This window comes from Lithobates pipiens, unplaced genomic scaffold, assembly GCF_037356315.1.
Source record: "Lithobates pipiens isolate NorthernLeopardFrog02 unplaced genomic scaffold, aLitPip1_a1.2 Scaffold_8, whole genome shotgun sequence".
Lineage (NCBI taxonomy): Eukaryota > Metazoa > Chordata > Amphibia > Anura > Ranidae > Lithobates > Lithobates pipiens.
This window is the reverse complement of record NW_027507903.1, coordinates 70,322,528-70,394,616: the sequence shown is the minus strand read 5'-3', so window position 1 is coordinate 70,394,616 and position 72,089 is coordinate 70,322,528.

Sequence of the window (72,089 nt, the reverse complement as noted above, 5' to 3'; positions counted from 1 at the left end):
CCTCTCTATCCTTCTAAGAATCGAGTTCCCTACAATGATAATCTGTCTTTCCTTTCCCTTCACTTCCCCCCACTTTCACTGGAGGAGTTCTTCCCCCGACAGCTAGGAGAGTCCCTCAGCTTCAGCAGCCATTTCTTTGTAGCTCTGGCTGTATGTTATGGGTCGTTGTCCTGCTGGAAGGTGAACCTCCACCCCAGTCTTTTGCAGACTCTAACAGGTTTTCTTCTAATATTACCCTGTATTTGGCTCCACATATTTTCCAGTCAACTCTGACCAACTTCCCTGTCCCTGCTGAAGAAATGGGGTGTTCAGGGCGATGTGCAGTGTTTGTTTTCCGCAACATATAGCGTTTTGCGTTTAGGCCAAAAAGTTAAATTTTGGTCTTATCTGACATGAGCACCTTCTTCCACATGTTTGCTGTGTCCCCCACATGACTTTTCACAAACTGCAAAATGGAACTTCTTTTGGCTTTCTTTCAACAATGGCTTTCTTTTTGCCACTCTTCTATAAAGGCCAGATTTGTGGCGTGCACAACTAATAGTTGTCCTGTGGACAGATTCTCCCACCTGAGCTGTGGATCTCTGCAGCTCCTCTAGAGTTACCATGGGCCTCTTGGCTGCTTCTCTGATTAATGCTCTCCTTGCCCGACCTGTCAGTTTAGGTGGATGGCCATGTCTTGGTAGGTTTGCAGTTGTGCCATACTCTTTCCATTTTCCGGTGGATTGAGAATTGCATATTTTTTTTATAACCTAACCATGCTTTAAACTTCTCCACAGCTTTATCCCTGACCTATCTGGTGTGTTTCTTGGCCTTAGTGATGCTCTTTGTTCACTAAGGCTCTCTAACAAACCTCTGAGGTCTGTTAGAGAACTCCGAGGGCTTCACAGAACAGTTTTATTTATACTGAGTTTAAATTACACACAGGTGGACTCTATTTACTAATAAGGAACTTCTGAATGTGATTGACTCCACTAGATTTTAGTTAGGGGTAACAGAGTACCAACACAGCACACTTTTCAGTTATTTATTTGTAAAAAAAAAATTAAGACCATTTATCATTTTCCTTCCACTTCACAATTATGTGCCTTTTTGTTTTGGTCTACCACATAAAATCCCAATAAAATATATTTGCGTTTTTGGTTGTAACATAACAAAATGTGAAAAAATGTCAAGACACTGTACTTCTTGCAAGACAGCACAACTGACTGACTCCTTTGACTGCTTCTCCCTCTCCCAGTATGATCTCTGCTGTATATGGACTGATTGCTGATACCAAGTCAAATGTATTAATAAGACTGATTGGGTTTAAAAATATACATTCTACTATGCATTATTAAATACAGAGCTTCCATCATTTGTGTCTTCTATTTCTGCCTGTAGTTCCATTGCTCCATCAGTTTATTTCCTTTTCATATTGCTGTAGTTTTCTGGACCCTTACACTTCATTGTTCATCAGACATCAAGTATCATAAACATATGAACTCCTCTGTGTACAGTAATAGCTTCAATGAACCCTGTTAGCTTGATTGTAACCGCTAGCCATTTGCAAGTACAGCTCACAGGAGAGGAAACAATACATGCAGAGAACACTAAAGACAGTGCCTCTTTATGTGAAGACCCGCACACAATTCCAAAATCAATAACATTTGTAGAAATGGAAGCCTCTAAGGAGGAATGTTAAAAGCCTTGGGTTATTTTTTAAATAGGTTATATAACAAAATAAAAACTACAAGCACAAGAAAATCATCAGTTTTTTTTTATATTCTGGTATGAAAACAAGCTATTTTACCTTGAAGAATGTCTGCATTGAGTGAACCTGTTCTTTGTTCTATCATATGTGTCAGAATGGCACATTTTTGTAATTTTGCATCGGAAGAAGTCCCTTTGTGATGAAACAGGTCGGGTTAGGAGTTGTTTGTTTGAACAGTGCCTGGATATCTTAAGGTGGCCACGTATATTGTACACAACACTGGTTTTACCTGTACTAATGTAAATGCAATTCTTTATAATAAACAGACCTTTTAGGATTTTACACTATCTTGCGTCTCCTTCATTTTATGATCAATCTGATCAATCTGATCAATCTGGATCATGGGTGGATGGAGCTTGAATATCCTGCTTATGCCCTGTTTGATCTGAGAACACATCACCAGCTGATGACCTCTGCAAAGGTTGTTACATCAAGCCTGTTTGACCCTTTATAATAAAGGGTCCAGGCTCTCTGGTAAGAGGCTACATTGCCTGTGGTGACGGTGCATGCACGAGGTGGAGTTTTTTTTTTAGATTCAACTACTTATCACGGATTCGTGTTTTCAACAGTTGGATTTAATAACCTCACTCCTTACCCCACAGCGCTGCCGGCCTTTCTCCTCTCTTCTTTTGCTGGCTGCTGCAGGGCATATTTGAGAATGGAGGAAAGGGTCAGGAAATATGTAATCACACACTGTAAATAATCAGGAAGCCCCTCAGCACAGAGCATTTTCCATTCGTTCATGTCCAGTAATGCTAAGTCTACAGAGAAATGGACTGGAGAATCTCTGTCCTCAGTCCCTTTTCCCATCTCAAAAGTGAAACATCAGGGGTCTGTTTAGAACCTTGATATTTCACCAAAGCCCCCCAACAGTGCTCATAAAATAAATTGTAAATGTATATATTGTAAAACAAGATGTAAAACATTTGTAAAATACAATATATATAACAAAAGGAAAAATAAAAAACTACTGACACCATACACTATCCTACTGACACCAATTTCTGCCCTACTGACACGACTTACTGCTCTACTGACACCATCCTCTTCCCTACTGGGGAAGTCCACTGCCTTACTGACACCATCAACTGCTCTACTAACACCAACAACTGCCCTACATGCCCAAATGCCCAATGTGTTAATATGTATATATCCACAGAAACTGCTCTCCTAAAACTAACAAACAATCTACTAACAGCCAAAACCAATCGACACTATTCTGTATTCCTACTCCTGGACCTCTCTGCTGCCTTTGACCACCCCCTCCTCCTCAAAAAACTCCACGCTTTTTGTCTCTGTGACTGTACTCTTCGCTGGTTCTCTTCCTACTTATCCAACCACACCTTTAGCGTTTCTTACAACTCTTCTTCCTCCTCTCCTTTTCCTTTCTCTGTTGGGTCCCCCAAGGTTCTGTTCTTGGACCTCTCCTATTTTCAATCTACAGCTTCTCCCTGGGTCCACCTTACCAATCGCTCTGTGTCTGCCACTCCTCTCTGTCAATCCCTCCACTGGCTTCCACTCAGCCAAAGAATTAAATTCAAAATACTAACAACTACGTACAAAGCCATCCACAATTTTACCCCCAGCTACATCACTAGCCTAGTCTCTAAATACCAACCTACTTGTTCTCTTCGTTCTTCTCAAGACCTCCTGCTCTCTAGCTCCCTCGTCACCTCCTCCCATGCTCACCTCCAGGACTTTTCCAAAGCCTCTCCAATCCTATGGAATGCCCTACCCCAATCTGTTGCTTATGTCCTACTTTATTATCTTTTAGACGATCTCTGAAAACCCTTCTCTTCAGAGAAGCCTATCCTACCCACATCTAACAACTGCATTTTCATTTTCTCCATCAGCTGATCCTCCACAGTTTTTACCTTTTTGTTTCCACTTGACCCTCCCTTCTTGTAATCTCTAACTAGGAGTACCCTCTGATCCCTCCTGTATTGATTTGTATTGTAAGTGTACTGTCTGCCTTCATGTTGTAAAGTGCTGCACAAACTGTTGGTGCTATATAAATCCTGTATAATAATAATAATAATAATAACAATAATAATAATAATAATAATATATAGTATCTCCCAAACGTGAGTACACCCCTCGCATATTTTTGTAAATATTTTATTTTATTTCTCTTTCTGTGACAACACTGAAGAAATGACACTTTGCTACAATATAAACTAATGAGTGTACAGCTTGTATAACAGTGTCAATTTACTGTCCCTTAAAATAATTCAACACACAGTCATTAATGTATAAACCAATGGCAAAAAAGTGAGTACACCCCTAAGTGAAAATGTCCAAATTGGGCCCAAGGTGTCAATATTTTGTGCGGCCACCATTTTTTTTATATATTATTTATTTTCATATTTTGTACAGTTATTCAGACATTCCATTTTAATCAATAAACCTTTTCCAGGTATACATAACATGTCATTTATTGTAACTTTTCCCTTAGACCTCCCACCCCCTCATCCTCCTACCCTCCCCAATAAAAACAAAAAACGCCCCCCTCGCTCGCCTCCCTCCCTTCTGTCGTCCTTATCTCTCCATTAAGCATAGATATCTCTCCGTTTTCCTGAATGCCAGCCATTGACCCCATATCCTTTGGTACTTCGCCCCTGTATCTTGTGTCATATGTATGGACTCCTCTATAGTTTTTATCCACTCTACCCTGCCTATCCACTCTTTCATGGTTGGGACTCCCTGCCTTTTCTAGAGGAGTGGGATAAGGGCCTTGGCTGCATTCAACAAATAATGAGTTACATTTAATTTATACTGGGCCATTCCCTTGTCTGTAGCATGGAACAGGCATATACATGGTTGTTTTTTAATCCTTTCCCCCGTTATATCCAGAATTGCTTCTATTATTTTGTCACAATAAGTTTGTATTTTGGGATCCTCCCACCATAGATGCGAGAAAGTCCCCACTGCCGAGCAGCCCCTTCAACAAGTTGGGGGTTATCTCCTCTCAAGCCATGTGCTCTCTGTGGAGTTAGATACCACCTTGCCAGCAGCTTATATGACATTTCTGATGTTGGTGTATCCTTTGCTACTGAATGGGTAAGCCTGATTATCTTATTCCTGTGTTCATCGCTACCTAAGGGGCCTATCTCCCTTTCCCATTTTTCTAGAAAGGTTGGATATTCATGATCTGCCTCCAGCATCAATATTTTATATATTTTTGATACCCTTCTCTCTAAGCTTTGGGAAACTCCAATAGTTCCTCTAAGGGTCTCAGTTGTCTCTTTCCTCATAATGGTTGTGGTAAAATTAGTGCAAAATGTTGTATTTGAGCGTGCCTCCATTTGTCTAGTGGTTTATGTCCTCATTGCCAAGTGATTTCCTTATAAGTGAATATTCTATTTCCTTCCATCACATCCTGTAATCTTATATCCTCTTTTTTTTGGACCATCTACTGAAATATAAGTGCTCCTCCTTCCCTGGTAAAAAAAAATAGTGTCTAACAGTGACATTAATGGTGAGTTACAATCCCATCTGTACCTTTTATTTAGTCCATCCAACGTCTTTAATGTATGTTTAGTCAAAATGTTTGTGTTTGGCTCTAAGTCTCGGTGATGTGCCGGTATCCATACCATTTTCCCTATGTCTGTTCTACTTAATATCCTTTCTAATTCCACCCAACTCTTCTTCTTCTTCTTGTGAATCCAGTCTGCTATTCTGGAAATCACAATAGCTTTGAAATATTTTTTAAAGTCTGGGGCTGCTAATCCCCCTCTATCTTTTTCTCTAGCTATTGTGTTGTATGAAATGCAGGGCCGTTTATGTGCCCAAATAAATTTTAAGACCATAGATTTTAATTTACTAAGATAAGTCTGTGGGAGAGGGATTTGGTATAATTTGAAAAGTGTAGATTAGCATAGGTAGTATAAACATTTTTTTTATAACAATAGATTTTTATTGAAAATTTCCACAAGAATAGCAGCAAAGGATATTTAACAGCATATATATAATCAAACTGTAATACAGAGTATAGTCAGAAGGCATTGTAAATTCAGCACATGAAGCAATAAATACTTAAGTTTCAACATTTCTCTAATGGAGACCAGAGTCCTGCCAAAGCAAATATATGTGTTACTCACTGGGTGAAAAGAAATAATAGATCAAGAGGGGAGCATCACCGATCTAGATATGCATGTATAGAATAACCACTAGGTACCGTATTTTTCGGACTATAAGGCGCACGTAAAAGCCTAAATTTTCTCCCAAAAACGACCGTGCGCCTTATAATCCGGTGCGCCTTATATATGACCTGTTGACATCGCTGGAGTTCTTTGTTAACAGTATCTGTCAGATGGGCGCGCATGGAGTCACAGATCAATAGGGATGGAGATTCGTGGAAAAAGCCACCCGGTCTCTTGACGTAAACCTTCGGACTATAAGGCGCACGTAAAAGCCTAAATTTTCTCACAAAATCGACCGTGCGCCTTATAGTCCGATGCGCCTTATATATGGAAATATCCATTTTATCAGCCGGTCGTTGCTAGTGCGCCTTATAATCCGGTGCGCCTTATAGTCCGAAAAATACGGTAGTCTTCAGAAAGTAGAAGTGAAGCATTTAGATAGGGAGCATGCGTCCCTCCGACCCGGGCGCCCCATCTGGGATCTAACTGCACCCGAGCCAGTGGACCGCATCCCCCCATTGCTACGGGCCATGGATTTCTCCACTCTCGGGCACTAGCGGTGCACACTGACTATTTAGCTACATAATAGGAATTTGCAGTTATACTTTGTTTCCCTTATACCAGTTCAGCCACGGTTCCCATTCTTTGCAAGCCTGCCTATATTTGCCTAGAGTGGAGGCAAACATTAGTTCGTAAGAAATGTGTAAGTGCGTTGTTTGGAGAACTACCGAGAGCGAAGGTGCCACCAATGACCTCCACCCTCTGGCTATCTCCAGTCGTACACTCAGGAAAATATGGGTTATAATTTTTCTTAAAACGAGGAGGTAATTTATCTATACCTAGAGACAGAATAGCTAGACCTGGGCATGGATGCACAAGGATGCTTTAAAGTATGGATATTGTTTTAAATATGGCAGTCCATAGGGGTTGTATTACTGGGCATTCCCAAAAGATATGAATGCGTGTGCCTCTATAGCCGCAGTTCCTCCAGCACAATGGCGAGGCTTGCGGGGTATAGCAGGCTATCCTCGAGGGTGTGAGGTACCACCGCAACAACAACTTCTGGTAAAGTTCCCACAAGTTGGCGCTTCTGGTGGTCTTGTAGGTAGAAGATATGGCAATACGCCATTGATCGTCGGTGTATGACTTGGATAAGTCTAACTCCCACGATCGCATGGAAGGGGTTTTAATAAATGTTGTTTTCTGCTGTAGAAGGCTATACATTAACAAGATTCCCTTAATAGATGTGGTAGGGTTATTGAAGTAAAGATAGACCCTCCACGGTAAAACAGTGGATGGGTCGGGAAGTGTCGAAAGTAAGTGGGAGACTTGATTGTAAGTAAAAATGTCGTCCGGTTGTAACCCAAATTCCAATTGTAATGCTCTAAAGGTTTTCGTAGCTGGTGCTATTTGCAATGCAGTAACTACAGTGACACCTTTGGCCAACCATTGTTTGATTTTTAAGTTCGGGATTAAGAGTTGTAGACTGGATAGGGTTAGCGGAATGGATTTTGAAGGAGCATCGTCCAGTGGGGTGTGAAGTAGGATTTTCCAAGCCTCTATGGCTGCCACCATAGGTGGAGAAATGTTAGGGGGCAATGCGGACATGAATCTAGCTGCTAAGAGTAGATCCAGTAGATTCCTGTAAGGGCACTGGTAGATTTCCAATTCAATCCATCTAGTATTGGCACTACCTAAAAACCACTTCTGATTTGGGCTAAGCACGGTGCCAGATAGTAGCCTTTTAGAGCGATATGTCCTATACCCCCCACCAATCTGGACTTGATGAGTTTGTGAGATGTGCACCTAGCTTTTTTCCCCTGCCACAGAAAATTGTTCAGCATGGATTGAGCTTTAGTAAAGTAAATGTTTGGGGTTGGAATAGGGAGAGTGCGAAACAGATATATAAATTGGGGGAGTATTGTCATTTTAAGGGCTGCCAGTTGGCTGGACCACATTAGTTCTACTTTAGATAGAGAATGCAGTTTGGGTTCTAAGTGTTGGAGAAATGCTGTGTAATTTGTCTCAGCTAATTGTGCAGTCCTAGCCGTTAGTGTAATGCCTAAATATTGTATAACATTGGCATTCCAAGAGTAGGGGTAGGTTTCCTCTAGGCGAGCTTGAATGACAGGGTTGATGCCTAGGCCAAGAATGTGGGATTTGTTTTCATTAACCTTATAGTAAGATACTCAGTTGAACAGTCAAAGTATCGGAAATCGCAGCCAGGGAAGACTCCACCTCCGTCACGATCAAGATTATGTTGTCAGCAAATAAACTGATAACATAACATGACTGTCTGCGCCAACTGGGAAACCTCTAATTTCAGGGTGGCTTCTGATATATATAGCTAGAGGTTCCATTAACAGGTTAAATATTAACGGGGATAATGGACACCCCTGCCTTGTGCCATTGGAAATTGCGAAAGGGGTGGACAGAACCCCGGATGCATTCACTCTAGCCGAGGGATTAGAATATAATGCTAGAATATTGCCACCAAAACCAAAGGCCTCCAGGATCCTTGTCATATAAAGCCAGTGTATGCGATCAAAGGCCTTCTCTGCGTCTAAAGTCAGAAGCAGAGAAGGCCTTTTCTGCCTCTCAGCCATGTGGATGATATAAATCATTCTGCGAGTGGCATCCGACGTCTGTCTGCCCATGGTAAACCCCGTTTGATCCGGATGAACAATTGTGGGGATTATTCCGACTAAGCGCAGAGCAATCAGCTTAGCATATAGTTTCTCATCCGTGTTGAGGAGCGAAATCGGCCTAAAATTAGAGGGGGTATCGGGAGTCTTCCCTGGCTTGGGTATAGTAACAATTATTGCTTCTAACATTTCAGGAGGGAAAGAGGCAGAGGCGGCCGCTTCATTAAAAACTTTCACTAAGTAAGGGGTCAGCATTGGAGCAAATTCTTTATAATATCCCCCCCCCTCCAAATCTGTCCGGTCCCGGAGATTTATTTAGTGGTAAAGTGGCAATAGCTTTGTGGACGTCGGTGTCAGTAAATGGTTCGTTTAGTGATTGTAGTTGGACGGGCGTCAGTCGGGGAATGGAGATGGAGGATAGGAAGTCGTTAATCGTGTCTAATTGTGGTTGGTGTGTCGAAGGGTCCTTTTTAAGGTTGTATAGAGACTCGTAATATGAGCTAAATGCATCCGCTATTTGTTTGGGGTGGTACACTTTTTGCTTAGTCACAGGGTGAATTATAAAAGGAATTTTAGATTTATGTCTGTCGCCCCTTAAGTTGTGCGCTAGGAGTTTGCCCGCTCTGTTGCCGTGTATATAGTAGTTCAATTTCACTCGCTTGGATGTTTTTTCGAATTCCTCTAGGAGCAGGAGCCTAAGATCATGTCTGAGTTGGGACAATCTTTCGGATAAGGCCGGTGTGGTGTGAAGTTTGTTTTGTGCTTCTGTGTCAGAAATTGCTGTAGTTAGCTCGTTTAATCGCTGCAGCCTCTGCCTCTTTGCCCTTGCCCCCAACTGTACCATAATTCCCCGTATAAATGCCTTATGGGCATTCCATATTACACAGTTATCTCCAACTGAACCATCATTATGATCAAAAAATTCCCGAAGGCAGGTTTGAACAGTGTCTCTAGAGTCCTTCTGTTGAAGAAGATAAGAGTTAAGTTTCCATAATGGACTCCTCTGTACCGCTGTTGGATCGCCAATGGACAACACCACTGGGGCATGGTCTGCCCAAGATATTGTGCCAATGGAGACAGATTTCGACAATAGTAATACTCTTTGATCAACTAGAAATAGGTCTATTCGCGTGTAGACCCGATGGGGTGAGGAGAAAAAAGTCGAATCCCTTTCAGCCGCATGGAAGCAGCGCCAAGCATCATACAAATTGTTGTTGTGAATGGAGGGTAGTAGTTTAACCGCCTTCCGGTGGGAAGTCGAGGTCGAGTCGCACGTCGGGTCTGGAGTGGCTTTAAAGTCTCCGCATATCACTAATAAACCCCTTTTGGATCTTCCAGATTTTTCTAATAAGTTTGTTGAAAAAATGCACTTGGTGCACATTAGGGGAATATACGGTGGCGATCGTGTAGGTGGAAGAGTTCACATCACAGACCAGGATCAAGAATCTGCCTTATGGATCTTTAACTTCTAGGTGTACCTTAAACGCCACTGTATCTCTAATAGCCATGAGAACACCTCTAGACTTGGAGTCAGCGTTGGCTGTAAAGACATGGGGATAGCTGCTGTGTGAGCATTTGGGGGGAGCCGAGGAATTAAAGTGTGTCTCCTGAGCGCAAAAAATATCACTGTTGTGGAGTAAAGCTTCCCTCCATAGGGATTTCCGCTTTGCAGGATGGTTAAGTCCCCTAGTGTTGATAGTGAGGATCCTCAAAGCCATATGTTCTGGGATCTATGTGCTAAGATGTAGCGTTGATAAGGACCTGAGGCGGCGGTGCAATCGACAGGGGGGAAATGGGGGTGTAACAATGAAGAACGTCCCATAACCAGCAACAAAAAGGGTGTACTCACATTGTCGATCATAGAAACATGGGGTCCACCTGAAGGACCCAAAGAAGTAAGGTGCCAGTGGTCTGGGTTTTCTGTCATCCTGGTCTCCTGAAGGTTCGCAAAGATTCCTGCTTCTGTTGTAGATAGGCATCTCGTGGAAAAGAAACGGAACATATTAGGAAAAAAGAAAAAAAATAAACATGTAAAAACGTAAAAATGAAACATAGTCCAGTGCAGCTGAGCACCAAACAAGGTGCTCCACTGAGGGAGTAACAAGTCACCCGCAATCAGCGGGAAACTGCTGCTATTTGTGGGGGTTTAGTCCGACCATACAAGTCACGGCCCTACACTCCAGGGATTCAGAGTTACTTATGACCATCCGATATGTTCATGTATGAGATCGAGCATTCTTGCCAGTGACCTCTTTCCAGTCCCTGTCAACTTGTCTGGGTGTGCTGGTGGGTGGGGGAGTGACCACATCTTCAGGAAGAATGTCCCATTCTCGCAGGAGAGCTATACCCTCCTCTAAAGAAGAAATCGCATATGTGCGATTGTCACGTGTCACTACAAGCTTCGTGGGGTAACCCCATTTGTATGCAACTTTGTGGTTCCGGAGAACTTTTGTAACTGTGTTCAGGTTCCTCCTTTTCTGTAAGGTGTATTGGGATGGATCTGCAAAAAACTGCAAGTTCTGATACTGTGGGGGAATGACATCCTGCTTTCTCATGTACAACACGAGACTTTCTTTAACGTGAAAGGAATGTAGGCGGAGAAGTACATCTCATGGTATTTGCTCAGACAAATGGGAAGGTTTGGGTAGCCGATGTATTCTATCAATGGTAACATCAAGATCAGTAAGCTCAGGAATGAGGGTTTTAAAGAGCGTTGTAGCATAGGAGTTCAGGTCAGGTTGTTGCACTGATTCGGGGATACCCCTGATTTTCAGGTTGTTTCTCCTCGACCTGTCTTCCAAATCGGCCAATTTCACCCTAACCCATGCAGTGTCACTTTCTTTCTCCTCATACACATCGACCAGATCGTTGATCGTATTGCCGTATTCTCCCATTTTCACCTCAATGTGATCTACCCTTTCACCCAGTTCATGAATATTCCGATTAAACTTGTGCATGCAGGAAGCCATATCTGATTGTATGGTACTTCTAAGGCCGCGTACACACGCGGGGACTGTTCGCCCAACTTTGTCCGTCAAACAGTTTCAGCAAACAGTCCGCTCAAAATTAGCATGGACGGACTTGCCCACACACGACGAACGAACAGTTTGCTGAAACCGTGCGCGATGACGTGAACGGCACGTACGACGGGACGGAAAATACAACGTCCTATACACTGCATTATAACTTTCGGCGTGTAAATCCTTTCTGAGCATGCGCGGAACTTAGTTTGACGAACAAGCCTACACACGAGGGGACTGTTCGCTGAAACAGAGTTTCAGCGGACAGTTTTACGGAATTTCCGAAAAACCTTGTTCAGCGGACTGTTCGCTGAAACTGTCCGCTGAAAGCCCACACACGAGCGGACTGTCCGCCGAAACACTGTTCAGCGGACAAAGTTGGGCGAACAGTCCCCGCGTGTGTACGCGGCCTTAGGGACAACATCATGTCTTTTAACACAGTGTCCATCACAGGCTGATTCTGTGTAGGGAAAGATTCGATCGATTCCGGCATGTCCCTCATGTCATCCCCTGACTCGGGCCTGGCCTATTCAATTTGTGCAATCCGTTGCCATCCAGCCTGGGTCTGGACTTAACTGGGCTCCGGGTCGCTGGGGAAGGCGGGGAGGAGGACCGGGAATCGGGTGAAAGTGTCATTTTAGCTAGATTCCCTTTCTTAGTGTGATGTCTTGCTGCTGGGGCTGCAGGGACGGAGTAGGCCTCGGCGCCATCTTGCTTACCCTCCATAGCTTTCATGTGGAAGAAGTCCGTTAAGCGTTGCGGACGCCTTAGGTTCAGCCATTTGCTAGGCATGTTCACGACTGTTGCCCAAGCTAAATCGCCGGTTTTTGGAGTGGAATCGGTGGTCGGATGGTTCGCTAATAGTCGCTTAATCCCTGAAGCGCCAGAGCTCTGGATCTATGCGACCATCTGGCTCCGCTGCAGGCCACGCCCCCCCTAGTATAAACATTTTAGTTGCGTTTATCTTACCCGTCCAAGAGAGTGCTTTGTGGTACATCTTACTTAATTGGCCTTTAATTTTGTTGAGCAAGGGGATATAATTGGCTTCGAACAAGCCACTTAATTGTGCTGTTAATTTTATACCTAAATAACCCAAATCTTTCTTACAACACTTAAACATTACTTTAGCTTGGAGTGCTCTCTTCACTTCTTCTGACAGGGTTAAATTTTGAATCTCGGATTTGGCCCTGTTTATTTTGAAGTTTGATAACTCCCCATACTGTTTTAGTTGCTTAAGAACTATGGGGATTGTTGTTCTCGGGTTGGAGATATAGAGGAGCAGATCTTCTGCAAATGCGGGTGACTTGTATTCCTTATTTCCCACCCTGATTCCTTGCATATCCTGATTTTTGCGTATTGCTGTCAGGAGGGTTTCTAGCGTGATTATGAATAGTAGTGGCGAGAGTGGGCAATCCTGCCTTGTCCCGTTAAAAATTTCAAGGGGGCAAGGCAACGTGCCATTAACTCTGATTCTAGCAGTCGGGTGACAATAGAGGGACTCAATCCATCCCATCATCTTCTCGCCCAACCCCAAGTATAATGTCTCGAACATAAACCCCCCAATCGACTCTGTCAAAAGCCTTTTCGGCATCAATTGACATGAGAACCATGGGGGTACCCTTCCTAGTGGCTTCCTGTACCAGTAGTATAGATTTTAATGAGTTATCTCTCCCCTCCCTCTCCTGGACAAACCCCACCTGGTCATTATGAATCAATTTTGGCAGATATAACTTTAATCTTTCTGTTAATATTTTTGCAAATAATTTTATATCCGAGTTTAATAGTGAGATGGCCTATAGCTAGCTAAAGCTGATTGATCTTTGCCCTCTTTCAAAATCAAAGTGACATGTGCCAAAAGTGCCTCTTCTCGAAACTTCTCATCTAAACTGGTTACATCATTTAGGGGCCAGCTGCTTACTAAATTTCTTATAGTAAAAAATGGAGTATCCAACGGGGCCTCGGCTTCCTCTGAGGGCGGTATTCTTGATTGCTCTCTCAACTTCCTCAATTGATATGGGGGCTTCTAATGCCTCCATCACATCTATCTCCCCCCTTGGGAAGTCCAGGTCACGTAGGTACTCCCTTATCACTTCCCTTTGCTTTCCCTTATCTTCCCCTTTCTGACTTATATTGTGAAGGGCACTGTAGAAAGAATGGAATTTGCTCGCAATGTCTGGGGAGGAGATTTGTATCTCACCCCTTTCATCTCTAACCATTGGGATAAAGGTCCTGTTCTTTTTTCCTTCACCATTCGCGCCAACCATTTACCTGATCTGTTTCCCCCACTGGTATATTTCCATATTTATGATGTGAAATGCTGCTTTCCTCTCCTGCTCTAGACACTCTTCTAACTCCCTCTTTTTAGATGTCAACTCAAGACTTTCAGGGATCCCTTTAGGCCTTGTGCTTTGCTCTAACTCGTAAATTTCCTTATATAACTGAGTTTTCTTTTTTCCCTTTCCTTCTTCTTCCCTGCTCCGATCTCAATCAAAGTCCCCCTTATTACAGCTTTATGTGATTCCCAAAGAATAGGGCTAGAGATTTCTGGCGTGTCGTTCAACCCAAAAAAAGTTATCAGCTCCTGTTCAATCTTACTAATTGATTCTTGATCCTGGATAAGTGAATCATTTAATTTCCAAGTCCTCCCTTGTCCAGCTTCACCCTGTATTTCAAGTTGAATCTTCATTGGGACTTTATCTGATAAGGTGATTGTTTTAATTTCTGCCTTTTTAACCGGTTCCCGACCAGCGCACGACGATGTACGTCGACAGAATGGCACGGGCAGGCATATTGGCGTACAGGTACGTCCAATCTTCAATGCCGCCCTGCCATCGGGAGCGCGCCACCGGCGGCGCGCTGGTCGGGACCCCCGTGAGTCCGGTCGTGGGACCCGCAGACTCGATCACCGTGGGCATCCCCGCGATCGTCTCACGGGACGGCTGAATGGAGGAAATGCCGTGTAAACAGCATTTCTCCATTCTGCCTAGCAACTAGTGACACTGATCTCTGCTCCATGTGATTGGAGCAGAGATCAGTGTTCACTAAATGAAAGCCCAACCCCCCACAGTTAGTAACACACCCCCAGGAACACTTAACCCCTACACTGCCACCCACTGGTTAACCCCTTCACTGCCAGTGTCATTTACACAGGAATCACTGCATTTATATAGCAGTGATTAATGTATAAATGACAATGGTCCCAAAAATGTGTCAAAAATGTCCGATGGGTCCCCCACAATGTCGCAGTCACAATAAAAATCGCTGATCGCCGCCATTACTAGTAAAAAAATAAAAAATAAAAAATTATTAATAAAAATGCTATAAAACTATCCCTATTTTGTAAACGCTATAACTTTTACGCAAACCAATCTATAATCGCTTATTGCGATTTTTTTTACCAAAAATATGTAGAAGAATACGTATTGGCCTAAGCTGAGGGAAAAAAAAGTTTTTTTATATATTTTTGGGGGATATATATTATAACAAAAAGTAAAAATAATGCGTTTTTTTCAAAATTGTCGCTCTATTTTTGTTTATAGCGCAAAAAATAAAAACCGCAGGGGTGATCAAATACCACCAAAAGAAAGCTCTGTTTGTGGGAAAAAAAAGGACATCAATTTTGTTTGGGAGCCACGTCGCACGACCGCGCAATTGTCAGTTAAAGCGACGCAGTGCCGAATCGCAAAAAGTGGTCTGGTCTTTGACCAGCAAAATGGTCCGGTCTGTAAGTGGTTAAGGGATGAGACTAGTTGGTGTTCTATCAAAATATACTCTATCCTAGAAAAGGATCTGTGGACAGAGGAAAATAGGTATAATCACTCTCCTTTCTCTCTTGTCAGTGCTTTTTTAACTGTTTTGTGTCTGTGCTCTGTAGATCGATTTCCCCCCCTGAAGTGTCAACCCTAGGATCCATACTCCAATTCAGGTCCCCTGCCACAATCAGTTTACCCTCCTTGAAACCTTCTAACTTTTTTAAGACTTTCTTAAGGGATATGTCCAAGTTCTTATTTGGGGCATAAATATTCACAATCTTATACTTCATGTTGAATATTTTAACTTTTATAAATGGATACCTACCCTCCGGGTCTACCAGATGGCCCCTTGTGCCTTGTCCCTTGTGCAGCCACCATTACTTTCCAGCACTGCCTTGACCCTCTTGGGCATGGAGTTCACTGGAGCTTCCCAGGTTGCCACTGGAGTCCTCTTCTACTCCTCTATGATGACATCATGGAGCTGGTGGATGTTAGTGACCTTGCTCTCCTCCACCTTCTGTTTGAGAATGCCCCACAGATGCTCAATAGAGTGTAGGTCTAGAGACATGCTTGGCCAGTTCATCACCTTTACCCTCAGCTTCTTTAGCAAGGCAGTGGTCATCTTGAAGGTGTGTTTGGGGTCATTATCATGTTGTTGGAATACTGCCCTGTGGCCCAGTTTCTGAAGGGAGGAGATCCTGCTCTGCTTCAGTATGTCACAGTACATGTTGACATTCATGTTTCCCTCAATGAACTGTAGCTCCCCAGTGCTTGCATCACTCATGCAGCCCCATACCTTGACACTCCCACCACCACGCTTGACTGTAGGCAAGATACACGTGTCTTTGCACTCCTCACCCGGTTGCTGCCAAACACGCTTGACACCATCTGAACCAAATAAGTTCATCTTGGTCTCATCAGACCACAGGACATGTTTCCAGTAATCCATTTCCTTAGTTTGCTTGTCTTCAGCAAACTTTTTGCAGGCTTTCTTGTGCATCATCTTTAGACGAGGCTTCCTTCTGGGACGACAGCCATGCAGACCAATTTGATGCAGTGTGCAGCGCATGGTCTGACAGGCTGACCCCCCCACCCCTTCAACCTCTGCAGCAATGCTGGCAGCACTCATACATCTATTTCCCAAAGACAACCTCTGTATATGACGGTGAGCACATGCACTCAGTTCTTTTGTCGACCAAAGAATTGGCCTGTTGAGTGGAACCTGTCCTGTTAAACCACTGTGTGGTCTTGGCCACTGTGCTGCAGCTCAGTTTCAGGGTCTTGGCAATCTTCTTGTAACCTAGGCCAGTGATGGCAAACCTTGGCACCCCAGATGTTTTGGAACTACATTTCCCATGATGCTCCACTACACCACAGAGTGCTTGAGCATCATGGGAAATGTAGTTCCAAAACATCTGGAGTGCCAAGGTTCACCATCACTGGCCTAGGCCATCTTTATCTAGAGGAACAATTCTTTTTTTTCAGATCCTCAGAGAGTTCTTTGCGATAAGGTTCCATGTTGTGCAATGTTGAACTTACAGTGACCAGTAAGAGAGTGTGAGAGCGATAACACCAAATTTAACACACCTGCTCCCCATTTACAACTGAGACCTTGTAACACTAAGGAATCACATGACATCAGGGAGGGAAAATGGCTAATTGGGCTCAAATGGACATTTTCACTTAGGGGTGTACTCACTTTTGTTGCCAGCGGTTTAGACATTAATGGCTGTGTATTGGGTTAATTTTACTGGACAGCAGATTTACACTGTTATACAAGCTGTATACTCACTACTTTACATTGTAGCAAAGTGTAATTTCTTCAGTGTTATCACATGAAAAGATATAATAAAATATTTACAAAAATGTGAGGGGTGTACTCACTTTTGTGAGATACTGTATATATGAGTTACTGCACTTTTTTATATGTAATAGAGTTAAAAAAAAAAAAAAAAGTGGGGAACATTTTTGAAGAAAAAAATGACAAGGTTTTTTTGATCAGGATTCCAAGGTCTGTTCAATCACCATTGCCAACAGAAAGCAATGACAGTTTAAAGCTTCTCCGTAAAATGTTTTCATAATGTAAAATAAACAAATACGAGAGAATTGTCTTGGTTATGGTTTTGTGGAATTGAATAGGGATGCTAATTTATATAGCGAATCTCTCTGCCCAAGCCTGTGAAAAACATAAAAGGAGCCTAAAACTGAAATATCAGTGTTAAATGGGGAATTACATACTCAGAGTTGTTCTTGTTGTCCCCTCCATGTAGTAATGGGTATTTGACATTTTAATAGTATGGGCATTTTATACCTGTGAAAAATAATGTGACTGACATCAACTGTTAGAGATATTACAATATTCAGAGTACAGATTGTTAACATTTGTTGCAGCCTACACCAGCTGTAGTCATTACCACAAAATGAAACATTTTGTTTACTGTTAGTAAATGATTGTTTAAATCAATATCTGCATACATTTCCAAATAAAACTGTTGGGTTGTCCACCCATTTAGTGACTGAAATAAAGGGTATGCTCATCTTGTCAGATAAAATGTATTTCTTAAAAAAATAAATGATAGTGAGCGATTTTTTAAATGCAGTACAACTGGCAAATAAAAGTAAAGCAAACAAAACTTAACACTATTCTCAGCTGATTATTATCTTTAGGCAACAAGGAAAGCTGCCAAGACAAAGAGCTGTAAGCTCTTTATACTTTCTAATAAAAAACATGAAAGAAAAGTTAATTCTAGTTTTCTTTTATTTCGCTTTTATTTTTCCCTAAAAACCACCTATTATTTGCACATGTTAGATAGATAACTATAGTGTGCCTTTCTTTAATAGCAGTATGAGAAACATAATGGGACTAAATGTCATCAATATAACACATTTTATTACATTTTAAATAACACATTTTATTTACTGATGGTTTCAATGCAAGCCATTTTTTTAAATTATATTAAGGGATCATTATAACTGTTAATGTTATAACTTTAAAATCTGCTAAGGGTTATATTCATGTGCACGATCAGAAAGACAAAATTTTTGTTAAATAATAGTATTATTATTACTTTTATTATTGTTAAAATAATAATATTAGTGGTAGTAATAATAATAATAACAATAATAGTAATAATAAAAATAACAACAATAATAGCAACAACAGCGCTATCAATAATGATAATAACAATAATAATAATAATAATAATATTAATAATCATTATTATTTGATTATACAAATGTGACAGTAATATAAAAAATAGGGGCTGTTCATTTTTATTGCTTAACCACTTCAGCTCCGGAAGGTTTTACCTCCTTCCTGCCCAGGCCATTTTTTGCGATACGGCACTGCATTACTTTAACTGACAATCGCACAGTCATGCAATGATGTTCCCAAATAAAATTGATGTTCTTTTTATCCAACATAGAGCTTTCTTTTGGTGGTATTTTATCACCTCTGTGTTTTTTAATTTTTGCACTATAAACAAAAAACTGACTTACAATTTTGAAAAAAATTTACCTTCTGCTATAAAACATATCCAATAAAAAAAATGTAAAAAAAACGAATTTCTTCAATTTAGGCCAATTTGTATTCTGCTACATATTTTTGATTAAAAAAACCCAAACAGTGTATATTGATTGGTTTGCACAAAAGTTATAGCGTCTACAAACTATGGGATAGATGTATGGATTTTAAATTTTTTATTGTTTTTACTAGTAATGGCGGCGACCAGGGTTTTTAGCGGGACTGCAACATTGCGGCAGACATATCTAACTCTAAGCCCTTGTAAATGCGATCGGAGATTCCGACGGAATGTGTCCGATCGGAGCGTTTTGTCGGATATTCCGACTGTGTGTGGTATGCATCGGACTGTTTCTGTCGGAATATCCGTCGGACCAAATTTTACAACTTGCCGGAAATATTTTCTGACAAAATGTTCCGATCGGACATACTCCGATCATGTGTAGAGAATTCCGATCGGACAAAGTGCCACGCATGCTCAGATCAAATTCCTACATCAAAGCTATTGGCTACTAGCCTGAATGTAGTCCGGTCGTAACGAAATAACGTCATCACGTTCTGAACGATTGGATTTTCCGACAACTTCGTCCGACCGTGTGTATACAACAGTTTTGGACAAAATCTGTCGGACAAAATCCGACGGATTTGGTTGTCGGAATCTCCGATCGTGTGTACAAGGGCAAAGTGACACTTTTTGGGAACCAGTGACACCAATACAGTGATCAGTGCTAAAAAAAAATGCACTGAAACTGTATAAATGATAGTGGCAGGAAAGGGGTTAACATCAGGGGCGATCAAAGGGTTAAGTGTGCTCCGTGTGCTCCTAGGGAGTGCTTTCTAACTGTGTGGGGGATGGACTGACTGGAGGAAGAGAGACATCTGTGATTAGCAGGAACTCTCTCTCCCTCTGTGACAGAAGAGAGGTCTGCCTTGTTTTCATAGGCAGACCACCATTCTGCCTTTCCTACGAATGATCAGTAGGCCCCATCACAGCAGGAGCGTGGCTCCGGCAGTGTGCGCCCCAGAGCCGACAACAGGAATCATGTGCAGATACGTGATTTTGCTCCTAAGGGCCGACCTGCCACAGTAAATGTACATGGGGCAGTCCTTAAGTAGTTAATATATCACAGCCTGATTTAAAAATAAGACTAAAGCTATGCTGCATCAATAGCAGCTTTCCTTCTTGTGCCAGTATTGAACTGATGTGAGCATAGAAACAGAATGTCAGGTCCATAGCAATATGCTGGACCCTCATGGGATAGCTCAAAGGAGATGTCAGGGACGTACTGGCCATGACACAAGGGCTGCCCAAAGACAAGATCCCACAATTGCCCATTCTGATAGGCACACAAATGCGCGGGTTTGCGCGAAAGTGCATGCACAAATGCACATGCGTGAATGTGCACACACGTGCCAATAATGTTGGCGCCAATTGCCATATATAAGTGCAGCAGATGCACTGGTGATTTGATGCCTGATCTGCTGCTGTACCTGTGAACCAAAAACCTGATCTTATTGATTCCTGTGTTTGACCCGGCTTGCCTTGACTCAGTTATACCTCTCTTATCCTGATTTTTGCTTGTACCTGGACATTTGCCTTGCTTTTTGCATTATTTACCTGAACTTACTTTGCCGATCTCTGCTTGCTTCATGACCATTCTCTGCCTGCCGCCTATGCCTGCATCTGAACATCTATTGCCAACCTGGCTTGTCTTACCGCGCATCTGGTACCTCCCTCTGCCTGCCACCTTCAGAAAAGCACCTGCTCATCTACCTTTGTCTGCTGTTTGGCTTTCTCTTCTACCCTGGTGCCATACCCTGCACAAAGAAGAAGGTTCAGTCACCCTTACACCACCGTGCTTTTGAAACCACTGTTGCAACATCAGAGTTCTCTGAGCCAGGGTTGTATGAGAGGCCTCCCTCTGCTCATCAGGCTCAACCATCAGCTATGTAACAGGAGGGCTGCACCAACGTCTCTCCCTGTACTTTATCCATAGGTTGCCTTTGGTTACAGTCGGCAGTTTTCCTGCACAGCGACAAGCAACAGATTGGAAAGAATTGGTGGGTATCCAAAGCCTATGTAAAGGGGGAAGACATAAAAAGGGATTCCAGGTGTTATTCACTGACCTTCTGGACCAGACCGTGACACAGCAGGATGTAGCACCGTTTGCTGGAGAGACAAAAGAACCTCCTCTGCCACCTCATTGAGGGGGCTGAAAGTTTGGGAGGTGAGGAGTGGCTTCTGTTCTGGCTGGAGGAAGGTCACAGCTCGGCTCTGTCCCACGTGCCAGTACCATGTTGTCGTGGACTGTGCCATGGACATGCGCAGTCCACGACAACAGCCGTGAAGAAAAAGCAGAAACAAAGAACAGATGCTTCTCCACGGCCTGCAGGCAAGGATAGAGCTAGTAGCGTTCCTCTCAGAAATGCACAGCAAGAACAAAAGAGCAGTGCTACTCAGCCAGTCCCTACAGCAGCCAGTAGTGAGCAGACCACCAGTGAATTTGCCTGGTGGTGAGATGCTATCCATTAACAAAAAATTAATTAAATGTTATGGTTTATTCTTTGGCTTGTATATTAACTTTTTTTAAGGGGCACATACAGTTGGTGGTTTTACTACAGAGTCTGAAGGGGCACAGAATGCAGGTGCTTTGAATGTTGTTTTTTACTTTATTTTATAATTATTATTATTATTATCATTTTCAGTATTTTAGAAAATTCCAAATATTATCTTGAAACATATACAATGCAATTGATCATATCAGTTCCCGTCCTCTCCCCTCCAATATCGAATTAGAGGGGGGGGGGGGGGGGGCAGGAACCACACAAAAGGAAAAAGAAAGATAAAAGAAGAAAAAGAATGCAACACTGCTCACGGATCACTACTACACATTTGGTGGGAATGCTCCCAAATCTGACCCTATTAGAAAGAGGTACATTGTCTGACCTCCCAAATAACAATCTACACCCCAGACTTTACTCCAGCTCAATACCTACTCAACCATACATCCATTCTCCAATCGGCCTACAAAACGTCTCTCACCCTACATCTCATAAAGGCAGAAAAATTATGTATACCCATTCATTGGAGGACTAGTTCCCCACCCCCCCCCCCCCCAACATTTCAAAATGGCTCCACAGAGTAGGGAAAATAGCGGAGATGGAAGACTCAATTCATCAGGCACGGGATTCCCCAGCTAAATTCCATAAAACATGGGCCTGTTGGCTTCATTTTAAGGAATCGACAGAATACTTCAATATCCTAACCGGTTCTCCATAGCTTGACCTGGGGAATAAGACTTGACACCCAAAAAATTTACAGGACCACTAACTATAGATATATACCCCCTCCCGATCCCCACACCTCCTTTCCATTACCTACTTCCCCCATAACCATGCACTAGTCTCACAGATGGATTCTAGAATTCAATGGCTTGGAACTCATATAAACTCCAACCATCGACTAGATTAGGAATTTAGCCATTACACCAAAATTCCAAAGTAGAACTTGGACCCATCCATAGAACCTAAAACAATCTGTAGTGTACATTCCATAACCAGAGACATCAAAAGTAAAGACAGCAAAAGTAAACTAGACCAGTAATGCCCCCACCTACACACAGTTAGGTCCCGATAGGGGTGTGTGGGTGGCATGGTGTCATACCCGGGCTCCCGATGGAATTTACACTATAATCCCACAATAATTTCATCAGGAGAACCATACGTACTCTTCTAGTTCCAAGACCTACTGTAGTTTTACATGTTCTAGTTGACTTATGTGTTTACCAACTTGATTTTCTCTGCACTCTATATGTACCTAGGTACATACGTGTGTAATGACATTTTACTCAAAGTCTAATCTCTTGTACCATGCAGAAACTTTAATAAAAACATTGAAACAAAAAAAATTAAAAGAAAAAGAAGAAAAAAATAATTTCAAAGGAAGAAAAAGAAGAGGAAGGTTGGACACATGTAAATATAGAACTATCAAGGAGGTACAGAAACTATAAGGTTAATCAATATTAATTAATAAGTCATACTCTGATTTACCATAAGGGTCTGATATTATTTCATAATATAGTTTAGTTTCCTTAAATTCAAACCATTTTGCCCATGTCCTAATATATTTCCCGGTCATTATAGAAATTGGAGGTCATTAACTCACTATTATGTATCCGCTGCACCACTAATTAGCTGTGTATTCAGGTGCTGCGTCACCCTGAGTTTACAGACTCACCATATATGGTGTGGTCTCCGGGACTAGGATTACAAAATTTAATTATTGAAAACAGGGGAAAGAGACCCCCTGAAAAGAGTCACAGGTGGACCAAGCTGTATAAGAAAGGGAAATATTTTTTATTGCACAATATAGGTATTCCAGATAGGAAAAACCAGGAACCTACCACCAACACCTGGATTATTATTAAAAGTAAGACAACATTGTCTATTTAAAAAGCAGCTGAGTCATGTATATAGCAAGCACACACCATGTAGAAAAACAAATTACGTGCAATTAGGAGGGGGGCACACTCTACATGGGTCTTGACATCCAGAATGCTCTATTGCCACATGGTATTACAGGGTGCTTCACTGATAGTTATCCTGGTCCCAATATAATGTTATCGATCCTCTGAATAGCCATTCTAATGCCTCATTCAAAAATGTCTGCTTCCATCTTCAAAATGTGTACTGATATTGCGTCAACGTGACTTGATGCCGCATCCGTGATGTAAAAAAAGTCACTGCCATGGTGTTGTTGCCGACATGTTCCACCCAATCACATAGGTTTTATCAGATTGGCTGGACACATTGCTCTATGGTGATTTTCACCGGGACCTGTGAGCCTATCCACTGCTACTTGATTGCACTTCATTTTGTAATTCGTTTTTGTACATGGTGTGTGCTTGCTATATAGGTGATGCAGCTGCTTCTTAAATAGATAACATTGTCTTACTTTTAATAATAATCCAGGTGTTGGTGGTGGGTACCTGATTTTTGCTATCTGTAATACCTATTAGTGATGGACGAACTTCCGACGGGACGTTTCGCGAACGCGGACCGCGAACGCGGCCGATAGTTCGCGAACCGTAACGTTCGCGGCGGGCCCCACTGACTTCAATGGAAGGCGAACTTTGCAAACCTACAGGTCAAATTTGCAGCCACAAAATAATTACTAGCTGTGCAAACATAGTCCCACATGGCCAATGACATAACACATGTATGAGGTGAATCTGGGATCGACAACTACAAGCATTCTTTTTTTATATGTGAAATTGTTGTGACAATTCAGGACTGTGGAGCGCATGAAGGCAATGGAGGAGAGGGAAGGTCAGGGTAGGCAAAGAAGAGGGTGCAGGAGATGATCACCAGCAGCGTGACATACAGCAATGACACCTGCACCGTGATAGAGTGATCTGACACCAGCACCATGATAGAGAGCACTGACATCAGCAGCGTGACATACAGCAATGACACCTGCACCGTGGTAGAGTGATCTGACACCAGCACCGTGATAAAGAGCACTGACATCAGCAGCGTGAAAAAAAGCACTGACACCAGCACCGTGATATACAGCACTGACAGCAGCACCATGATAGAGAGCACTGACATCAGCAGCGTGACATACAGCAATGACACCTGCACCGTGATAGAGTGATCTGACACCAGCACCGTGGTATACAACACTGACACCTGCACCGTAAGCAGCCCCAGGAGGAAGTCAGCATAGCACAGGGATGGTGGGAGCCCCTCATAATGAGCATAGCACAGGGATGGTGGGAGCCCCTCATAATATGCACAGCAGAGGTACAGCCCCAGGAGGAAGTCAGCACAGCACAGGGATGGTGGGAGCCCCTCATAATAAGCAGCCCCAGGAGAATGTCAGCATAGTACAGGGATGGTGGGAGCCCCTCATAATAAGCAGCCCCAGTAGGAAGTCACCACAGCACAGGGATGGTGGGAGCCCCTCATAATAAGCAGCCCCAGTAGGATGTCAGCATAGCACAGGGATGGTGGGAGCCCCTCATAATAAGCAGCCCCAGGAGGAAGTCAGCACAGCACAGGGATGGTGGGAGCCCCTCATAATGAGCATAGCACAGGGATGGTGGGAGCCCCTCATAATATGCACAGCAGAGCTACAGCCCCACGAGGAAGTCAGCACAGCACATGGATGGTGGGAGCCCCTCATAATAAGCAGCCCCAGGAGGAAGTCAGCACAGCACAGGGATGGTGGGAGCCCCTCATAATAAGCAGCCCCATTAGAAATATGACACTGCTCAACCTCTTCAAACAGGAGGGTACGGGCATATAGTACGGTGTGCTTTTTTTGGACAAGGAAGTGAGCCAAATGAAGAAAGAAGGTCTGTGTGCTCGATTAAAAAAAATGTTTATAGACATATACATGGTCTACTGGTCACATGTGTTGAATTCCTCTGAGATCCATGCCTCATTCATTTTTAGAAATGTGAGGTAGTTAACACTGTCGTGAGCTAGGCGAGTACGCTTATCGGTCACGATCCCCCCTGCTGCGCTGAACGTCCTTTCGGACAGGACACTGGACGAGGGGCAAGCCAACAGTTCGATTGCAAATTGGGAAAGCTCTGGCCAGAGGTCAAGCCTGCCCACCCAGTAGTCCAGGGGTTCATCACTCCTCAGAGCGTCCACATCGGCCGTTAACCCGATGTAATCGGACACCTGACGGTCTAGGCATTCCCTGATGCTGGATCCAGATGACACCTGTCGATGGGTTGGCTGAAAGAATGACCTCATATCCGAAGTCACCAACACATCTTCAAACCGGCCTCTTCTTGCAGGCGCTGTTGGATTGGTACCCGCAACTCCTTCTCTGGGAGTGGGAATTGCTCCTCTGCCGGCGCACGCAAAAGCAGAATGCAGCATTTCTCGAAGCAAGGCCTGGAAGTGCTCCATTCTGACAGCCCTTTGTGACGGCGGTAACATTTCCGCCATTTTGTGTTTGTACGGGGGGTCTAAGTACGTTTCCACCCAGTACTGGTCCTTGACCCTTATGCTTTTTATACGGGGGTCCCTATTAAAACACTGGAGCATGAAAGCCCCCATTTGCACTAAAGTGGAAGCGGTGTGGTGGCCTGGCTCCTGCTCATCATCCAGGATAATGTCGTCCTCTTCATTCTCCTCTCCCCATCCACGCACAACAGGGATCCCAGAAAGGTTTAAAGCATACTCTTCTTGCTCCTCCTCATCCGCCCCGGAACCATCCTCCTCTGATTCCTCTTCAGACTCCTGTTGTTGACTTGTCTCAGGTAGAGTAGCCCCCCCTGGGAATTCATCCAGCATTGCGACTTCCTCATCTTCCCGCTCCTGCTCCTCCACAGCTTGATCAATGACACGATGCAATGCACGCTCCATAAAGAAGGCATAAGGTACCATGTCACTGATGGCGCCATGGCTGCGACTTACCAGTTTGGTGATCTCCTCAAATGTCCGCAGAAGTCTGCATGCATCGCGCATGAGCAGCCACTGGCGCGGTGAAAAAAAACACGGCTCCCCAGAACCTGTTCTGCCGCAGAGTTCATACAGGTAGACGTTAACTGCACGTTTCTGCTGGAGCAGCCTATCAAGCATATAGAAGGTTGAGTTCCATCGCGTCGGGCAATCTCAAATAAGACGTCTGACCGGCAGATTGTGTCGCCGCTGAATGTCAGCAAGGCGAGCCATGGTCGTGTAAGATCTTCTGAAATGGGCTGAGATTTTCCTTGCCTGCCGCAAGATGTCCTGGACCCCAGGGTATTTGACAAGGAATCGCTGCACGACCAAGTTTAAGACGTGTGCCATGCATGGCACGTGCGTGATTTTGCCCTGTTTCAATGCGCTAAGCAGATTGGTACCGTTGTCACACACCCCTTTACCAACTGTCAAATTGAGCGGTGCTACTGATCTGCCTGTGAACGCAAAGCTGAAAGGAGTGCCGGGCCAGTGTGGCTATTGGCTTCCAGGCACAACAGATGCAGCACGGCATGGCAACGTCTCACCTGGCATGTCGAATAGGTTCTGGGGAGCTTGGGCGGCGCAGCGGAAGAGACGCTAGCAGCAGAAAAGGAGGAGTCAGTCGAGGAGGAGAGGGAGGAGGATGGAGTAGGAGGAGGAGGAGAAGAAGAGCCAGGCCTGCATGCAATCCGTGGCGGTAAAACCAAATCTACACGGGTGCCACGGGTTACATGCTTGACGGCTGTTAGAAGGTTCACCCAGTGGGCAGTAAAAGTGATATACCTTCCCTGCCCGTGTTTTCTAGACCACGTGTCTGTGGTCAGATGTATCTTGGCACCGACACTGTGTGCCAGAGATACATTCACTTCCCGCTGAACATGGCCATATAGCTCTGGGATGCCCTTCTCTGAGAAATACTTCCTTCCTGGGACCTTCCATTGTGGTGTTCCAATGGCCACAAATTTTCGAAAGGCCTCCGAGTCCACCAGTTTATATGGCAGTAGTTGGCGGGCTATCAGTTCTGACAAGCCAGCCATCAACCGTTGGGCAAGAGGGTTATCCGGCGTCATCATTTTTTTACGCTCGAACATTAGGCCCACAGAAGCCTGCCTTTTTGCAGAAAAACGTGAGCTTGGCGTGATGGAAGGTGGAGTGGAGGACAATTGTGAGGAGAGAGGAGAAGGAGAAATAGAAGACGAGGCTGGCCGGTGAGAGCCTGGAGTGTGGCTTTGTGTGTTCCGTTTCCCCCACTGGGCTCGGTGACGGCTGCTCATGTGCCTTCTTAAGGCGGTTATACCTAGGTGAGTGTTGGGCTTACCGCCACGAATGCGTTGACTGCAAAGATTGCAGATGGCAACGCTATTGTCAGCAGCGGACACGTTAAAAAAAGCCCACACTGCAGAGCCATGTGCCGGTGTCCTGGGAGCGCCAGATGTGACCGTACATGGTCGATGACTCGCTCCTGATACATTTGCAGTCTGCTTTGTCCCTCCTGTGCAATGTAAGTTATTCCTGCTTCTCCTCCCTATCTGCTGGTTCATATCTCCCTCTGAACTCCCCTCCTCTTCCTTTCTTGTGGGCACCCACGTGACATCACTAGACACGTCATCATCGACGTCACCTTCCCCACCGCTATAAGTAGAGATCTCAGAGTAGGCAGCAACACCGGGGACCAACCTCCTCCTTGGGCTGAAGTGGGTACTGTCGTCAGACTGCTGATGCTACCTCCTCTTCCTGATCCAATACCAAGAGTGGCTGCGCATCAGAAATTGTCTTGATATGGATCGGAAAATAATTCCTGTGACTCAAGCGGAAGGTATGTGGTGGTGGTGGTGTTGTTGGTGGTAGTGTCTTTGGGGGTGCACATAGCAGAGAGTGAAGAAGAGGGTGCAGATCGAGAGGATGAGGAGGGTGCAGAAGAGTAAGGCTGAGAGAGCCACTCAACCAAGTCTGGTGCGTCCTTTAAAGTAATTGAACGCACCTTCTGCAACTTCCCACTTTGGCTCAAGCCTGTTGCTCCTGCCCTACCCCTACCACCCCTGCGGAAGGGCCTGCCTCTTCCTCTGCCTGTCATTTTTTAAATGACCCTGTGACAAAACTCTCAGTCCCTATACTGATAAAGGACTGCTGCAGTATAGGGCAGCAGTCAGCAGTAGTGCACCTCAACCCTATGTATTGTGGACCTATACCAGTCCTTAAGGAATAGCAGACTGTACCTCACTCAACCCTATGTACTGTAGCACCCTAGACCTTACCAGTCCTTATAAGGACCTTTGTGGAACAAGTAGGTTGTGAATGATTAGCAGACTGTACCTCAGTCCCTATACTGATTAAGGACTGCTGCAGTATAGTGCAGCAGTCAGACTCAGCAGTAGTGCACATCAACCCTATGTATTGTGGACCTATACCAGTTCTTAAGCAATAGCAGACTGTACCTCACTCAACCCTATGTACTGTAGCACCCTAGACCTTACCAGTCCTTATAAGGACCTTTGTTGAACAAGTAGGTTGTGAATGATTAGCAGACTGTACCTCAGTCCCTATACTGATAAAGGACTGCTGCAGTATAGGGCAGCAGTCAGACTCAGCAGTAGTGCACCTCAACCCTATGTATTGTGGACCTATACCAGTCCTTAAGGAATAGCAGACTGTACCTCACTCAACCCTATGTACTGTAGCACCCTAGACCTTACCAGTCCTTATAAGGACCTTTGTGGAACAAGTAGGTTATGAATGATTAGCAGACTGTACCTCAGTCCCTATACTGATAAAGGACTGCTGCAGTATAGGGCAGCAGTCAGACTCAGCAGTAGTGCACCTCAACCATATGTATTGTGGACCTATACCAGTCCTTAAGGAATAGCAGACTGTACCTCACTCAACCCTATGTACAGTAGCACCCTAGACCTTACCAGTCCTTATAAGGACCTTTGTGGAACAAGTAGGTTGTGAATGATTAGCAGACTGTACCTCAGTCCCTATACTGATAAAGGACTGCTGCAGTATAGGGCAGCAGTCAGATTCAGCAGTAGTGCACCTCAACCCTATGTATTGTGGACCTATACCAGTCCTTAAGGAATAGCAGACTGTACCTCACTCAACCCTATGTACTGTAGCACCCTAGACCTTACCAGTCCTTATAAGGACCTTTGTGGAACTAGTAGGTTGTGAATGATTAGCAGACTGTACCTCAGTCCCTATACTGATAAAGGACTACTGCAGCAGAAGGGCAGCAGTCAGCAGTAGTGCACCTCAACCCTATATATTATGGACCTATACCAGTCCTTAAGGAATAGCAGACTGTACCTCACTCAACCCTATGTACTGTAGTACCCTATACCTTACCAGTCCTTATAAGGACCTTTGTGGAACTAGTAGGTTGTGAATGATTAGCAGACTGTACCTCAGTCCCTATACTCACAGAGGACTACTGCAGCAGAAGGGCAGCAGTCAAGTATAATATTCTTTCTATATTTGGAAGAAAGAATATTATACGTGTACAAGCCTATTACCATACCAGTCCTGAAAAGAACCTTTGTGGACCTAATAGTAACAGCTACTGATTAAACTGACTGTCCCTCACTGCCTCACACACAGCTTCCTGTCTGTCCCTATTTAAACTGACAAAACAGAGACTGCTGGAACAATAACTTGAATAGCACTTTTGTGGACCTAATAGTAACAGCTAATGATTAAACTGACTGTCCCTGCAGCACACAGCGTACTGTCCCTCTCTCTACACTGACAAGAGACAGGCTGCTGCAACAATCAGTAGCACAGCAGTGCCTCAAACCTATATCCTGAACTTTTAAAAACAGAAAAAGAACCGCGCTCTTATGCTACTCAAACTTCCCACGTGATCCCAATATTCAAACCAATGAACCGTATTGGATAAAAGTAAAAAATATATGAAAATAAAGTGCACAAAGTGTAATTGAATAATCGTAGTGAGCAAAATTATCGTTCACCAAACCATACTAATATGAATTACATTTTAAGCTTGCATATTAATAATCCCAAAAATAAAAATGCATAAAAAAGTGAAAAAGAAAGTCCTCCTTAATTACTAAATATGTCCTTATGTGATAGTCCTCAAAAAAACTTGTGAACTCAATTATAAGCAGAAAAAACACCACGTGTCAATAATAGTGTCCAAAATATTCTGAGTTCTTGCTTCGTAGATCGTGGAACAAAGCGTAGTGCACCACCACCAAACATCAAAATTGGCTCCTTACCAGATGTCAAACAAATATTCGCACATCAAAAGGATTAGATCCCGCTATACATGCTCCTCAGTCCTGCAGAACTCCACCCTCTTCCAAGATCATGGTATAGAGAGGCTCCCCATATGAACAGATTACCAAAATTCACCATAAAAGGGAGAAAAAAGCGCTCCAATAGTGTAAAATTGCTTTTTTTTATTATAAAACTCAAACTAAAAAGGCACACTTACAATACAGTAGTGAGATTAGGCATGAACGAGTGGAAAGCGTCGGCCGTACGCTGATATCCACGGGTCTCTCCTTCTCCAACTGGTACAGTTTCTCTAGGCAGTAAACTGCGGTGTGACACGCTGTTTACTGCCTAGAGAAACTGTACCAGTTGGAGAAGGAGAGACCCGTGGATATCAGCGTACGGCCGACGCTTTCCACTCGTTCATGCCTAATCTCACTACTGTATTGTAAGTGTGCCTTTTTAGTTTGAGTTTTATAATAAAAAAAAGCAATTTTACACTATTGGAGCGCTTTTTTCTCCCTTTTATGGTGAATTTTGGTAATCTGTTCATATGGGGAGCCTCTCTATACCATGATCTTGGAAGAGGGTGGAGTTCTGCAGGACTGAGGAGCATGTATAGCGGGATCTAATCCTTTTGATGTGCGAATATTTGTTTGACATCTGGTAAGGAGCCAATTTTGATGTTTGGTGGTGGTGCACTACGCTTTGTTCCACGATCTATGAAGCAAGAACTCAGAATATTTTGGACACTATTATTGACACGTGGTGTTTTTTCTGCTTATAATTGAGTTCACAAGTTTTTTTGAGGACTATCACATAAGGACATATTTAGTAATTAAGGAGGACTTTCCTTTTCACTTTTTTATGCATTTTTATTTTTGGGATTATTAATATGCAAGCTTAAAATGTAATTCATATTAGTATGGTTTGGTGAACGATAATTTTGCTCACTACGATTATTCAATTACACTTTGTGCACTTTATTTTCATATATTTTTTACTTTTATCCAATACGGTTCATTGGTTTGAATATTGGGATCACGTGGGAAGTTTGAGTAGCATAAGAGCGCGGTTCTTTTTCTGTTTTTAAAAATTCTTTTATATATAATTTTTTGGGTTATATAACAGAACTGCAGCATTTTTCACAGGATTTAAAATTTTCCTGCATTTATAGGTTGTATCGCGATTTTTTCTTTGTTTTTCTATATACTGAACTACACCTAACACCTATACCAGTCCTGAAAAGAACTTTTGTGGACCAAATAGCTAGCGATTTGGGTCACTGCAATCTCTCCCTGCTCCAAACAGCAACCTCTCCTTATAGGGACAGAAGAAAGAATGTAAAATGGCCGCCTGATCGGGTCTATTTATAAGTTAGGGGGAATGTCCAAGTGTCCATGTGCTGTAATGTCTCAATTGGCTGTCCTGTACCCCATGATGGATGTGTCATCATAGGTCAAAGTTCTTTTACACAACAAACACGGTAGTCCGCTGGGCAAACGGCGGCAATAGTCCACCGATCGGGCGGACGGCGAACAGCCGAAATTCGCCGTGAAACGACCGCCGGGCGAACCGTTCGGCCATCCCTATTTACCAGGACAGGTTACACTCAGAACAGGCCTTGCCATGGTCGACTGAAGAAGTTGAGAGCACTTGCTCAGCATCATATCCAGAGGTTGTCTTTGGGAAATAGACATATGAGTGCTGCCAGCATTGCTGCAGAGTTTGAAGAGTTGAGGGGTCAGCCTGTCAGTGCTCAGACCATACTTCGCACACTGCATCAAATTGGTCTACATGGCTCTCATCCTAGAAGAAAGCCTCTTCTAAAGATGATGCACAAGAAAGCCAGTGTTGGAAAATAATGGTGGTCACACAAAATATTGACACTTCGGGCCCAATTTGGAAATTTTCACTTAGGGATGTACTCACCTTTGTTGCCAGCGGTTTAGACATTAATGGCTGTGTGTTGAAATATTAATATTTTGTGATTTAAGAATTATTTTTAAACATTGCTACTGTCCAATGAACCGCACACCATTGCTCTAAATTGGGGCATATGGAATTAAACTATGTTTTAAGAGCCTGTCCTCTACAGCTCGGAAAGTGCTCTGTGATCTTCCTAGGGTTGTAGACATTGCCATTAAGTATAGCCTGAAACAAAAATGAACGCAGGGCTAGCATGAAAAGGTCTACAGGGTAGCCGGGCAAGTTGGGGTTAATATTTTTTGCTAGCTAACTTGGCCTCTGGGCATTGGGCAGCCTGCGTGGGGGAGGGACAGCAAGGGTAGGATTGTGGGTAGGCAAGTGGAACGGACATCCAGGGGAAGACACGAGGAGGCAAGACATTCCTCCATGGCTCTCCCATGGTAGTTAGAAGCACAGCTCCACTCGATGATGGACTCTATGGGGACTGATTGGCTGCAGAGCCAGATCACAGCCCTGCCTGGAGCTTCTGCCACAGATCCAGCTGAGAAAAAGGGCAGACACGCTTGGCGGGCGCACCTCCTGAAGTGTTTTAGCCCTTCCCCTTCCCCACAAGCTCAGCGCCACTCAGGGAGCCCAGACTTGGACCCTCAGCCTCCTCTGGCTAGCTTTGGTACAGGAGCTGGGAGGAATCCCCATCGTGGGTGGAACTCTGCAGGAATGGGACATAGCACCATGCTGTCCCATTGCTAGGCGGAAGAATCATGAACATGCGTTCGCCTACCAGGTCATGACGGGAGCTGCGGCTCAGCATGGGAGGAGTCACCAATTGGGTCACGGCCAGTTGGTCAGAGTGGTTGGAGACCCCCTCACCCCCAGATATGGGCAGGATCCACTGAGCTTGGGAAGAGGTGGGAGCAACAGGGCCCTTCCCACCAGTGGGGGGGGGTGAAGAGGAGCCACCCAGCAACGGCCGGGCATGCCAGTCCTGCAGGGCAGGGGCGCAGGAAGGACAGTGAACTGCCAGGGCCTTCTGCGGGCGGTGCATCCTCACCAGCCCTGAGTCCAGATGATCAACAGGATTCCTTATGCTCTGAGGGGGAGCTGTCCAGTGCGGACGCCAGTGAGGGAGGACAGGATGGCCCCCCTTTTTAAGTAGATATCTGAATCTGCCTGTAGTGCGGTTGTTGCAGGTGGGTTTCACGGAGGGCTTCTTGATCCCTTGCTCCCTTTCTCAGATCCCACCCGCGGCTGACAACTTGCAGTTGGCTCTTTTGCACTCTGAAGTGGTTTCTGAAAAACTCGCAAAGGAGGTGTTACTGGTCCGCATATGTGGCCCTTTTACTCATACTCCCTTGTTAATTCACCTTTGGGAGTCGTTCAAAAGAAGGAGCCCAATAAATTTTGCCTGATCTGCCATCTTTCCTTCCCAAAAGAGGGGTCTGTTAATATTGCTATTGACCCTGAGGCGTGTGCAGTGTCATACACCTCATTTGACACTGCCGTCTTTTGGGTACGGCACTATGGTCAGGGTGCCCTTATGGCTAAGACAGATATCGAGGCTGTCTTTCGGCTGCTGCCAGTGTAGATAGTTGGGCGCCATTTATGTGGATCTCTGCCTGCCTATGGCCTGCTTCATCTCTTGTGCCTTTTTCCAGACATTTAGCCCTTTTCTCGAATGGGTGGTTCGGGATGTGGCGGGGGTCAATTTAGTGATTTATTACTTGGATGACTTTCCGTGTATTGGCGCCCCTCTTTATTTATTTATGTGGTATTTTGCTGGCTACAGTTCAGCACCTCCCTGAGCACTTTGGTATTCCTCTAACAGAGGACAAAACAGAGGGCCCCGTGTCCACAATCAAGTTCCCGTGGATAGTCATTGATTCCCAGGTGATGGAGTGTCGTCTGCCTGATGATAAGTTGCTTGCTCGTAAGGTGGAGGTTCATTTGGCCTTTGGCAAACACAAGATCCAGCTCTGAGAGCTACAGTCAATCCTCGGCAAGCATAATTTTGCATGCTATATTATGCCAATGGGCAGTTTTTTGTCACCGACTATTGGCCGCCACTGCTGGGGTCAGTTCACCCAGGCATTTTATTTGGCTAAATAGGTCGTGCCATGACCTGCGGGTGTGGCACAAATATTTGGACACTTTCAATAGTCGGTCAATCTGGATGGAGGGGCTGGTCAGCAACTATGATCTTGAATTTTGCACGGATGCGGCCGGCTTTACTGGCTATTAAGCATTTTTAGGGGGTCGGTGGAGTGCCGAATAGCGGGAGGTGGGTTTCCTAAAGAATTCAGTGCTTCTGGAACTTTTTCCGGTCCTGGTCACCATAACACTCTGAGGGGAGTCGTTTTGTAACAAAAAGGTTTGTCTCCACTGTGAAAACTTGGGGGTGGTTCAGGCTATCAACTCTCTGTCAGGGTCCCCCCCCCCATAATATGTCTTTTGCAATATCTGGTTTTGTGTTGTCTTCAGCAAAATGTGTTTCTGTATGCTGTGCATATTCCAGGAGTGGAGAATACGTTGGCTAACGATCTCTCTCGCTTTCAGTTGAACAGGTTCTGAGAATTGGCACCAAGTGCGGAGCAACATGGAACCCCTTGTCCCCTTTGGCTGTGGCGGATTGTGTTGGAATCGCCTCCAGTTTGATTCAAAGCTCCTTGAGTGAGTTGACATGGTCTTACTACACTAAGGTCTGGCGGGAATGGAGGGAGTTGCTACAATGGGTGGGGGTTTAAATGGTCAGTTCTGAGGACAGATATCCTGTGATTTATTTAATTTGTCTGTGTTTCGCTGCAGGCGTGTCCATTTCCGTTATGAACCGGAAGTTGGCCAGTTTGGCCTTTCTGATTAAATTGCGGGGTATCCCAGATTTTACCAAGGATTTTTTGGTAAAACAGGACCTAAGAGGCTATCAAAAGGGTGCTCGGTCGGCCGCCCGCCTATTACTTTTGACATCCTACAGTCCTTGTTTATGCAGACACCTGTGGTATGTCTGTCAAGCGGGAAGGGGGGCTCATGTTAGGTTGCTGCGGATTCCGGGTTAGCCCACATGCCCAGTTTCTGTGGTGGAGGAGTACTTACAGCTTTTAGACATGGTAACTGGTTTCTTTCTTACTCATTCGGATGGTTCGGCCTTGTCTAATTTTCAGTTTGTGTCGGTTCTTCAGCGCTGTCTCACGGCTGCCGGTCTGGAGGCATGTAGCTACTTTTCTCATTCTTTCCACATCAGGGTGGCCACTGAGGCTGCCTGGTGGGGATTGGATAATGTGGGGGTAAAACGCATCTGCAGGTTTAAACTTTATGTGAGTCCTCACTTGATTTAATATTCCCAGGTTCACTGGGGTTCACTGGGGCGTCTTTTATATTCTTCCTGTTACATGTGCTTTTGTGTGTTTGGCTATGTTCCGTGTTATGTTTTTTTATGTATTTCTTTTCAGATCATGCTTGCCTTGTGTGGATTTTGGGACATTCTTTTGTTTATTGGGGGACCAAGAGGGCTGATGTCAGGCCTAATGGCCGTCAGCTAGGCTTCCCTAGGTCTGAGGCTAGTATCAGGTGGATAGTTGTCCCGGGATTGTTGTGGAGCAGGGTGATCCCAGAGGTACATAGGGTTTCAAGGTGCGATAGACCCCCTGATGTTCTGGTCTTGCACGCTGGAGGCAATGATCTGGGGGTCCAGTCCAGCCGACACCTCATTCGGAACATCAAGTTTGACATACTCCAGCTGCAGAGTGCAGATGCCTTTCCTCATACTGTGGTGGTTTGGTCTGACATTTTAGGTCGCACTACTTGGCGTTTTTCCAGGTCTGTGGGTAAGTTGAACAGGGCCAGAATGAAGGTTAACAAGGAGGTTGGGAAGTTCATAGCGTGAAACGGTGGTTTCGTAGTACGGCATCGGGAACTGGAGGTGGATACGTGGTGGTATCGATGCAGTGACAGGTTCATCTGAATGCAGTTGGCATGGATCTGTGGTCCCTGGGTTTACAAGATGGGGTACAGAGGGCATTGCATTTTTGGCGGGGCACAAAGATGTAAGGTTTTCACACTTTTCGCTGTGGCGGTTGGGCCTTTGGAGGCATTTTAAAACAACCTGCTGTGATTATATTATTAGAGACCCATCTAAGGTATGGAGTCCCCAATGGAATGCCAGTCATGGTGGATTGACTGGTAATTACAATGGTGATATCTACAGAATGTGGTTCAAGGGATACAAGGGAAACAATTTATACTTGGTGCCTCCAAGGATCGGCAACCTAAAAAGTGTTATGATTTTTGTTTGGTAATATTGGTTTACATAATTTATTTGTTTAATAAAGGGGCTGAAACGGCCAATTTACTACAACATTTTTTGTCAGGGTATTTTTGGTAAGTCTAGTTGGGGTAATAGGATCATTTTGCATGTAGTTATGCAAAAGGGTTGGGATACATCTGGGGTATCTTGGTCATGTCATGCTCCATAAGCTATATTTAAGGCCCATATTGTTGCAAGATGTTGACACTGTACTGCAGAGGACTGAGGGACTTCCTGCACCCGTTGATAAATCCTCTGCTGCAAAAAGGTGGATGAGAAAGCAGCTCTTATTTTTTATAAGTCTCCTTGAAACATTGAACTACACAAAACAGAAAAATTATTATTCTTTCACTTCAAATTTAGCTGACTTGAAATCTTTTGTTTGGAATGTTTATTTTTTGTAATATGCTAGCTTGAAATGACAAGTGCTTTTTATCCTAAACAAAAAATAAATAATTTCACTGCTCCTAAAGGTGAGAGTCCTTACAAGGTTCTGTGTTTTCTCTACAATATGAAGGTTTCTCTTGTACCTTAGTACTGTATATTCAAATCACTTGAACATTATTTGCAGTTTCTCTCAGGTAAATCACAAATCATATTTTTGACACCAGTATAACAACAACTAATTTGCTTAGGCCTTCCTGTAGATTCTGCTATCTGATATGTAGATCCAAATAACTACAATCTGCAGTTTGACCCCTTCTGACACCTACAGTTAATTGTCCAGGCTGGCATCTTTCATCACAGGAAGGTAAGTTCTCTACCCAGATGATCCCCCCCATCAGGAGAGATGAGCATGCAAGCAAGGGGGTACGTTCACATTAGAAATTGTTAGTGTAATGCCCCATACACACGATCGGACTTTCCAACAACAAAACTGTGGATTTTTTTTCGAAGGATGTTGGCTCCAACTTGTCTTGCATACACATGGTCACACAAATGTTGGCCAACAATTACGAATTTAGTGACGCACGTGATATCTCCATTGCAAACGCTAGTTTTACAAGACCGAGTGTTTCCGGCTTGTCCAGGATTCCAAGCATGCATGAACTTTTGTGCAACGTGTTTGTGTACAAATGATCGGAAAGTCTGACAAAGTTTTGTTGGCGGAAAATTTGAGAACCTTCTAGCCAACATTTGTTGGCGGAAAGTTCGACAACAAATGTGATATATGGAGCATACGCACAGTCTGAATTTCAGCCAACAAGCTCACATTTATAAGGGGAGTCCCCCACCCTATGTGAATGAGTATGGGGTACCCATTCACCTGAGGGAAAAGGTGTGAATAAAAAAAACACACTGCACAGGTTTTGAAAGTAGTTTATTAGGCAGCTCCGGGGGTCTTCTTCCAATTTTTTTTATTGACACTTTTTCCCTCAGGTGAATGGGTAGGGGTATGATGTACCCCATACTCATTCACATAGGGTGGGGGCCGGGATCTGTGGGCTCCCTTATTAAAGGGGGCTCCTGGATTCCGATAAGCCCCCCGCCCGCAGACCCCGAAAACCAATGGCCAGGGTTATCGGGAAGAGGCCCTTGTCCTCATAAACATGGGGGCAAGGTGCTTTGGGGTGGGGGGCGCAGGGCTCGCTCCTCCCCACCCCCTTTCCTGACCAGCCGGGCTGTGTGCTCAGATAAGGGACTAGTATGGACTTTTTGGGGACCCCCCACGCCATTTTTTGCCATAGGGGTTACCCTTAAAACCCATACCAGGCGACAGGGCTCACAAGGTGTCAAACTCGCTGATGGAGGCGGCGACATTGCCTTCCTTCTCTAGTCCCGTCGTACCTGAAGTCACGTTCAAAATGACTGGACTTTAATTTCATAGTTTGTGAGGTTGAATAAAGACACCAGTCCATCCAGTTCAACCTGAGTGAGTGTCTACCCCTCTCCCTGTACATTGCACACTCACATTGGCCTCTACCCTCAAGGAGCCCACAATCCAATGTCCTCATTCATATACTAGGCTCAATTTTGGACAGAAGCCAATTAACCTACCTGTATGTCTTTGGAGTGTGGGAGGAAACCGGAGTACCCGGAGGAAACCCATGCAGGCACAGGGAGAACTTGTAAACTCCAGGCAGGTAGTGTCGTGGTTGGTATTCAAACCAGCGACCCTTTTTACTACTAAGTGAGAGTGCTAACCACTACACCACTGTGCCGCCCACTTTAGTGCATGTGTGAGCAAGTCCGTTCATTTGGAAAGTCCGGTGGACTAGCACACAGACAGGCAGATTGTCCGCTCGAAAGCCGAGTCCAGCGGACAATTTTGAGTCAAGTCTTCTTTCAAAGTCCGCTGGACTTTCGGGAAGAAAAAGTCTGCTGGAGCCCACACACGATCAAATAGTCATATTGTGTGTACGGGGTATTAGAGGCGGCGATTGGACGTCTCATCACTGCTTTTATATACTCACATCCTCCTCTGCCTTGCTAATTACTGCAGAGATGGCTGCGCTGAGCACGCTCGCGTGTCCACTCCAGAATGGGAAGTTGCAATTACTAACTAGTACTCACAGGGACACCACATTAAAACAAAAAAAATAAAAATCTTCCCAGATCTGTGTTAAAATTAAAACAGTTGGTGACTACATCACGCAAATCTCCTCTTCTCCAATAGCAGCAAACAAACTTTGATAAATTTAATAATAATCATAAAATCATATTAAAAATTATATATATATTTTAAAGATATTAAAAACCTATACAAACAAAATTATAAACTGCGAAATGAAACAGTTCAGGTCAAAATCTACATTCAGACCCCTTGACACAAGAACCTTGGTCTCGAATATCCAGAAGTATTCCCTCTTAAGCCCCATTTTTTTTGTCTTCAGATTTACCAAAACCATGTAGTGGAAAGGCCTGCCTGATTGCATACAAATTGAAACTCCTAAGGTTTGACATCATATTATATGGTTTTGGTAAATCTGAAGGAAAAAATGTGCAGAAAATCTGACAGTGTGTAAGGGGCTTTTCTGAGTTGTCTGATGTAGTGACAACCCCTCCAATGTTTTTCCACTTTTTCAATCCCCCAAAATGTAAGCAAACTTAAATTATGAACATTTCAAAATGTTTGGAGACACTATGGGTAATGACCCCCTTCTTAATATTAGTGATATGTTCTCCTATTCGTATTTGCAGGGTCCTGGAGGTACGGACAATATATTGTAACCCACACCCACATTCCAGCATATATATATAATGGCAGTGGTGGAGCAGGTTACAAAATCCTGTACTTATTCCCTGTACTTGTTGACAAGAATTTTTTTCTATTTTTTATATTGTTCCAGGCATAACGGCAGACCTTACATCTGCCGTACACAAAGAAACCTGTAAATACTCCAAAACAGGAACCCTTCTTAGGGGGGCCTATCACTCCTGGCGCTATCATATCTTTTAAAGTTGGAGCTCTTTTATATGTGAATCCAGGGAGGGCAGATAACTTAGGTCCCAATGTCCTATCTTTTTTAAGGATGTCCCAATGTTTCTTAATATTTTTTTTCAACCTGTCTGAATTTAATATTGTAATCCAGGATCACATTAAATTCATGACAAAAGGACCCTTGTTGTTTAGCTTCTAATAATAATGATTCTCTATCCGTATTCAATACTTTTAATTTGTCTTCCTCAGCCTTCCTCATATCATAATCTTCTTCCTTGAATCGATTGGTACCTGCTGGTAAAACAGGGGTCAGACCTTAAGGTGAGCGGTTAGAGCACAGCGGTGGAGGAGAGCACCAGCACTTTTTGAATTTTAGTGCACAGTTTCAGGTCAAGATTTCACTTTCGACAAAACTTAAGACTTCTTATTAACACTGGCAATTAACACTACCTTTAGGATCACTGATTTTTTATATTATGCATTATTATTATTATTCAGCGGTCAAGTCCCGGGGAAAAAAGTGTGGGAACTCCCACCCAAGATCCACTCCCCCACCAAAAAAAAAAATAAAAAAAAATTATACGCTCATATGCACGAACGCTTCAAAAGTGATATTTTTCATCCAATTTTGGTATTGTGTGTATGAAGCTTAACTGTTTTTCCTTATAAAAAAAAAACAATCCTCAATATACATAAATCCGGTAATTCTCTGAATAATCAGCATTCATTCATTGTGCTTCCATGCAAATGTGAACATCATGTTCTGATCTTTATTGGGGATGTTATTTTGTATATAGAATGTTTATGTGGTGAGTTTACACTTTTCATTGAACAAGTTTGGATAACACAGGGTTAAACGGAAATGAAATGAACTGCACATTATCTGGATCAGAATGCTTGGGGAGATAGTGATGTGTTCCTGCTTAGGAGATGTATGTTAGCTTGGGGGGCTGCAAACTCTGCAGGGGCTCCAACACACACTCGCTGCTATTCCAACCCTTCACATATTTCCACATAAACTTCCCTCCTGGCCTTAAACTTTGCCAGGTATTGTGCCCAGCTTACCACCCCAAACTGATGTTCCTCCCTCAGCTCACCTCTCCCTGCATGTCCTGTGAGCAGAATAGCTGGGTTCCTTCTCTGGGGTCTCTCATCATATGGCACTGAAGATAGAGGAGGGGGGGATTCAGCGGGACACACAGTCTGACTAAATACAATCTCTTAGCAGCAGGGACCTGATCTACCCGTCAGCTAGCTGTGATTGACAGGTCAGGTAGATCAAAGCGGAGGCTGTCATGGGGTCCCCTACTGGTAATGCCTGAATGGTCAGTTCACTTACTATTGCGAGCTGTGTCGGTGGCTGCTGGTGTAGCACCTGCCACACAGCTCACATGCTTCAAAGTCTTGCAGGACGCGGCTGCTAACGGGAACTGAGTTCCTGTTGTGGAAAAAGTACAGGAACTCCGTTCCCATGCATTCCCGCAGGACTTGAGCCCTGTTATTATTGCAGTATTGGTAGCGTAGCACTGTTTTGGAAATTATTTTGGATTGATGTGAAGTGAACACGTTTTTCAGTGTCTGTCACGGTCGTCCCCAGAACCCAGTGACTCGTGGAAGGCCTGCCCACGTTGTCTCTTCGTTTAGAGCCAATAGGTACCCATGGGCGCGCGTTGGCGCTAACGAACGCTTACGTATAGGTACGAACGGGCGTACGCGGGTGCGCGATATGGTGAACGAGCGCACGCGGGTGCGCAAGGGCACGAACGGGCGCACGCGGGTGCGCGGGCGCACGAACGGCTGCACGGTCTTGCACGGGCACGCTCAGACACGCCGTGCGACCGTTCTTGGCGCCCAAAGGGCTATTTAAGGAACCTGTTGCAGTCTCCCGGTGCTGTCCAGTCTACAGCGTTCCTGTGAGTTATCTCTGCTTAAACCTGATTGTTCCTGCCTCTGATCTACCCGGCTTGTTCCTGTTTACTCCTGCTTGCTGCCAGCCCTGACCCTCGGACTTCCTGACCACGCTTCTGCCTTCTCCTTCGGTACTTCTGCTGCCTGCCTGTTGACGACCCGGCTTGTGTTTGACCCTTCTGTTTGCCTGCTGATCCAGTTGTTTCCTGTGACCACCGCTGCCTGTTGTCAGCCGTTCCTGTACTCCCTCCTGCACCTGCTGCCAGCCACTGACCGCTCTCCAGCTGTTCCAGGATCCTCCGCCTGCATCCGCTGTTGTCTGACGCCAGCTCCAGGGCCTACTTACCATCACGGACTTGGCACTTGTGCCCTCTGACCTCTAGAGTCCCTGTTCCCACTCTCAGGGGATCTCGAGCCAGAGGCTTACGAGAGGCCGCTCCCTGCACTTCGGGCTCCTTCCACCAGGTACGTGACAGTACCGGACAGCCATGTCCGAGCCCACGCAGGGAGCCTCTCCTATGGACGAGCTCTGCCACCATCTTGCGGGACTTACTCAGGCGGTGAAGAGCCTACAAGAGGGCTACAGCCAGTTGGAAGAACGCATCCAGGCCCTGTCTACCTCCACACCAGTCGTCTCCGGGACTCCCGCTGCACCTTCTGTGGTGATGTTGCCACCAGAACCCAGGGTACCTACTCCCGAGAGATTCTCCGGCCATCGGGGAAGTTTCAGGGCTTTCCGTAACTCCTGTGAGCTTTTCTTTGCTCTTCAACCAAGGACCTTCTCCCTCGAATCCACCAAGGTGGGATTTGTTATCTCCTTGTTGTCTGGCGAACCCCAATCCTGGGCTCATCGTTTATTGGAGAAGAAGGATCCATCTCTTAACACTCTGAGCACCTTTTTCCTGGCCATGTCCCAACTTTATGAGGATCCACAATTATCTGCCACCGCAGAAGCAGCTCTACATTCGCTGCAACAAGGCCGTAGGCCTGTGGAGGACTATGTAACAGAGTTCAGGCGTTGGAGTGCTGACACGGACTGGAATAATGCAGCACTCCGCTACCAGTTCCGTATGGGACTTTCAGAACCCCTAAAGGACCAGTTAGCCCGAGTAGGCACCCCCGAGACCTTGGAAGAGCTTGTGGACTTGTCTATCCAAATTGACAGACGCATCAGAGAGCGTCATTTGGAACGCTCCACTACCTCCTCTCGTCCAGTGTGGATGCTACCCCGGGTACCCAACCCCTCTCACCCAGCTTCTTCCAGTCCTACCACAGTGCACCAGGATCCTCCTGAACCTATGCAGCTGGGCCTACTCAGACCCTCCTTAACACCTGAGGAACGCCAGCGCCGTCGGGCAGGAAATCTCTGCTTATACTGCGGAGAACCAGGACACTTCGTGCGCACTTGCCCTGCTAAACTCCGTAAGTGCCTCTCCATGTACCCTGTCCCCACCGTTGATTTTCCAAGTAGTTCTTCTCATCTGACTGTACCCATTCTTTTGCAGCTCCCAGGAGGGAATATCCGAGCCAACGCAATTATTGATTCGGGAGCCTGCAGTGGCTTCATAGACCTGACCTTTGCCACAAGACATAACATCCCTCTTCGGCCCAGGGCAAAGGGTCTTTCTGTACATCTGGCCGATGGTTCGACTCTCAAGTCCGGCCCAGTAGTTCAAGAAACTTTGCCGTTACTTACCACCATTGCCGGGATCCACCAAGAGTTACTGAGCTTGGATGTCATCACATCCCCTTTATTTCCTATCATATTAGGCATGCCCTGGCTAAAGGCCCCCAGCCTACCACAGTTTTCTGGATGTTTTCAGCAAGAAGGGTGCTGAGGCCTTACCCCCTCACAGGCCATACGATTGCCCAATTGAACTGCTCCCAGGTGCAGAGATTCCTTTTGGAAGAATTTTTCCCTTATCGGAAACAGAGTTGGTAGCCTTGAAGACCTATCTGGATGATAGTCTGAGAAAGGGATTTATTCGTCCCTCTACCTCCCCGGCTGGCGCAGGAATCTTCTTAGTGGAGAAAAAGGACCGATCTTTACGCCCCTGTGTGGACTATCGGGCTCTTAATAAAATCACCATAAAGAACCGTTACCCCCTGCCACTCGTGCCTGAACTATTCCAAAAGCTGGGGTCTGCAGCCATTTTTTCCAAGTTGGATCTTAGAGGGACCTACAACCTTGTTCGTATTCGGAGTGGAGATGAATGGAAGACCGCTTTCCGTACACGCTTCGGCCACTTCGAGTACTTGGTCATGCCTTTTGGCCTTTGTAACGCCCCCGCCACGTTTCAACACTTTATAAACGATATTCTGAGAGACTATCTGGACCTATTTGTTATCGTATATTTGGATGACATCCTGATCTTTTCTCCCTCCCTGGCGGAACATCGGGAACACGTCAAAAATGTGCTATCCCGTCTTCGTCTTCATGGACTATATGCCAAGCCGGAAAAATGCATCTTTGAACAACGCAGTATTCAATTCCTTGGTATGATCATTTCGGTAGACGGCATCGAGATGGATCCCCAGAAGATCGCAGCCATTCGAGATTGGCCGGCGCCCACGGACAAAAAGGGGGTGCAACGGTTTATTGGTTTTGCGAACTTTTACAGAAAATTTATTAGAGGATTCTCCACCATCATTTCACCCATTACAAGACTAACCAAACAGGGCTTGAAATTCCAATGGTCTCCCGAAGCCCAAAGGGCTTTTTCCACACTGAAGGATCTGTTCGTTTCTGCCTCCATTCTTAAGCATCCCGATCCAACCTTGCCATACATCCTGGAGGTTGATGCCTCCGAGATAGCGGTCGGGGCGGTGCTTTCCCAAAGACATGGACCAAGATCTCTTCTGCATCCGGTGGCATTCTTTTCCCGTAAACTTTCCGAGGCAGAAAGCAACTACGACGTTGGAGATCGGGAATTATTAGCCATCAAGGTGGCCCTTGAGGAATGGCGTTACCTGCTGGAAGGAGCAGTTCATCCAATTCTTATTTTCACAGACCATAAGAATCTGGAGTACTTGAAGTCTGCCAAGAGATTAAAACCCCGTCAGGCCAGATGGGCACTTTTTTTTTCCAGATTCTTTTTCCATATAACCTACCGGCCAGGATCAAAGAATACGAAGCCGGATGCCTTGTCCCGTATGTTTAACGAACCCGAAGCCTCCACACATCCGGACACCATCCTGTCGTCAGGGAACTTTCTCTTGCTTCAAGGGAGCTTGTTGTCCCAGATCAAGCAGGCGTCTGCTAGCACCATTCTGCCACCTGGCATCACCCTCCTGGCCAAGGACGAACTTTTCTGGTACAAAGACAAGATCTTTGTCCCTCAGGAAGTGCGGGTCCCGGTCCTCAGTTCTTGTCATGACCACTCGTTGGCAGGCCATTTCGGAGTTCATAAGACCTCGGAGCTACTCCAACGGACATTCTGGTGGCCGCAATTAAAGCCGGACTGTAAAAAGTATGTGGAGGCATGTATCACCTGCATTCAGAATAAGGGGAGCAAGTCCAGGGCGTGGGGTTTGCTAAAGCCACTACCTGTCCCTGATAGACCTTGGCAGATGTTATCAATGGACTTCATTGTTGAACTTCCTCTCTCTGAAGGCTTTTCCACAATCTTTGTGGTTGTGGATAGATTATCGAAAATGGCCCACTTCCTTCCAATGAAGGGTACCCCTTCCGCCTCGGAAACAGCCGGGATTTTTATTAAGGAAGTTGTGAGACTGCATGGTATTCCTGCAAATATCACTTCGGACCGGGGAGTGCAGTTCACATCTAAATTTTGGAGAGCTCTTTGTGGGGTTCTGAAGATCGATCTGTGCTTTTCTTCAGCCTACCATCCTCAAACCAATGGACAAACTGAGCGAACTAACCAAACCTTGGAACAGTACTTGCGCTGTTTCTCTTCATTCTCTCAGGATGATTGGGCCCCCTTACTACCCTTAGCCGAGTTTGCCTATAACAACTCCGTTCACTCGGCTACGAAACAATCTCCGTTCTTCGCGAACTACGGTTTCCATCCCTTGTTCTTGTCTAACGAGTTTCCGGAATGCCCGGTACCTGCAGTTCAGAAGAACCTTGACTTCTTTAGGTCCAACAATAAGCTCCTGCAGGAAACCATGACTAAGACTCAGAAGTACAACAAGGAGGTGTTTGACAAGAGAAGAAGGGGAGAGCTTAACCTCAAAGTCGGGGACCAGGTCTGGCTATCCACTCTAAACCTGAAGATGGCATGCCCTTCCAAGAAGTTGGGTCCAAAATTTGTGGGCCCTTTTCCTGTAGTTAAGAAGGTGAATGACGTGGCGTTTGAGCTAAGGTTGCCAGAAACTTTCCGGATTCATCCTGTCTTCCACGTAGCTCTACTCAAGCCGGCCGTTCCTGATCCCTTTGTCAGTCGGAAGGTGGCTCCACCAGAACCCGTGATCATTGATGGGGAAGTCGAGTATGAGGTAGAATCTATCTTGGATTGCAGGCGAAGACGCAACCAAATTCAATTTCTGGTGAAATGGAAGGGGTACGGGCCTGAAGAAAACTCGTGGGAGCCTGAGTCCAATATCCATGCCAGGAGGCTGATACTTTCCTTTAAGAGATCTCATCCGGAGAAGATGGCACAATTGGGCATCCGGAGGCTGCCCCTTGGGGGGGGGCAATGTCACGGTCGTCCCCAGAACCCAGTGACTCGTGGAAGGCCTGCCCACGTTGTCTCTTCGTTTAGAGCCAATAGGTACCCATGGGCGCGCGTTGGCGCTAACGAACGCTTACGTATAGGTACGAACGGGCGCACGCGGGTGCGCGATATGGTGAACGAGCGCACGCGGGTGCGCAAGGGCACGAACGGGCGCACGCGGGTGCGCGGGCGCACGAACGGCTGCACGGTCTTGCACGGGCACGCTTAGACACGCCGTGCGACCGTTCTTGGCGTCCAAAGGGCTATTTAAGGAACCTGTTGCAGTCTCCCGGTGCTGTCCGGTCGACAGCGTTCCTGTGAGTTATCTCTGCTTAAACCTGATTGTTCCTGCCTCTGATCTACCCGGCTTGTTCCTGTTTACTCCTGCTTGCTGCCAGCCCTGACCCTCGGACTTCCTGACCACGCTTCTGCCTTCTCCTTCGGTACTTCTGCTGCCTGCCTGTTGACGACCCGGCTTGTGTTTGACCCTTCTGTTTGCCTGCTGATCCAGTTGTTTCCTGTGACCACCGCTGCCTGTTGTCAGCCGTTCCTGTACTCCCTCCTGCACCTGCTGCCAGCCGCTGACCGCTCTCCAGCTGTTCCAGGATCCTCCGCCTGCATCCGCTGTTGTCTGACGCCAGCTCCAGGGCCTACTTACCATTACGGACTTGGCACTTGTGCCCTCTGACCTCTAGAGTCCCTGTTCCCACTCTCAGGGGATCTCGAGCCAGAGGCTTACGAGAGGCCGCTCCCTGCACTTCGGGCTCCTTCCACCAGGTACGTGACAGTGTCAGCAGCAACCAGGAGGAGGTGCAATTTTTTGCACCCTTTGTAATTTTGCACATTGTGTATGTTTACAGGTTGTATTCACGAAATGTTTATCACCAGTTTTTTTTTTTATTATTTGTTTATACGTGAATTACATTGATAGAATTATTGTATTTCAGTTAGTAGGAAGGGTTGGCCTTAGTAAAGGTCATTATTGTTAGCACTTTGAGTTATGAGCTAAAACTACCAACAATAAGTTCTTGGTGCTGAAATTATACGTATCAAAACTTTTGGTGGCCCTAAAAAAAGGGCAACTTTAAATTGTATTTTATGTTGCTAAAAAAGAAAGAGATAACAAACTTGATTACAACTAGGAGCAAAAAAACCCCAGAAGTTACAAATTGAGTTTCAACCTAGGTCAGACATTACAAAAGTTAACTAGCAAACAAGTGTACTTCTGTTGTTAATGTTTGATAGCCCTTTATTATGTTGCTGAAGAACCAATAAATAGTAAGTTGAAGAGCGTGAGCTTGTGAAGAAAGCCTTAGCAGTCATTGTTTTGCTTAAAAAAAAAAGACCTAACTTTTACACGAACATTTGTGACAGTGCAGCCAATTAAAAAAAAGTCTACTGGATTTATCTGTAATTACTAAAATCTTATTTGGAACACTGTGCATACGTTTTAAACCATCAAAGTTTTTATGTAAGCATGGGAGGATGGAATTAATTGTAAGTTTAGTAGATTTTTCTTTTCTTTTTTTTCTGTGCTCAGGCCTTTAATAAGTATTTACTAATACAAATGTTCTACTTTTAAGGGGCTGCTGGTAATTCACCACTTTAATCTGTTTAGGGACAATTGAGACAGTAGTAATGTAATGTTTTGTGTATATTTTTCAGGACGGAACATATCAGCACCTTGGGAAAGTAAATCCTGCGTCTCATTTGTATGTAAGTAATAGAAAGTAATAGAAATCCTTGATCCGACAAATACACTTGACATTGCAAAGATACTGTAGTGTTTTCAGGCAAATTCTATTTACAGTATGGGAAAACATGGCCAAATTTTGTGGCCAAGCATAAAATGATTGTGTTTGCATTTGCATGCTCATAGTTCTTAACCACTTAAGGACTTAAGGACTAAGTCTCTTTCTGAGATTTGGTGGTTACAAGTTAAAAACAGATTTTTTTTGCTAGAAAATGAATTATAACCCCCCAAACATATATATATGTGTGTGTATATATGTGTGTGTGTGTATATATGTGTGTGTGTGTATATATATATATGTGTATATATATATATATATATATATATATATATATATATATATATATATATATATATATATATATATATATATGTGTGTGTGTATACTATATATATATATATATATATATATATATATATATATATATATATATATATATATATATATATATATATATATATATAAGGCCAGTATGGTGGCCTGGAATTATGGGAGGAGCCCGGTGGGGTATATAACCAGCCCGTTCGCCTGTCTTCCTTGTCGGTTCTGGTGCGCGATATCTGATACGTCGGAAATCAAGGACCGACTGTTCAAGACCATTCGCAGTGAGTTGTGTTCGTCAGTTCCCGTGTTTTTTAGTCCCGATCGTGTCCGTGTTGTCAATTGTCTCGTCTTTCCCGTCTGAGTGTCGCATACTCAAAGAAATTTCCGTTGTCATACAACACATCTGGGCAGGCTGTCGCAGGTAGGGCTTCGGCACCCTTTTTTCATTTCATGTTTTCTATGTCACTTAAACACGATATCCTGAACTCACGAACCTCTCACTTTACATTTCACTAATGTTTTAAATCATGTCACCCTTACTTGTTACCTCATGTCACTACTCCTTCTCCTTTCGAAGAGAAATCGTTATCACCTATTCGTGACATGTCGGTCAGGCCACATCAGGCACTTCCTATCGAAGGCTTACATTTCTAGTCGAAACGACTCCCCAGTCATTTCAAAGTGTTTAAATCGTTCGAATCATTTCGAAAAACACAACCGACTGCTCGTCATGTCAAAATTAAGCAGTCCGGTTCAAATTGATTTCGAATCGTCTCATATCGTTACGAGTCGTCTCAAACCTTGTCATTTCAAATCATTTCGTATCGTTTCATATAGTTTGAATCATTTCAATCTTTTCGGTTGAATCATTTCGATCATTTCATAGCATTTCGAATCTGTTCAATCAGTGTCATGTCATTTCGAATCATTTAAAATAATGTCACGTCTTTTTTCCGAATCATTTCAAATCATTTCATATCATTTCGAATCATTCGTTCATTTCTGTCACTTACCGCGCTCCGGTTCGAATCCTGTCGCATCCCCGATGCACCGATTCGCTCCGAAGTGCCCCAGGTTTCAGCCTCATTTCGATACATGCTCCAGAGACGGAGTCACTCGCAGGTTCAGGCACAGTCCCTGATTCCAGTCTTTGTCATGGCATATCATTTCTGTCACTTATTACGCTCCGATTCGAATCCTGTCGCATTCATTGATGCACCGATTTGTTCCGGTGTGCCCAGCTGTTCACGCCTCATTTCAGTACATGCTCCAGAGGTGGATTCTTTGTTACAACCATCAGTCCAGTCGTTGATTCTTGTCTCTGTCATGGCAGGTCATTTTTGTCACTTATCACGCTCCGATTCGAATCCTGTTGCATTTATTTAATGCACCGATTTGTTCGGGTGTGCCCAGCTGTTCACGCCTCATTTCTGTACATGCTCCAAAGACAGGATTCATTTTTCATTTCATGGGCTCACCCTCTGATTTTTGTGTTTGTCATGGGTATCATTTCATCTCACCTATCACGCTCCGGTACGAATAGTCACACCTGTGTACCAAATTCGCCCCGGCGTGCCCTAGGACAGGCCTCATTTCAGTACATGCTCCAGAACCCTTTTCGTGCTCGGTCACAAGATTGCGGCATGACGATCCGGAACTCTGGCATGGCAGATTCACTCATTTCACTGTCACATACCGCTTCCCGGTTTAAATCCAGTTGTTTTTTCAATGTTTTAATTCTGGCCGGGGGGCCTTGCTCATCGGCCTCATTTCACTAAGGTTGCCTCAAAATTCAATACATGCTCCAGAGTTCGGTTCGCTGTCAGTTGCATCTGCGACGCGACCAAATCACATCTCTGTCATGGTAGGCGTTTCATTCAAAAAAGCAACATTTCATTTGGTGGTTTGTCTCATTTCATTTATTTCATTTCATTTTCATTTCTAAATCTCACCTCCATGAAGTCACTATTTAGCTAGCCATCTCTGTTTAGGTACTGAACTCTCAAACAAACCTCACCTTCATGTCCTCAGGTCAGTCGAGTTTTCAGTAGGTCCACCCTGCACCTGGTCGGACGGTGCCTCCTTAGGTAAGAAAAAAAAAAAAAAACACACATCTGTGAAGGAAACGCACATGAGCGGAAGCATCCTTCTCGTCAAGCATGTATTTCTTCAGGAGTCACCAACGAGTCTTGTAATCCATGTCACCCTTATGTAGGTTCCGCTTAGAAGAAAACACAAACCCAAGGACAAGTAGGCTCGCCTAGGCCTGGATTACGCCACCATGTCTCGGGCCGGCAGTGAGGATCTCATAGCCCCATTATCTCCATCTCTAGTCTCAGAGAGTGGCAGCCAGCGGTCCCCCAGAGCATGGACCATTCCCAGACTGACAGCTGAGCTGAGGCGCAGAGGTGTACCCTTTCCAGCAACAGCCAGAAAGGCCGAGCTTTTCAGGCTCCTTTTTCCTCCCCCAGCTGTGGCAGAAGCTAGTACCCAGCAGGCCTCCCTGGGCTCTATCGCCTCTTCAATTTCACAGCTACATACCCTGGTATCTTCCCTGGCGACCTCAATGTCTGAGGTCCAGAATCGGGTGGCCCACCTCGAGACCCGCCCGCCCGTTTCTCCTCCAGTACCAGCAGCCCAGGCAGTGACTAGCCCACTCGCAGGTATCACCGGGTGTACGTCAGTTGTGTACCCTTCTCATCTGGTATCGGCTAGCATCAGGAAGGACATCCTAGAGGGCAAGGACATCAATCTGGCTTCTCTACTCATCTCCATCCACGAGCTTGCGGAGAACAAGGCTTATACGTGGGGGGACGTGTCAGTGGTCCTCAAAGCCAAAGACTCCAGGCTGGACAGAAAGCTTTCAGTCACCGAGTTTACGTTGGCCTTCGGCATGTTGAGGGATATCATCTGCTCAGCCTCCCCCAACAGGAGGGAGGAGCTGGATCGCTACCTCCATGTAATAGTAGATCTAGGTTACAAATACGGCGGTTTTCCGTTTTACGACTACCACCGCTCCTTCTCCGCTAAAGCGGCCGCCAGGCTCTTCCAATTCCAGACACCTACTGACTGGAGCGTCATGGATACCGAGCTATTTTGCCGCCACTTTGCGGGTCTACGGTCTCCCCTCTGTGCGATTTGCCAGTCGGCTACTCATACCGTGACCTGGTGCGCTAACTCAGTGACAGCCCGGCCCTCAGACAATCCTTCTGCCTCAGGTACTGCTCAGGGCCCACAGGCGCCGGCACGCCTGCCACAGACAGATAAATTTGGGCGCCCGGTCAAGACCATGGGAGGTGCAGCAATCTGTAACAACTACAATAGCGGGTCATGCAATTTTAGTCAATGCAGGCTGCTCCACATATGCACGCAGTGTCATAGGGCTCATCCCAGGCTTATGTGCGAGGTCAAACAGATTAAGAAATCTTGACTGAGCCAGGTCAATGTCTCATGGCTCAGCATCTACCTTACAGCTCATCCTACTCCCTCACTATCCATCTACCTTGTTCAGGGCTCCACTCAAGGCTTTCACACTGGACTTATCTCTCTCCCTCACCTCACGCATGAATGCCAGAATCTGCGGTCAGCAGCTATGGATGAACGAGCCATTGACCAACTCTTACAGACAGAGTTAGACCAGAACTTTATCATAGGCCCTTTCACACAGCCCCCATTCAACACCTGGAGAGTCAGCCCTATTGGGCTTGTCAAGGGCAAGTTCTCAAATAAACTCAGATTGGTGTACGATTTGTCAGCGCCTCATTCCTCTTCTGTCCCCAGTCTTAATTCCCTTATCCCCTCCGAGGAGTTCTCTCTTAAGTATGCATCCGTAGACACGGCCATCCAGGCCATTCTCGAAACAGGCACGGGCACCTGGCTCTCCAAGGCCGACATCTCGGATGCTTTCACGCTCCTTCCCATCCATCCATCTCTCTGGTGCTGGCATGGCATCAAGTGGAGGGAGCTGTACTATTTTGCCACCAAACTGACATTCGGGTCCAAAAGCAGCCCCTGGCTCTTTGACACTTTCGCGCAGTCACTCACGTGGATCTTGCTGCACGTAGCCCGGTGTCGGGGAGTCATACACTATCTAGATGACTTCCTGCTGATCGAGCCACCCGGCTCACCGCCAGGAGATCTGGATAAGTTAAGGGTGGTCTTCAGTAACCTCAACGTCCCCATTGCCGAGCACATGGTGGATGGTCCAACGCAGTCCATCCCCTTTCTCGGGGTTAACCTAGACACCAACACCATGCAGGCCAGCCTCCCCCCGGATAAACTGGCCCGCATCAGGATGGTCCTGAGGGACTTCACCCGCGCCAGAACTTGCACCAAAAAACAGCTACAATCCCTACTCGGCGTGTTGAATTTCGCCATGCGCATCATCCCTCAGGGTCGCGCCTTTGTATCACGCCTATTGGTCTTACTGTCCCTCTCACAGGACCTGGAGCAATTCCTCAGCCTGTATCCCGCGGCGATAGCGGACCTCGCTATGTGGGAGGAATTCCTATCGTCTTGGAATGTCGTGTCCCTGTTCATTCCCTCCGTGTCGTCCCTTTCACCCCAGGTGGTGACCGACGCAGCGACCTCCACAGGCTTTGCGGCAATTTTTGGCCACCTCTGGCTCGCAGCTCCCTGGCCTCCCCAGATACTGGCGATACCTGGCTTCGCCGAGACATCCTCCCTGTTTGAATTATACCCCATCGTAGCTGCAGCACACACATGGGGCCGTAGTTGGTCGGGTCAAACTGTGACCTTTTCAACAGATAATTTAGCCACTGCAGAGGTCATTAATAAAGGCAGGTCCAGGTCTCTAGCGATGATGTCCTTCCTACGTCGGCTGGTCCAGCTCTTGTTATTATTTCAGTTCAATATCCACTGTTCCTTTATCCCCGGTAAATTCAATCAGGCAGCGGACGCCCTCTCCCGCTTTAACTTTGTCTCATTTTTCGATCAGGTGCCCAGAGCCGGACCAACATCAGCAGCTATCCCGGACTAGTCTCAGCTGACCCTGGACTAGCCCCACACCTCCTAGCGGCAACCCAGCTCATATATCCCTTACTCTCACGTAATACCCTCAAGGCCTACCAAACGGCCTGGAGGGCCTTTAACCACTTTATGACACGTCACAGCACAGAGACGTCCCGTGTCAAGCAAGTCCTGGCCTTCATTTCCTACTGCCACTCGGAGATGGCATTATCCTATAATACGATCCGGCTATACCTGGCCGGTGTACAACATTTCACGTCCCTCCAGGACCCTACCGAACCTTCCTTATTTTCTTACCACGCCGTTCGGGCTATCATGCGCGGCGTCCAGAAGCGCCAGCCAGTGGCCAGCACTAGACGGCTGCCTATCATAGGAGACATTTTTAGAAACATGTCGGATATCCTGGCCACATCACCTTTCGGTCTCCGCCTCAGTGTCATCTTACAAGCAGCCATACATCTGGCCTTCTACGGCTTCTTACGGCCAAGCGAGTTTACTTGTAACAGCCCCACAGCACGCATGCTGTGCAAACGCCACCTGGTCCGATACGAAGACCATTTCATCTTACACTTAGCAGTCTCCAAAACGCAGCAGCTTGGCTCGGGTACGGACATACATTTCTATAAGACCAACAACCGCTGGTGCCCGGTCGCCACTCTCACTCGCTTGTTGACCCTTCTGGCCGATCAACCAGAAACTAGCCCGCTTCTGCCATTTCATACTAAACCTCTGAACGCTGCCCGGTTTATGGAACATGTCAGGATACTCCTGAGTATCCTTCAGCTCAATCCTACTCACTACTCCGGACATTCATTCCGTATCGGAGCAGCCTCAACAGCCTCCCGCCAAGGGGTCCCGGACCATGTCATCAAAAAGTTGGGCAGATGGAAGTCCACCTGTTTTGCCCGTTATATACCCAATCCACAAGTGGAGATGGCCCAGGCCTTTGTCAAGCTCACCCAGTAACAAACTTGAAACAATAAAGTACAACCCCTACCTGAATGTTTTTGCCCCCTTATTTTGGTATACCGTACGTTAGACCAGGGCACACTTTCAGGTCCATTTCAAGTAAGCGAGTTTATGTTAACCTTGTTTGTCATCCTTATCCGTATCGGTCAGAGGGCTCTGAACCTTAAATAAAAAGGCCAGTATGGTGGCCTGGAATTATGGGAGGAGCCCGGTGGGGTATATAACCAGCCCGTTCGCCTGTCTTCCTTGTCGGTACCGGTGCGCGATACCCACCCACCCATCCCCTTTTTAGGGCATTTCTCAAGCATTATACTGCTCATGAGAGTACTCATTTCACTCCATTTCATATTCATCTCATTTAACACTCATTTCTCAATCTAGGGTATGCCCCCTTATTTTGGTATACCGTACGTTAGACCAGGGCACACTTTCAGGTCCATTTCAAGTAAGCGAGTTTATGTTAACCTTGTTTGTCATCCTTATCCGTATCGGTCAAAGGGCTCTGAACCATAAATATATATATATATATATATATATGTATATACTGTGTATATACACAGTAATATATATATATATTATTTCTTTTTAACACTGTAGAGAATAAAATGGCAGTGGTTGCAATACTCTATGTAATAAACGTATTTACGCAGTGGTCTTACAAGCGCACGTTTTGGGGAAAAATACACTTTTTTGAATGAAAAAAATAAGACAACGGTAAAGTTAGCCCAATTTTTATTTTTTATTTTGTGAAAGATAATGCTAGTAAATTGATACCCAACAAGTCATGCTTAAAAATTGCACCTGCTCGTGGAATGGCGACAAACTCTTACCCTTAAAAATCTCCATAGGCGATGTTTAAAAAATTCTACAGGTTGCCAGTTTTGAGTTACAGAGGAGGTCTAGGGCTAGAATTATTACTTTCGCTCTAATGATCGGGGCGATACCTCACATGTGTGGTTTGAACACTGCTTTCATATATGGGCGCTACTCATGTATGCGCCCGCTTCTGGAGCGCGTGAGCTTGGTTGGATGGGGCACATTTAAACAAAAAAAAAACTCTTATTTATCTTACCTTTTACAATTGAATTTTTACACTGTTCTTTAAAAAAAAAAAAAAAAAAAGTGTCACTTTTATTCCTATTACAAGGAATGTAACAGAAAAAAGCACAACATGACCTTTAAACATGAGATATGGGGTTAAAAAAAACCTCAGATCTCATATTTACACTAAAATGCAATAAAAGAAATAAATAAATGTCATATAGAAAAAAAATGCCCCTTTAAGAGCTATGGGCGGAAGTGATGTTTTGACATCGTTCCGCCCTGCAGTGGTATGGAGACAAGTGGGGGCCATATTCCCCTACCTCATCTCCATGCCTAACAGAGAGAAGGATCCAATCACCTCTGCCGCTACCGACGGCTCCTGTAGGCGGTGAAGAGCACCGGAGTGCGACGGGGGCCCACTCCCGCTGCCGATAAAAGGGATCTGCCACAGAGACCACTGTTATCTGAAAGGGGACCATCTGCTAAAGAAGAGGATATCGGGGTTATGGTAGCTAGCTGCTGCCATAACAACGATATTCCTCTTCAAAATAGCAACGTAAAACTACGGCGGGCGGTCCATAAGTGGGTAAATTCTACTAGACATTTCCGAAAAATGTCAGCAACTAAGTCTGTGCAGGGAGCCTTCCAAAGAACTACAAAGCTTAAAAAAGTGAGGGAAGCTTTTGCCTTTTTCAGTTGTATGTTAGGAAAGAAGACAGTGGTTCACCTGTCAACCTTTGCAACAGATTGAAGATTATAAGGTGATAGTGGTGAATAAAGACCAAGGTGGATTTACTATAAATGGACTTTAGAGCAGTAATAAACTGTATTTTCTATACTGGATCATCCAATGTTGAGTTGGCCCACCGTTTTCAGCTAACTCTTCTATGAAGGCTGTCCACAAGGTTTAGGAGCATGTCTATGGGAATGTTTGACCATTCTTCCAGAAGCACATTTGTGAGGTCAGGCACTGATGTTGGATGAGAAGGCTTTCAGTAGCTTGCAGTTTCCACTCTAATTCATCCCAAAGGTGTTCTATTGGGTCAGGACTCTGTGCAGGCCAGTCAAGTTCCTCCACCCCAAACTCGCTCATCCACATCTTTATGGACATTGCTTTGTGCACTACTCCAAATCATTTGGTGGAGAGATGATTATGGTGTAGGTACGGCCCCTTCCTGTTCCAACATGACTGCACACCAGTGCACATAAAAGGTCCATAAAGACATAGAGCAATAACAACCTGATACAGATCAATACAACACAGAAAAACTACATAAAAGTATGCCAGAACAAGGACATTCTATTCACAAATACACATGTATGCACAAAACCCTAGAGCAGCAGGCAGTCTTGGAACAGAAGATCGCGATGACGCTGTTGTTATCTAAAGGTTGTGTTTTTCTTCTCTGGATTGTGGAGATCATTTGCACAGCACAAGGACTGGAGAGTTACAATGCTTGATCGCTAATACATTAAGGTTGATTTACTAAAGGCAAATAGCTGTGCACTTTGCAAGGAAAGTTGCACTTTGCAAGGGAATTTTCTCCAGTGACATTTCACGTAGCAAAGAATACCCAAACATGTACAAGGGAAATAAAAAGAAAAACATTTTTTGCTTGCACATGATTGGATGATAGAACACAGCAGAACTTCACCTCATTTGCCTTTAGTAAATCCACTCCATTGCATCCAAAACCATTAATGATTCCAAAAGGAAACCTTATACTGTATATATAATCTTCTACACTGATACTTGATGTTTACAAACTATCTATGGGCAAAGCCACTCATATCAATGTACATCTAAAGGTAAACCTTTTTTTGGTTTTGGATAGAACGCAGAGGGATTAGAACCCCTGTCAGTTTTTATTGATGTCTGTGCTCCTGTTAAGGTGATTCATCATCTCTATTTATCCTGTTTACCAATATCATTGAAATTATTAAAAAAAAATCCCAAATTTGGGTTGTCCCCAGAAAACTAATAGAGAGGAAATCTTTCAATGGGTCACTAGTTCTGGTGACCTGAGGGCCCTCAAGGAATTCCCTTAATATGCAGGAATTACCTGTCACGTTCTGTTTGTCTATGGAACACCGATAGTGAAAAAAAATCTGTCAGGGGTTATAAACCCTCCCTTGGGTTATGACCCTATGTAAACTAGGCAGAGCACCCTTCTGACAGGGATAAGTGATGGATTTCCTTAATCCATCACTTCTCTTAGTAAAAGCACCTCACACAGTACACAGTACACAATAACACCAGCTAGGTACACATTTAACCCTTTGAGTGCCCTAGATGTTTAACCTCTTCCCAGCCAGTGTCATTAGTACAGTGACAGTGCATATTTTTAGCACTGATCACTGTATTAGTGTCACTGGTTCCCACAAAGTGTCAAAAGCATCAGTTAGTGTCCAATTTTCCACCACAATATCGCAATCCCACTATAAATCCCTGATCACCCTCATTACTAATATTTAAATAAATAAATAAATACAAATTGCAGTATATATACCATCATTTGTAGACACTATATTTGCGCAAACCAATCAATATATGCTTATTGTGATTTTATTTTTACCACAAATATGTAGCAGAATACACATTGGCCTAAATTGATGAAGAAATTTGTTTTTTTTTGTTTTTTATATTGGATATGTTTTATAGCAGTAGTAATAGTAAAAAATCGATATATTTTTTTTCAAAATCGATGGTCTTTGTTTATAGTGCAAAAAATAAACAAAATGCATGTAGCAGTACCCCCACAGGAGCCGATTGGATATTGGTTTGCCCGGGCCTCCCACTGATTAATCCACAGTCAGTTACAGGGTATTTTAACGTACAAAAGTAAATGATTTAAGCGCACTCTGGTTGGGGGTGCAATCATATAAATAATTGGCAAAGGAAGAAAATGAGTCAATGAGTCAGAAAGTGCACAGTGAATAAGTCCATGGTAATGGGTCCATAGAAATGCTAGGCAAAAAGCTAGTATCAGAGAAGTGGATCTGAAAACATATACAAGAACAAAAAGCGGTGCCTACTAAGCGTAGCAGTTAAATGAATTTTTAATGATGAGGTAAATAAATGACAAATGCACTCACAAACAGATGAAGAAATTGGGCATATCACATAGTGGTCATCCGCTCTGTCCGGGAAGGGTGTCAGCTGCCTGATGGAATGGGCTGCAATGTCTGTGTATTGTCCCTCATGTAGAACAGCGGTGGTGGATCAAACGCCTTGATGATGTCTGGGGACGGAGATGTGTGGACACAGGAGTACTGCGTGATGCATCGATGATGTCACTTCCGGGTACAGGGTCAGCGGGGAGGTGCGCACGTTCGAAGCATGCATGCTTCTTCCTCAGGCTCTAATGGGGCCATCTTTGAAGTGGTATATAACGCTGAGCTTAGAGTTACCTGATTGGATGGATAAGTAATCATGGATACAGATGGAGACCGCGGCTAAGGATAGTGCAATGGGACATACCAGGATGCATTACAATAATAATTGGTAAAGAAAAATACACAAATAGCTAGAAACTGTTAAAATTCAATTACATAACTACAAATATCATAGTATTGAGGATATATAAAGAGAGCAATCGTGGAAATTAAATATTTTTTTTTTTATGATAATAGGTCAATAGACAAACCCCATGTGTATGGTGGAAGAACCAGCGTATACCTCCACTAGGGATGAGCTTCGAACATTGCCTGTTCGCCTGTTCGGCGAACAGTGAACAATTTGGGGTGTTTGTGGCAAATTCGAAAAGCCGTGGAACACCCTGTACAAGTCTATGGGAGAAATCCAAAGTGCTAATTTTAAAGGCTAATATGCAAGTTACTGTCCTAAAAAGTGTTTGGGGGACATGTATCAATGCAAAAAAAAGTTTTACAAATGGCCGTTTTTTCGGGAGCAGTGATTTTAATAATGCTTAAAATGAAACAATAAAAGTGTAATATTCCTTTAAATTTCGTACCTGGGGGGTGTCTATAGTATGACTGTAAAGGGGCACATATTTCCTGTGCTTAGAACTGTTCCTGCACAAGTGTCATTTCTGCAGGAAAAAAGTCATTTAAAATCACTCGCGGCTATAATGAATTGTCAGCTCCCGTAATACAGAGAACACTCATTGAAAGTCATTGATAAAAAAAAAGCGTGGGGTTCCCCCAAATTCAATTACCAGGCCCTTCAGGTCTGGTATGGATATTAAGGGGAACCCCGCGTCAAATTAAAAAAAAATGACATGGCGTTTCCCCTAAATATCCATACCAGACCCTTTATCCGAGCACGCAACCTGGCAGGCCGCAGGAAAAGAGGGGGGCGAGAGAGCCGTATCAGGCCACATGCCCTCAACATTGGGAGGATGCTTTGGGGACCCCCCCAAAGCACCATGTCCCCATGTTGATGAGGACAAGGGCCTCATCCCCACAACCCTGGCCGGTGGTTGTGGGGGTCTGCGAGCAGGGGGCTTATCAGAATCTGGAAGCCCCCTTTAACAAGGGGACCCCCCAGATCCCACCCCCTCTGTTTGAAAGGTTAGGGGGTACAAAAGTATCCCTACCATTTCACAAGGAAAGTGTAAAATAATGCTAAAAAAGACAAACACACTTTTGAAAAAGTCCTTTATTAAAAATAAAAAAAAATAAAAAAAGATTCCAGCGATGGTAATCCACTCTTGCTATCCAGTGACGGATGATCATCTCTCCAGGGTCCAGCGATGGCTGATCCTATCCAGTGACGGGTGATCTATCCGTCCAGCGCAGCGCAGTCCATCCATCCAGCCACCCATCACCTGACCCTGCCCCCCTCTGATGCTAGAGGGGAAGCCTGGCTTCCCCAATGATGTATGGGTGACCCTGCCCCCCTCTGATGTAACACATGCCCTCAACATTGGGAGGATGCTTTGGGGTCCCCCCAAAGCACCATCTCCAGCGATGGCTGATCTGATCCAGCGACGGGTGATCTCTCTATCCAGCGCATGGATTTTAAGGGGAACCCCCTACACCGAAAAAACGGTGTGCGGGTCCCCCCGGAATCCATACCAGACCCTTATCTGACAAAGCAGCCCGGCCGCTCAGGAAAAGGGGTGGTGATGAGTGAGTGCCCCCTCTCCTTAACTGTACCAGGCCGCATGCCCTCAACATGGGGGGGTGGGTGCTTTGGGGCAGGGGGTCACCCGGCGGCCCCCCCACCCCAAAGCACCTTGTCCCCACGTTGATGAGGACAAGAGCCTCTTCCCGACAACCCTGGCTATTGGTTGTCAGGGTCGGCGGGCTAGGGTGCTTATCAGAATTAATAAGGGGGTTCCCAGATCCTGGCCCCCACCCTATGTGAATGAGTAAGGGGTACATCGTACCCCTACCCATTCACCTGGAATAAAAAGTGTCAATAAAAAAAAACACACTAGACAGGTTTTCAAAGTAATTTATTAGGCAGCTCCGGGGGTCTCCTCCGACTTCGGGGGTCTCTTCCGATTTCTCCGCTCTCTCCGACCTCTTCTTCCATTCTCCAGTATCTTCTGCCGGCTCCTGCGCTATCTTCTGCTCTTTTGCTAGCATTGGCTCAGTCTTCTCCGTCGTATTCTTCCCTCTTCTCTTCTTCCAATGTTGATGCGATGCTCTCTCCCAATTTAATGCTGTGTGCGCAACAACTTATATAGGCATGGGACGTGGTCACCGGGTGATACCAACCGGTGACCTCAACCCTTATGTAGTTACCACCCCCATCATGCCCTGGGTGGTGACGTCATAAGGGGTGACCGCGCCCCATGCATATATAAGTCATTGCGCACCACGCACACGGCATTATAGCAGGAGAGAGCGTCGAGTCAACATCGGAAGAAGAGAAAAGGGAAGAAGATGACGGAGAAGACTGGGCCAACGCTAGCAAAAGAGTGAGCACAAGAGTAGAAGATAGCGGAGGAGCCCAGAAGAAGATACCAGAGAGCGGGAGAAGAGGCCAGAGAGAGCAGAAAAGTCGGAAGAGACCCCGAAAGTCGGAAGAGGCCCCGGAGGTGCCTAATAAATTACTTTGAGATTTGCCCAATCAGGGAGCAGAATGCACTGTGCAGCATGCAGTGCCTTGCAGGGTGTTCGTCGGGGCGAACACCCTGCAAATTTGGGTGTTCGGCAAGCGGCTGAACAGGCAAATGTTCAGCCTGCACTCATGCTCGAGCCAAACCATTTGCCCACCCCTAAACCATATATGGTCCCCTACATGATGGTCCAATGCAATGTCTAAGGGCTACCTTAAAATCTGCATGTCCAGTTTATATCTCATATGCTTTCACACACAGAAGGAAGGAAGGTATTCAATGCACATGCAATGACTATCTGTTGGGATTCTTCAACTACAGATGAGTCCCCACAGTGGAAAGACATTTTCTAATATATGGCTTACCCAAATGATTTTCAAGTAATTTCTGGTTAGCCAATCACAGGAGACATTTTGTTTAAAAGCACACTCAAAAGTTAAAAGCAGGTAGTGGTTTAGTACCCACTTCCACATTAATCAAGCATGTTATACATTGATACTGTATAACAAAATATAGCAAGCCATTAACAGTCGACTTATGGAGAACAGTCCATTCTTTTATAATGCAAACTGTTATATTGACCTTTCAATAAAACACCATTATGCTGATTCTTTTCTTGCCTTGTTAGATGATTGCCAGATCGTGTAGAATGAGATGCAATGAACTACAATGCTGTCTAGAATTAAAAGATGTATAGAGATATTGCTAATCACGGTTGTTTTTTAACAGGCTGACAATTTTTAAAAGCTTTATCTTTAGTTCTGTGATGTCTATTTTTTCAAAAGATACGGCTGAGTAAATTAACAAGCAGGGACACTTTCTCACAGCCCAACAATGAGAATGAGATGCAATTCTGCTGTTAAATTTAACAATTGAAACACGATTGATTTTTTTTTTTTTCTGTTGTGTTCTGATTAAATCTCAAGCTCACACCCTATTTTTGGAAACTGCTAATCTTCCCCACATAGCTTCTGTGAACTCCTTTTTTTAAAGGTCACATTTGAAGCGTCATATTGTCTATCAAAACAAGACTGAAAAAGGAAGATATTCAAAATAAATTAGTTATAACTGAAAAAGTTTATATTCTGTCTGTAATCAGGGGCGTAACTAGAAATCACAGGGCCCCATAGCAAAATGTTGTATGGGCCCCCCCCCCACCAAAAAAAATTAACTAATGCCATTAAACAACAGACTACCACACCCATGTGGCACAGTACCCAGGCAACGGCTTATATTAATTTTGAACAACAAAGTATGCAGTATACTCTATGCAGCCCCTGAAGGGAACACATTGCTGACCTCCAGGCCTTTTAACCAATTTCTGTTCTGTTATATAAAATGAAATAGTTCAACTCACCATAATGCAAAATCAGTGGGATCCCTGAGCGTGTCACTTGCCATCATCGCCTGCCACCAGATGCAGATTGTAACTTGTCAAACGTTGCGGAATGTCACCTACCACATGTTGCGGATTGTCCACTTGCCACATCCCAGATTGTCACTTGCCAAGTCACCTGCCACACATTATGGATTGTCACTTGCCATGTCCTGGATTGTCACTTGCCACACATTATGGATTGTCACATGCCACGTCCTGGATTGTCACTTGCCACGTCACTTGCCACACATTATGGATTGTAACTTGCCACGTCCTGGATTGTCACTTGCCACACATTAAGGATTGTCACTTGTCACATCACCTGCTACACATTGCAGATTGTCCACTTGCCACATCGCCTGCCACCAGATGCAGATTGTCACTTGTCACACGTTGCAGAATGTCACCTGCCACATGTTGCGGATTGTCCACTTGCTAAGTCCCGGATTGTCACTTGCCACATTACCTGCCACACATTACGGATTGTCACTTGCCATGTCCTAGATTGTCACTTGCCACGTCTCGGGTTGTCACTTGCCACGTCACCTGCCACACATTACGGATTGTCACTTGCCACGTCACCTGCCACACATTACGGATTGTCACTTGTCACATCACGGATTTTCACTTGCCACGTCACCTGCCACATGTTACGGATTGTCACTTGCCACATCCAGGTTGTCACTTGCCACGTCACCTGCCACACATTACGGATTGTCACTTGCCACGTCCTAGATTGCCACACATTACAGATTGTCACTTACCACATCCTAGATTGTCACTTGCCACACATTATGGATTGTCACTTGCACGTCCCGGGTTGTCACTTGCCACGTCACCTGCCACACATTACGGATTGTCACGTCACGGATTTTCACTTGCCACGTCACCTGCCACATGTTACAGATTGTCACTTGCCACATCCAGGTTGTCACTTACCACGTCACCTGCCACACATTACGGATTGTCACTTGCCACGTCCTAGATTGCCACACATTACAGATTGTCACTTACCACATCCTAGATTGTCACTTGCCACACATTATGGATTGTCACTTGCACGTCCCGGGTTGTCACTTGCCACATCACCTGCCACACATTACGGATTGTCACTTGTCACATCACGGATTTTCACTTGCCACATCACCTGCCACATGTTACGGATTGTCACTTGCCACATCCAGGTTGTCACTTGCCACGTCACCTGCCACACATTACGGATTGTCACTTGCCACGTCCTAGATTGCCACACATTACAGATTGTCACTTACCACATCCTAGATTGTCACTTGCCACACATTATGGATTGTCACTTGCACGTCTCGGGTTGTCACTTGCCACGTCACCTGCCACACATTACGGATTGTCACGTCACGGATTTTCACTTGACACGTCACCTGCCACATGTTACAGATTGTCACTTGCCACATCCAGGTTGTCACTTGCCACGTCACCTGCCACACATTACGGATTGTCACTTGCCACGTCCTAGATTGCCACACATTACAGATTGTCACTTACCACATCCTAGATTGTCACTTGCCACACATTATGGATTGTCACTTGCACGTCCCGGGTTGTCACTTGCTACGTCACCTGCCACATATTACGGATTGTCACGTCACGGATTTTCACTTGCCACGTCACCTGCCACATGTTACAGATTGTCACTTGCCACATCCAGGTTGTCACTTGCCACGTCACCTGCCACACATTACGGATTGTCACTTGCCACGTCCTAGATTGCCACACATTACAGATTGTCACTTACCACATCCTAGATTGTCACTTGCCACACATTATGGATTGTCACTTGCACGTCCCGGGTTGTCACTTTCCACGTCACCTGCCACACATTACGGATTGTCACTTGTCACATCACGGATTTTCACTTGCCACGTCACCTGCCACATGTTACGGATTGTCACTTGCCACGTCACCTGCCACACATTACGGATTGTCACTTGCCACGTCCTAGATTGCCACACATTACAGATTGTCACTTACCACATCCTAGATTGTCACTTGCCACACATTATGGATTGTCACTTGCACGTCCCGGGTTGTCACTTGCCACGTCACCTGCCACACATTACGGATTGTCACGGATTTTCACTTGCCACGTCACCTGCCACATGTTACAGATTGTCACTTGCCACATCCAGGTTGTCACTTGCCACGTCACCTGCCACACATTACGGATTGTCACTTGCCACGTCCTAGATTGCCACACATTACAGATTGTCACTTACCACATCCTAGATTGTCACTTGCCACACATTATGGATTGTCACTTGCACGTCCCGGGTTGTCACTTGCCACGTCACCTGCCACACATTACGGATTGTCACTTGTCACGTCACGGATTTTCACTTGCCACGTCACCTGCCACATGTTACGGATTGTCACTTGCCACATCCAGGTTGTCACTTGCCATGTCACCTGCCACACGTTACGGATTGTCACTTGCCACGTCCCTGGTTGTCACTTGCCACGTTGCCTGCCACACATTATGGATTGTCATTTGCCACGTCATGGATTTTCACTTGCCACGTCACCTGCCACACGTTACGGATTGTCACTTGCCACGTCCTGGGTTGTCACTTGCCACGTCGCCTGCCACACATTATGGATTGTCACTTGCTCTGCCACTTTCCTGCTGTGTCACAGAGTCAGGCAGCAGATTATCAGTCAGGCAGCAGAGAGATAATGTCATCTCTCTGCTTCCTGGCTGCCTGCACAGTGAGGGGGGAACTGCACTGCAGGGATGAGAGGGCGGCGAGAGATGATGTCATTTCTATGCTCCCTCGCCCATCAGCTCCCTGATTGGCCAGCCCGCTCACGCCCACTCTCTCACCAGCGGACCGGCCACTCTCATCTGCCTCCCACTATCACCCGCAGAGCCCCCCGCGGAGCCACCCGCGGACCCGCGGACTGCTCGCTCTCACCCGCGGAGCCGCCCGCGGTCCACCCGCGGAGCCGCGGTCCACCCGCGGAGCCGGGGACTACCCGCGGAGCCGCCCGCGGACCACCCGCGGAGCCGCCCGCTATCTCCCGCGGAGCCATAGCGCCTGTCCTCACCGGGCCCCATTTGACTGCGGGCCCCATAGCGCCCGCATGTGCTGCTATGGCGGTAGTTCCGCCACTGTCTGTAATGAACAAGAATGTTATGCATTCTTCACACAGGGAAGGAGATAAGTATATTGACTTATTTATCTGTCGAATCTGTAAAAAAATAGAAAATCTTTTCTTTTTTAATGATTCAGCACTATCAGATATGTGGGCATAATATAGTCAATTAATAGTTACAATTAATAATAATCATCTTTACTTAACCTAAATATGTGCATGCAACTCAATCAGGTCTGTACAGGTCCTTCTCAAAAAATTTGCATATTGTGATAAAGTTCATTATTTTCTGTAATGTACTGATAAACATTAGACTTTCATATATTTATTTTAGATTAATTACACACAACTGAAGTAGTTCAAGCCTTTTCTTGTTTTAATATTGATGATTTTGGCATACAGCTCCTGAAAACCCAAAAATCCTATCTAAAAAAATTAGCATATTTCATCCGACCAATAAAAGAAAAGTGTTTTTAATACAAAAAAAGTCAACCTTCAAATAATTATGTTCAGTTATGCACTCAATACTTGGTCGGGAATCCTTTTGCAGAAATGACTGCTTCAATGTGGCGTGGCATGAAGGCAACCAGCCTGTGGCACTGCTGAGGTGTTATGGAGGCCCAGGATGCTTCGATAGCGGCCTTAAGCTCATCCAGAGTGTTGGATCTTGCGTCTCTCAACTTTCTCTTCCCAATATCCCACAGATTCTCTATGGGGTTCAGGTCAGGAGAGTTGGCAGGCCAATTGAGCACAGTAATACCATGGTCAGTAAACCATTTACCAGTGGTTTTGGCACTGTGAGCAGGTGCCAGGTCGTGCTGAAAAATGAAATCTTCATCTCCATAAAGCTTTTCAGCAGATGGAAGCATGAAGTGCTCCAAAATCTCCTGATAGCTAGCTGCATTGACCCTGCCCTTGATAAAACACAGAGGACCAACACCAGCAGCTGACATGGCACCCCAGACCATCACTGACTGTGGGTACTTGACACTGGACCTCAGGCATTTTGGCATTTCCCTCTCCCCAGTCTTCCTCCAGACTCTGGCACCTTGATTTCCGAATGACATGCAAAATTTGCTTTCATCCGAAAAAAGTACTTTGGACCACTGAGCAACAGTCCAGTGCTGCTTCTCTGTAGCCCAGGTCAGGCGCTTCTGCCGCTGTTTCTGGTTCAAAAGTGGCTTGACCTGGGGAATGCGGCACCTGTAGCCCATTTCCTGCACACGCCTGTGTCTGTGTCTTACCCTCTTGCTTGAGGGTGTCAATGATGGCCTTCTGGACAGCAGTCAGGTCGGCAGTCTTACCCATGATTGCGGTTTTGAGTAATGAACCAGGCTGGGAGTTTTTAAAAGCCTCAGGAATCTTTTGCAGGTGTTTAGAGTTAATTAGTTGATTCAGATGATTAGGTTAATAGCTTGTTTAGAGAACCTTTTCATGATATGCTAATTTTTTGAGATAGGAATTTTGGGTTTTCATGAGCTGTATGCCAGAATCATCAATATTAAAACAAGAAAAGGCTTGAACTACTTCAGTTGTGTGTAATGAATCTAAAATATATGAAAGTCTAATGTTTATCAGTACATTACAGAAAATAATGAACTTTATCACAATATGCTAATTTTTTTAGAAGGACCTGTATATAGTCATGTAATTCAAAACCTTAATTGCCTGGATTCATCAGTTGCGTGAATCTAAGTAAAACACAAAGATATATTGGAATGTAGTGCCATAACTACTTGATTGTTAGGAAGTCTGGAGTTTTCAAACAGGTAGAGTCAGCCCTTCGGTAAATTACTATTAAATCAATTGATTGGCTCAGTCTCAAAGCCAGTAGACTACTTTCCTGACGCCTTCATGCAGGGGTGTAACTATAGGGGGTGCAGCAGTCGCGATCGCAACTGGGCCCTGTGCTGCAGGGGGCCCATGCAGCCCCCTCTACATATGGCCGGCAGCAGCATAGGCAGCTAGGGGTACCAGTGCACCATGCACACGGTTGGCTGGAGGTGGAGGGTGACTAGCAGAGCTCCATGCTCGACTACCGCACTGGCTGCTCTTTAGTTGTGCATTCCCCGCATGACCTGTGTCCTCAGCTGGCTCCTCAGAGTACCCCTCTCCTGCTCCATGCATTGCCGCTCAGTCCGATGTCTGTTTTCCCCAGCCAGAGTCCCGCCCCCCTGAGTCCGGCCCACACTGCACTGCATACTTCACCCTGGTAAACAAACTTTAAGCACACAGATGCGGTGCAGCCTATGAGAGTCGGCTCCCCGGAGGACACTGCAGGCTTGTCTGCCAGCCCCCCTCCTCCCCCGTCATACACAGATGATGAAAGGTCTTTCTGGGAGATATGCTGATCACCCGTCCAGCACACTGGATGGAGCCCAGGCCAACATGGATGAGTGCGTGGCCTGCAGCTTGGTCATGGTGAGTGAGAGGACCCCATCCCCCACACACCATTACTTACCCCCTCCATCTCTCCTGGGGACAGGGGCCCCTTCTCACGTGGGGACAGGGACCCCCATCTCCCCTGGGGACAGGGACCTCTTCTCACCTGGGGGCAGTAACTTCATCTGCCCTGGAGAAAAGGACCTCATCTCTTCTGGGGACGGGGACCCCATCCTGCCTAGGGACAGTCCCCCAATGGGGCACCTAAAAATGAAAAAAATAAATAAATAAAAAATACTGATGCCAGTGGTGGAATTACAGGGCTCACAAAAGTCATACATGTGACCACGCCCTGGAGTTCCACCGCCAGACTCGGAGGGAAGGGCCCTGGCTGGGGTTTAGGGGGGCCTTGCATGGTTTCTTGCATCGGGGCCCTGAAGGTTTTAGTTACGCCACTGCCTTCATGGTAGCACACACTGGGTTGTGACTCCGCCTCCACAACCTTACAGGATTGGTCTAGCTATACAAGTTGAAGAGAGATGCCCCCCCACTATTCTCTTTTTATCCTAACCTGACAAGTTTGGATGTACATCGCCCCAGCAGGTTCAAGCTTTTCCTGTTTGGAAGTCCCCCTGTACAGTCTCTAAAGGAGCTTCTATGGAGGGAACACCGCTCTGGTTGTCTCAGGGGCATCGGCAACAGAATCACCTGGCATGGAAGCAAGCTTTAAAAAAGCTTTAAAGCGGAGGTCCACCCTAAAGTGGACCTTCCGCTCATCGGAACCCTCCCCCCCTCCGGTGCCACAATCGGCACCTTTCAGGGGGGAGGGGGTGCAGTTACCTGGATAATCCAGGTAACTGCACCCACTTCCGGGATAGCTCTCTGCGGAAAGGGGCGTAACTTACGCCCCTTTCCGCAAGTGCCCGCCCCTTCCCGAAAGTGCCCCGCTGCCTGCTGGGAAACACACAGATCCCAGAGGCAGCGGGGAGCGTCCTTATTGCGCAGCGCGATTCGCGCATGCGCAGTAGGGAACCGGGAAATTAAGCCGAAAGGCTCCATTTCCTGATTCCCATACCCAAGATGGCGGCGGCAGGACCCGACAGACGACCTAGAGATCGGCTTCGGGTGCCGACATCGCGGGCGCGCTGGACAGGTAAGTGTCACTATTTTAAAAGTCAGCAGCTGCAGTATTTGTAGCTGCTGGCTTTAAAAAAAAAAAAAAAAACGCGGAGTCCCGGTGGACTCCCGCTTTAAATATTGCAGTGGTCTCCTCTTTATTTTTATATTATTTTGTTTCCCCTGTGTCATAAACGTATGCTATTTTCTATTTTCTTCCTTTTACCTTCTGGGACCTGTAGTCCCACAGCACTCGGTCCTCACCGTCATGGCCGCCGCGTCTCTCCCTCTGCATTGCGCATGCGTGGGGGGAGGAGATTCAGCCGTTCAGAGAACTTCGCCAGTTCCCAAGATGGCACCGGCCCGATTGCGGTGACTCTACACATGCGCAAAAACATCATTTCCGCTACAACGGCAGCAGCGTTTTTAAAAGCACAGGAATGCCTGTCAGTGATCTCAGGTCAGTGTATCACATACAAACATGGTATGTATCACCCTAAATTTCCAGGTAAGTGCTCCAATCATTTATGCTTCACTATATTCCAGGGATTTCATGTTGTTTTTTCTATTTTTTCCTGATCTTTGTGTATCCTTCCAGGATTCCTATTTTTCCTGCCTGCTTCTATCTGCACTGCTCATGGAGATCACTGCCAATGCAGACCACCCTCATCCAATAAGGTAAGAGGCTGTCTGCCTTAAGTGGTAAGTATTTAAGAGAGAAAAAAGAGAGCACACCTACTAACATAGCTCCTTCTGGCAGCCCTTCCAGGTCAAGGTCAAGACATAAAGAACAGTCGAGCCATGCCTAAAGCAGAAGATCCCACAGAAGCCAGTCACGCTTCTTATCCCATCATAGGCACTCGTGCCATAGTCATTCACGCCATGGTTACTCTCGCCATGGCCACTCATGCTACAGCTGCTCATGACATAGCCGATCACGTCACAGAAGATCACCTTCACCACGCCAAAGCCAACACACCCATCCTACAACAAATACCTGCTGGGTATGTGGTGCCCCCCGCTTTGCCAGATAAACTAGCATAGGATGTGCTGGATTACAAAAACCAGCAGGTTTACAAATGGCAAATAGAGGGCAACTATAACGAGGAAGACAATGAACTATCCATAATGGAAGAATCCAGGGAAAACCCAACCCAAGACACAGAACAGGAGTGGAACCAACCCACACACACACAAGATGGAACAGTAAGAAATGACATTCCACACACACCAGGGTATAGGAGACCCGAAGGGAGGACAGTAGGGGAATATGAGCAAGACAGATATAGGGGGAATCATACTCCCTATACACCAAACATTCCGAGACATCACAACAGATACTCTCCTCTAAGGGAATACCCCCAATACACCCCATTTAGAAACCGGAGGTTTGAAAGAGATTTTTTTCCCAGGGGACAGGAACACAGACCACCAGGCCCGAGAGATACGAGACATGGTCCCCAGAGAGATTGGAGACCATTTCGATATCCAATAAGGAATCAACAGTACGGGCCCCCCAGAAGAAATGGTGGATGGAACCCGAGATGGACCAGAGAAGACAATACGAGGAGGAACTATGGGGGAAACGGCCATCATCGGAATCAAAGAGGGGAAGAAACACACTGGATACAAGACAGAAGAGCAGAAAACGCATACGAGGAAAGAGAGGAGGCCTCCAGAAAAAGAAGAAGGGAACAATAGGGGAGGGCATTTATAATTTAAGTAAGGCGGTTTTTACGGAGGAAGAACTCAGGGTGCTGGACATGGGCTTAAAGTTTGCCCCAGATAAGGGACTAGATAAATTTGAAACATATATAGACCTCCAAAGATTTGTGAGAAAACTTAACATCAAAAAATTCTTTGCAACCAAGAATCCACATACGAAGGAAGATACTAACACATTTTACCAGCACTCGCAATTAAGAAACAACTCAACCTTCAATCCCAAAGTCCAGCAGGATGAAAACATTAAGGTCTTCAAAAAGATGGTCGAACATGACCTAAGGAATATAGAGGTGAGAAAAACCAAAGGAAAAGGAATATGGGACACCATTAAATCAATTGAAAAGAGAAAGGGGATTATCATCAGACCCGCAGACAAGGGAGGCGGCCTTGTCATTTTGGATAAACAAGACTATGAGAAAGAAATGGAGAACTTGTTGAATATACCTGACACATACAAGAAGCTGAAGAAAAACCCGAAATCAGAATATGAAACTAAACTTAAGAAATATATCAAAAAAGGCAAAGACCA